This window comes from Tubulanus polymorphus, chromosome 9, assembly GCF_964204645.1.
Source record: "Tubulanus polymorphus chromosome 9, tnTubPoly1.2, whole genome shotgun sequence".
NCBI classification, from domain to species: Eukaryota; Metazoa; Nemertea; class Palaeonemertea; order Tubulaniformes; family Tubulanidae; genus Tubulanus; species Tubulanus polymorphus.
The window spans coordinates 393,628-454,575 of record NC_134033.1 but is presented as its reverse complement, the minus strand read 5'-3'; the positions used below and the strand labels follow the sequence as shown (position 1 = coordinate 454,575).

The 60,948-nt window shown below is 39.7% G+C and overlaps 4 protein-coding genes across 8 annotated transcripts; 2 read left to right on the top strand and 2 right to left on the bottom strand.

Moving 5' to 3' along the window:
• The first annotated feature begins 7,038 nt into the window (after positions 1-7,038).
• Positions 7,039-9,626, top strand: LOC141911058 (L-xylulose reductase-like). 2 transcript variants are annotated; one of them, XM_074802019.1, is made up of 7 exons: positions 7,039-7,250; positions 7,682-7,779; positions 7,902-8,059; positions 8,142-8,184; positions 8,291-8,458; positions 8,574-8,706; positions 9,245-9,626. In XM_074802019.1, the coding sequence occupies exons 1-7, from the start codon at positions 7,211-7,213 to the stop codon at positions 9,346-9,348; spliced, it is 744 nt and encodes a 247-aa protein (XP_074658120.1). In that variant the 5' UTR covers positions 7,039-7,210; the 3' UTR covers positions 9,349-9,626. The 2 variants fall into 2 exon arrangements, with proteins under 2 accessions (XP_074658120.1, XP_074658119.1); XM_074802018.1 differs by having other exon boundaries at positions 7,039-7,262; positions 9,245-9,625.
• Positions 9,627-15,026: 5,400 nt separating this feature from the next.
• Positions 15,027-16,397, top strand: LOC141911170 (chromaffin granule amine transporter-like). The gene has a single exon (XM_074802149.1). It carries the CDS (start codon positions 15,027-15,029, stop codon positions 16,395-16,397), a length of 1,371 nt encoding a protein of 456 aa, XP_074658250.1.
• A 676-nt stretch (positions 16,398-17,073) lies between these two features.
• Positions 17,074-19,227, bottom strand: LOC141911168 (L-xylulose reductase-like). 4 transcript variants are annotated; one of them, XM_074802144.1, is made up of 6 exons: positions 19,090-19,227; positions 18,676-18,773; positions 18,270-18,553; positions 17,941-18,108; positions 17,552-17,684; positions 17,074-17,228 (listed from the first exon to the last, which is right to left on the bottom strand). In XM_074802144.1, the coding sequence occupies exons 3-6, from the start codon at positions 18,306-18,308 to the stop codon at positions 17,125-17,127; spliced, it is 444 nt and encodes a 147-aa protein (XP_074658245.1). In that variant the 5' UTR covers positions 18,309-18,553; positions 18,676-18,773; positions 19,090-19,227; the 3' UTR covers positions 17,074-17,124. The 4 variants fall into 4 exon arrangements, with proteins under 4 accessions (XP_074658245.1, XP_074658248.1, XP_074658246.1 ...); XM_074802147.1 differs by having other exon boundaries at positions 17,941-18,096; XM_074802145.1 differs by having other exon boundaries at positions 19,155-19,221.
• A 15,313-nt stretch (positions 19,228-34,540) lies between these two features.
• On the bottom strand, positions 34,541-57,119 carry LOC141911167 (zinc finger protein ZIC 1-like). The gene is made up of 2 exons (XM_074802142.1): positions 56,189-57,119; positions 34,541-35,112 (listed from the first exon to the last, which is right to left on the bottom strand). The coding sequence occupies exons 1-2, from the start codon at positions 57,117-57,119 to the stop codon at positions 34,541-34,543; spliced, it is 1,503 nt and encodes a 500-aa protein (XP_074658243.1).
• Positions 57,120-60,948: the final 3,829 nt, after the last annotated feature.

The following is a 60,948-nucleotide window of genomic DNA, read 5'->3' as shown; positions in this document are numbered from 1 at the left end:
TCGGTTTTCGTTGCTTGTCGACTAGTGTAGTCGGAACTATATAGCGACCGTGCTCAATTGCATGGTCGACCATTTCCGGACCACTAACGACTAACTCCGATAACCGAAGTTCGCCCTGGAACCATCCAATCTGGGCATATACAGCCTGGAACCATCCAATCTGGGCATATACAGCCTGGATCCATCCAATCTGGGCATATACAGCCTGGAACCATCCAATCTGGGCATATACAGCCTGGAACCATCCAATCTGGGCATATACAGCCTGGATCCATCCAATCTGGGCATATACAGCCTGGAACCATCCAATCTGGCCATCTACAGCCTGGGTCCATCCAATATGGGCATATACAGCCTGGATCCATCCAATCTGGGCATATACAGCCGGGATCCATCCAATCTGGGCATATACAGCCTGGATCCATCCAATCTGGGCATCTACAGCCTGGATCCATCCAATCTGGGCATATACAGCCTGGATCCATCCAATCTGGGCATATAGAGCCTGGATCCATCCAATCTGGGCATATACAGCCTGTAGCCATCCAATCTGGGCATATACAGCCTGGATCCATCCAATCTGGGCATATACAGCCTGTAGCCATCCAATCTGGGCATATACAGCCTGGATCCATCCAATCTGGGCATCTACAGCCTGGAACCATCCAATCTGGGCATATACAGCCTGGATCCATCCAATCTGGGCATCTACAGCCTGGATCCATCCAATCTGGGCATATACAGCCTGGATCCATCCAATCTGGGCATATACAGCCTGGATCCATCCCCTCATACAATCCGGAACCCACAGATACCCGTCCGGAACCCACAGATACCCGTCCCGAGTGGATATTCGGCGCATTGGATGATGCACTATAGGAGGCGAATAAACTACAGGCCACTCGCAATACTCAACACAACTGGTTAGCTGTCTCATTCACTATCATCATACAATAGAAATTTGGATAAAAAAGTGCCCTTGAATTAAATCTAACAATGCGAGCCTGATATCAGTGGAACGTGAATATATGAATAAACTATAAGGTGTTGGCGAGGTTTGCCCCTTGCCACATACCTGGATAATTCAACTTTAAAGGTTTTGTATTTTGAGTTGAGCTAATATTCGCAGGAATCCCATTCCGACCGGAGGAACAAGTGGAGCTTTTTTGTCAATAGTGGCGAGAGTAGAGATCAGTCACCACGCCTGACTGACCACCACACTGACCAGACTCCATCAACCACTACTGGTCTATGGTCTAGTGGTTAGCATGCTCGACTGCGTCGTAAGATATTTTGAAAAAAATATGGAAGATTTTCTGTTGAATTACTTCGATTTTAAGCCACCAGAAATCCAGGTTCACAGAACCTATTGTGAAAATCAATACAAACCTCAGTTGGTGGTTATATTAGGATAGTATGACGGAAACGATCAGTGCCAGGACTGGGTGAATATGAACCAAGTCTTTTATCGAATATTTGACACTTTGAGCCCGCCTTTTTTATTCGTAATTTCACAATTGAGTCAGGGCCATATGTCATCGACATTTTTAACGATTCTTTGCAATTGTTTTTGATTTTTGTAAACTATTTATGGCCTTTCGGGATTTTCTAAACCTTTAAACTATTTTTGGCGATGTATGTGCCCTTTTTTAAAAGAAGAGTGACTATATCTTAGACCCTTATTGAAACTCGCGATTCAACGTTTGATCCAGTACACACTAGACTACGGCCAGTTTGATACGAATTCTTCCAAACATCAGCTAGCGCACAAACAAGAACAACATTACGACAGAAAATTCACTGACATCATCGGACTGTTTTCGGGTGGTGTGTGCGGTCATGGGACGCTAGTTTTTGACGATACATTTTTTTATTGGAGCACTAGAACAATTTTCAAAGTGACGCAGGACGTGTGAACCCACAGTTTCCGACCCTGTTTAATGTCAGGCGTTGACCGCGTTGTTGAATAACAACTGTGCTGTGGGTTAGAGCACTTCACAGAGACACTGATATCGTCGAATATCGGCTTTGTTATAATTAAGAGCCCTCATAAAAACAAAACGGTGAGAGGGAGGAGGGACAGGGGAGAGGAGGAGAGGGGGAATAGAATGCGTATAAAAACAGCTCATTGCATTGACCACTTCCTCTGTGTCTACAACTCGCCGCTAACTCGCGTCTCCCGTGTAGTAAAACTGGATTTCATTCCTGATATCATAAATTATTAGCAAATACATCTATATTCAGTAAAAATGACGGGCGTAAAGATGATTGTATTGTTCTGTGTGGTGATCCTAACTACATCAGGTGAGGAATAATTCATTCGATATGCATTTATCTAAACATATTCATTGGTGTGTAAAAATCTTCAAAGGTCGAAGGTCAAAAAGTAGAAAAAAACGAAAACATTGAAAAAAAGATGAAATGTTAAAATTTTATCAATTTTCATGTTTTCTATTTTTTTGAATTTATTTTGAATTCGTTGCGATCGTGACGTCATGCATTGTTTCAAGTTTTTTTTTTATCAGCATTGTCAGAATATTTGCAAATTGTAGCATGAAAACTGTTCAAACAATATCTAAAAGTAACATGAAGTGGTCGGTTTCGGATAAATTGACAGCAGTAGTTGAGCTAGAACTGCGAGCTGCGAGTGGGCGACAGAGTTGATGGCGTGCGTGCATTCATATTTAAACAGCGCCGAATTCGGAATGATAATAGACGAGCTACAGTTAAATAGCCATAGAATAAAAACTAGGCACGATATCTTTACATTTTGAATTTCACTTGAAAGGGGGTTTATGCGCATAATTCCTGAAATGTTTGATTTTTTGCAAAAATTGATTTCAAAGATAACGAACTTCACAGTTGAGCCCTGAATTTTCATGCATCCGGCGAAAACTGTTGCTAAAACTGTCGAAATTAACAAGAGAAATCCCACAATAAGTTCAGCCAAAACGAGAAACTTGAATAGAAGAGTTATATATATTTGCGCAACGTTTCGGCTAAAGACTATTAGCCATCATCAGGCGTACTGAGTACAGGAGAATATTACAAGATATTTATACAAGACCAAAACAATAGAAGCAGAGTGAGTGATTAAAATATTGAAAGGGGAATAGATTAAAGTAATGACATAACAACTAGAAAACAATGCTAAAGTAAGCAAGGCAAACTAGGGGCAATGTAGATTAAAGTAATTAATAAACAAAGACACAAGCTAAAGTGATTAAAACGGGAGGACAAGCTAAGGGGTAATCAAATAAAACAAAGAGAAGGAACATGAAAGGCGATAATCAGTGAGTGAGTGGAAACAAGCAAACTATGATAAAGGCAAAACAATGGAGGGAATTAGTATAACGGGGGTACAAGAGAAGCGAGAAATTTGGAGATCAAAATGTTGTGGGGGGAAAAACCGTTATTCAAATTAACACAATTTTCCAAGTTTTCAATAATCAGGGCCGATTCCATAATGTGTCGTTTAATCTTTTCTGAACAGGGGAAAATTATGGAGGCATTTTCAAAATCAAAATTGTGGCTGGTTTCGTATACGTGATTAGCAACACCGCTTTCAGGCTTAAAATTCTTTACATCATTCTTATGTTCACGAATGCGCTTGTGTAAATATATATATATATATATATAAAATATATATATAAATATAATATATATATAAATATAATATATATATATAAAAAATATATATAACTCTTCTATTCAAGTTTCTCGTTTTGGCTGAACTTATTGTGGGATTTCTCTTGTTATCTTCTTACACGGATATTGTGTATCTTCTCGTCTCAACTGTCGAAATTAATCTCTCTCCCAGTTAAACATGATAAAACACGCAAAACAAGTAGTTCTATAAAAAGAGAAAAAATTACCCGATAATACAGGACAAAAATACGCTAACAAAATGGCGGCTAGCAACTGTTAAATGATTTATTCATTAGGTCATATCGATCGATGAAATGTTCCAAAAAAGTTTTTTCACATAGTATTGATAAAAGCAGGGCTGTGCGGGGTTTGTGCGGGATTGTGTTGAATGTGTAGTCGTCATCTCACGGCGGCAAACCTTTCGTCCGACAGGTGGCGTGTGATCTCTCTGTGTAGATGATGTTTACCCTCTCACTAGCACTGTGCAATAAATCAGAAAACCCGTTATCGCTGCTTTGCAGCTATATTTATTGTATTTTTCTGAAAACCCGTTATCGCTGCTTTGCGGCTGTATCTATTTACCTTTTTGAAAACACGTTATCGCTGTTCTGAAAACCCGTAATCGCTGCTTTGCGGCTATATTTATTAGCTCTTTCCACTTTTCCCTGCAAAAATGTCATAAAATCTCTTTCCCATCCGAAACGGTGACAAACGTTCCACAACGTGGTGAGCATTAAAGCGTTCTTTTGTCTTTACAGTGAACAGTATACTGATAGGCAAATGGCTGCTGAGTGAACTTACCGGGCTACAAGACAGCTCCGGCAATAACCATAACGGAATCTCACAAGCCCCTGGGTACGGACCCGGTCCAACTGATAAACCTAAAACCGCCTTCAAATTCGACGGTTCAAACTCCATTACGATCGAGAACTCTGACGGAAAATTGGACTTCACCGGAAAAAGCTTCACGATTATGTTGAATATCTACGCGTTATCGGCATCGTTCGATTTGATCCGTTGGGGATCGGGAAATTCAAGCCTGACGGTCTACTGCACTAACGGTTCATTACACGCGTATCCCGCTAGGGCAACAGCTAGCTATCAGGTAGTCAAAACTAACGAATGGGTTCGTGTTAAGATATTTTACGACGCTAAATCCAATGAATTTTCATTGCACACTGAATTTATTGTTGATTGGTGTATCGCGGACCCGTTCACCGCCTCGGGCAATATCTACATCGCCCCTACATCAGCACGTGACAGGCGATTCACTGGTCGTATGAGCTGTTTTATGTTATTCGACGAGTATGAAAACTTTGTACCATTGCTAGGAATAAACGACGATTGTTTATCAGGTACGTGGTGGTGAGAGAGGGAGGGAGGGAGAGAGAGAGAGAGAGAGAGAGAGAGAGAGGGGGCGGGAGAGGAGGGTGAATTTTTATCGTTTTCTTTTTAAATCAGAACTTAAGGCGCCCCCTATCGTGCCGACGACGATGACGACTACGCCAACCCCTACTGAACCTACTACTGAACCTACTACTGAGTCTACTACTGAGCCTACTACTGAACCTACTACTGAACCTACTACTGAACCTACTACTGAACCTACTACTGAACCTACTACTGAACCTACTACTGAACCTACTACTGAACCTAATACTGAACCTAATACTGAGCCTACAACTGAGACTACCACTGAACCTACTACTGAACCTACTACTGAACCTAATACTGAGCCTACTACTGAGACTACCACTGAACCTACTACTGAACCTACTACTGAGCCTACAACTGAGACTACCACTGAACCTACTACTGAACCTACTACTGAGCCTACAACTGAGACTACCACTGAACCTACTACTGAACCTACTACTGAGCCTACTACTGAGCCTACTACTGAACCTGGACCATGCCGGTATAGGAAGTACGGAAGTGGACGAGTTGTTGACCCCTCTCATGTTATCAGTAAAATCCCAGCTCGTAGTCTGATCCACTGCGCTAAACTCTGTTGTAAATCTAACCCTTCGTGTAAATCGTTTTATTTTTCTAAAATCAATAGTAACAGAATCTGTTCACTTTTAAACGTTACTAGAGATGAATTCAATAATCAAGACTCATTCACTGAACTCGATACTTATTCCACGTACGCGCTCATCGAGAACTGAAGCGCCTTAACAATAAAACAATAATTTTTCCTTTTTTTTGAAAATCCGATAATTTTGTGCCTTGCTCTAAAGTTTTAAATACGCACCAACTGTTTCTCCTTCATTGTGTCCTTCACTTAATTGTAATACAGTATAAACTATACAGAAATACATTGCATTTGAATGAATATTCATCGTAGAGCAAAACATAATTTAAAATTCTTGTACATTATTTAATATGTATTTCATATTCCTACAATGTTTAAATGTTTATATCATGTGATTTATTATTTGTCCTCCGGCACAGCTTGTCGTAATGTGTTGTTTGTCTCGTTGTCACGTGACTACTCGCCGCCGTTGTTCCTCCAGTTTTAGTGACTGTGTCTATTATGAATTAGTACAATGTGTAAAAATAAAGTTTTAGTCGGTTTTGATATTCCGAACTGGAGCGTTCTCTTTCGTTATTTAGTCTGCATTTTCCGACACCCAAAATTCTTCAAGGCTCTGACAAAAGTGGGTCGTAGAAATTGTATTGTACAATAAATAAATGATAAGAAAAGTTCAACACAAAAATCTTAGATGTTAAAAAGAAATCGTTTTTGCGCCATTTCTCATGATTCTAATAATTGGATTTAATTTTACGTGTTTGTTTGTCGCGCAGTCTATCTGCAGACCATTCGTAATCGGTATCAATATGGATTCGAACCTGAGACATCAAGTACATCGGGTCTACTCATAATCAGTACTTAATATGGGGTTCGAACCAGGGATAACTTTATCAAGCAGGCTCTCACTTGTTTGTTATATACAGACAAAGTCGGTTATAAGTATATCCTATACCGCGGCTAGATTAACGTCAACATTTCTCACACAACTAATTTGTTCAATTTAATTCAAATTTAATGAAAATATCGTTTTTCATAACACTGCAAAATGATGCCTTGTAAAACCAGATTTTTCTCTGGTCCGAGCAGTGGATGTATCAACGGATTTTACTGAATTTTTAAGCAGAATTAATCTCCTGAATTTCTAAGTGACGTTTTGTGTTTTATGAACGGCCCATTCAATGTACGTTTGGATTTGTGAATAGATTACCAAGAAATTCAATGAATACCGTTTTCAAATTTTTGAATAAATGGCACACATTGATATTTATGACAGCAACTATTGTGAATGAGCTAACATAAAATTGTTAAAAATTCTACAGAGGGGAATTCAATTTAGTATACATTGACAAACAGCCTAAACTAATACAGTACAGCATATAGCACCTTTATCCTACTAGTATTCTGAACCTACTAGTAGCCTATACTGAACCTACTGGTAACCTGAACAACCTATTAGTATCCTGAACCTACTAGTAGCCTATTCTGAATATACTGGTAACCTCAACAATCTACAGGTAGGCTAGCGAAATGGAGATAAATTTCAACGGTAGAAGAGTACTCGTGACAGGTGCGGGTAAGGGTAAGTATGAATTAAACACCACTAGGGGGCAGTATTTCAATGTATCTGTAATTCTAGTTTGTCCCGCTAGGGGGGGGGTATATTTATTCTATTTTGTCTATTGATATGTATAGGTCCCACTAGGGGGCGGTATATGTATTCTAGTTTGTCTATTGATATGTATAGGTCCCGCTAGGGGGCGGTATATGTATTCTAGTTTGTCTATTGATATGTATAGGTCCCGCTAGGGGGCGGTATATGTATTCTAGTTTGTCTATTGACAGGTATAGGTCCCACTAGGGGGCGGTATATGTATTCTAGTTTGTCTATTGATATGTATACGTCCCGCTAGGGGGCGGTATATGTATTCTAGTTTGTCTATTGACAGGTATAGGTCCCACTAGGGGGCGGTATATGTATTCTAGTTTGTCTATTGACAGGTATAGGTCGGTGTTGCGTGAAAACATTGGTGAAATGTGGAGCTAAAGTTGTGGCCTTGTCGCGTACACAATCTGACCTTGACTCACTGAAACAAGAGGTATATGACCTACATGCATTGAATGACATCACTAATCTAACCGTGTGATGTCATAAGGGGGATTTATGGAGGCCGCCATGTTTTACCGGAATGGTATATCCAGTATTTTTGATATTTCACAGTTTTCTGATATTGAGACGATTTGTCTTGATTTGAGAGATTGGAAGAAGACACGTGACGCGATAGAGGGCGCTTTACCTATAGATCTATTGGTTAATAATGCGGCGCTGATAAAACCGGATGGACCTCTGTTAAACGTCACTGAACAAAGTTTCGACGAGTAAGATTTGAGACAAACACACAACGCGTGTCACCCGAAATCCTGAAGTGTTAAATTGTGTTTTATTTGATTTTATTTCTAGGATCATGAACGTGAATGTAAAATCAGTGATTAACGTAACTCAGGTAACAGTCACGTGATCAAACATATATAAACAGTCACGTGATCAAACACTTCTCACAAACTTCAACAGAGTTTTTTTGTGAATTTTCTATTTCTTGTATTTTGAAGGTGGTGGCTAAGAATTTGATCGATCGTAAAATTCCCGGTTCGATAGTGAATATTTCCAGTATCGGGTCGATTCGTGGGTTCGACTTGAAGGTCGACTCCTATATAATGAGTAAAGCTGCCCTTGACGCGATGACGCGACTTGGAGCGGTACAATTTGGACCGCACGGGGTACGTAAATTATTGGGGCAGTTTTTGGGCCCACCGGTTAAAGTATTCGAACCAGGGACTCCGAGGATCTGACACATCATTCTGTTGATGCTATTGTTTATTTGTTTGTCTCCAGATAAGAGTGAACTCTATAATAGCAGGGACGACCTTGACCCGATTCGTTTTAGATCACGTGCTCACAGCCACACCGGAAATACAGACGATGTTTGACGATCAGTTGAAACGGACGCCGACGGGAAGATTTGCAGGTATCATAGGTCACGTGATACTCAGATATCAATCTCAGTATTTCAAACTTAACCGTGAGCAAAACCAACACGGAGTTTTAACAAATTTTCATCATCATTTTCATCGTCAGTGAAAACGATGAAAAAACATTTTCGTTTTTCTTTGCTGATGAAGTTTAGTAAAAGATCCGTCAGAATAAATGATCATATCCTCACAAGCCCGTACCCGGGGGGGGGGGTGCATTAGGTGCTAACACACATCCCCGCAAGATCTCGTGTTCCGCTAATTTAGCCGAAGAAAGTTTTTATCAGATTAAATTTCAGCGAAATTTCATATGAAATATTCACTAACATTGGTCGGACACAAATCCATCTAAAACGCTTCAAATTTTCAAAATTTTCTTGGGGAGGGGGAGGACCCAAATCCTGTGAGTTTTGCTGATATTTTATTTCAGCTCAGTTTTACTGATGTGATGTGATCTCAGTTTTTACTTGTAAACTCTTATAAACATCAACTGTCGATTTCGAGCTCAGTTATATATTTATTTATATTTCGCAGATGAACAGGATATCGTGGATATGATAGTTTATCTATTAAGCGACCGATCTAAGATGGTAAACGGGCAGTCAATCCCTGTCGACGGTGGTTTTACTATTGCTTAGAACATAATACCCCAACAGGGTTTGGTTTCGTGAAAAAGTTTTCCAGCTAAAAACGGTTAAGTTTGAATTATTGCCCAATTTCAGCGACTATTCAACAAACTGAATTGAGTTTAACTTTTCGTGAAACCGGAAGTGTAAAAATCACTATAGTAACAACTGGATTATTGTTGAATAGATTGTGATTTTATGTGAAATAAATGATTGTTTTTTATTCATATTTTATGAAATGTAGTTTTTGAGAGACGAACTTCTGTTTAGTGCAAATAAATAAACAATTTCATGCTAACAACCGATATCAATGTGTCTTAATTCGGCGTTCCCTTCGAAACCGATCAGCCAGTCACCCTGGACCAGCCCGCGGTTCCACAGCTGTGAGTTAGAGTTAACTCTGGGTTAGAATTAAAAGAGTACAATCTGAACTCGGAGACTGGGGAACCGCGAGGGACTCAGCTGCACAGTCCAAAATTTGATCTTAAATCCTAAGACCACATTTTAGTCTTAAGATAGTTCAATCTGACAGTTGTGTGGGTTTAATTGGACTCTGAACCCAGTTCCACAGTTATGTGGGTTTAATTCGACTCTGAACCCAGTTCCACAGTTGTGTGGGTTTAATTTGACTCTGAACCCAGTTCCACAGTTATGTGGGTTTAATTCGACTCTGAACCCAGTTCCACAGTTGTGTGGGTTTAATTTGACTCTGAACCCAGTTCCACAGTTGTGTGAGTTTAATTTGACCCTGGATCCAGTTCCACAGTTGTGTGAGTTTAATTTGACCCTGGATCCAGTTCTACAGTTGTGTGGGTTTATCGCAATAACTTTGTTCATTTTTGCGGCTTGAAGGCCTTCTGTCAAACTTGTGGCTGCTGATTCGGGCCATACTAAAATTGTTTCTTTACGGCTGGAGGAAAGACAAAACCAAAACGTGGCCCAATATACAGTGTAGAAATTGTTCATCTAGCCGTACAGAAAATTGTTTAGTACGGGCCAAATCAGACGCCATAAATTACCTATTTAAAAGATGGGGAATTTTTCATTGACTGTTCATAAAGTGTATAGGAGGTACGCATAATTGTGTCGGTTTTTCTAATGGATTTTATAAAAAAAGCTGCTTTATTTCTGGATGAATGCAATGAGACTGGCTTGTACCAAGTTTATCTTCACAAAACGTGTATCTGGTATAGTGAGAGTCACCTGAACTGAAATACGACATAATAGAGATTCATCTTTGTCAAATCTGCATTTTCCAGCACTACGCACCGTATATTTAAATTCATATTTTATTCTCCATCGGATGATAGTTCACAGCTCGTGTTGAGAGTAGATTTGATGATAGGGCGAGACGAGAGACGCAGCAGAGAGAGGCGTGGTTACTGCGGAGACACTGGTCTGCTTCAACATGAATTCTACCACAATCACCACGACTACAGTTAGCATATGCATCGACTGGTTTCCACCAAAACGATGGAAACACGTTTTCAGTTACAGTATTTACTTGTACGGATATTTTCCGGCTACAGTTTGCGGAATGTTTCTAAACTCTGCTTCTATTCTAGTATTCACAAAGATAGGTCGCTCCACTTATCAAACTATAATCATTCTCGCCTGGTTTGATTTACTGTTTCTATTTTCAGTGTTTCTTCTTTATCCACTTCGAATATTGATTATCCATAATCTACAAAATACGAGTGTTCTCGGCCGTTTCGATGATTGGCTTTTTGGACGCGAAATTATAATTTGGGTTCTACCACTGTTTCATACGTTTCAAATGGCAAAAAATTGGGCCGTAGTTATAATCAATTTTGAAAGACTTCTGGTAGTCGGGAGTCCGCTGTATTTCAGGCGATTCTGGAACAAAAAACAGATCATCTTTCTGTCGGTTTTAAACGCATTTTCTTCCGCTGTTTGTTACTGGCCGTATTATTTTCCTCAACGTTTACCAGGAAGGACCACACGACTCTGTTTGCTACGTTTATATACAATGGGAGCTTTTGGAGCGAAAACATATCGAACACCTTTTAATTATAAGCTTAGTGCTTCAGAGAAATACATTCAGAATTCCTATATTTTCATGACTGTTCTTGTACCTTTTATTTTTCTAATTGTGATAAATCTAACTTTGTTCGGAATTATGATATTTAGAAAACTAAATCGAAAGAAACAATTTCACGCGGACGCGGCGGCGCCCGGTGACAAATCTACCGAACTCAAAATATTAAAACTGGTTCTTATAATTGTATTTCTGTTTTTTATCTGTGAAATTCCCGCATCACTGGACCGTATGTTAGTTAACTTCAAAAGGGTGTATGGATTGCATCATAATTTACCTTTAGATAAACAAATGATCATGCGTAAAGTAGGAATTCTGCTCAGTGTTTTAGACTCATCCGCAAATTTCTTCGTTTATTGCGCAACAAACGGCGCCTTTAGAAAAAGAGCTAAACAGATTTTACTGATAAATTATCTGTGTGATTCTAAATAGAACAGAAAACGGGGGGAGGGCGTGCACAGCCAAGAATGGCGTTACACCGGTCCTATGTTAGACCGGTCCTATGTTGTTACACCGGTCCTGGTCCTATTGTGCTTGGGGTGTAAACATTTATATGTGAAAAATCTTGAAGTTATAAACAATATGATATGTCCAGTAAATATCCACTTTGATATACATATTGTTGGTTGGGATGGAGGTCAAATCTATTGTGTTTTATGTGAACGTATTCAAACGAGAAGATGACCCGAATTCGTGTAAAACAAGTCGAACATTTTCCACAATGGCTGACCGCATTTCACCTAACATTCGCTCTCTCTCTCGAACCTGTCCAATGATTGGCCGGCGACTATATGTGTTACGTCTTGGACGACACCACATGGGTTTAACAAACTGCTGCTGCTGTTTGGAATCATCTGACGGGTATTTTGATCGATGAGGCTTCAGTATCTGAAAGACCTCGACGTCAAAACGCCGAGGATAACACAATATAGACAACTCCAAACAATCTGGGTTCCGCTGGGCGCATTCGTGCTGCCCAACAAAATCAGGGGCCAAATATATTCTCATGGTTCAGCCTTCACTGAGACCCCTCACCAACACAGATAAACTTCATGGACTCTTCTTCGGAATGCCTCATCTTAGCAACAGGCAATAAACGGAACTTAGTAAGTATAATTATTTAATACATTTCACTAGTGAGGTATAGGCAGACCTATTGTTGTAGGTTGCGCAGTTCTAATCGCTTCTCGGCAACAAACTGCGATTATGTACGTGTTGCCGGAGACTTGGGGGTATCCTAGAGTTACAGGGGTCGGGCTTTAGCGAAGGGTGTACGGGGCGGTCTGTCGGTCAAGTTTTGAATACACTACAGCCATTACTCAGTAACTGATTAACTTTTTAATGATTAAATAATCTACACTGAGACCGAATCTGCCTTCTATTCATTCTTGAAATTTACAAAAAATATGTCCAAAGTTGAATTAGTGTTGTCGAAATGTGTTTTTGAAATCAATTTCGAACTTTCGAATCCCACTGCGACGGGATCGTCGCGACCCGAGCGCTGCTCGTGTCGTCACCGCCTCCCGTAACCTAGCAACGCAACAATCGGAACCGTGTCGATGTCAGTTCGAAGTTCAAAGTTCATTCATCAGTGATTAATCATTATAGCTCGTGGATTAAGCGGGATTATCCGGTAATTAAGGGATTAAACGATTAAAACAGGAGGTTAGTGAATATCAACGGAGGCTTCTCGCTTTTATTTAGAATCAAAAATCATTGAATTTGATCATTAATTGACTGGAACCACCGTCTGATTATAAACTCATCAACTTTATTGTTTGATGTTGAGATATTAATCTATTGAGCCCGTGTTTAATTCAACAAATGGAATCTAGTTGCTATTAGCGAGAGGAGGGTGAGGTCCGTTACCCCTCGCGACATGAATACCTTCACGCGCGTAACTCGTGGCAACTAAAACAATTCGATGCTAGAATTCCTCGCACACGCCGCAACCCCTAGACCGGCCTGTAGTGGCCCTCTGTAGCCCTGTGTACCTATGTGCCCTATAGCCCTGTCTCCTGTGTGCCCTGTGGCCCTATGTGCCATGTAGCCCTGTCTCATTTGTGCCCTGTGTGCCTATGTGCCCTATAGCCCTGTCTCCTTCGTGCCCTTTGTGCCCTGTGTCCCCTCTGTCAACGAGAGCTTTGAAATAAATATTTTCGTTTAAGATGAGTCCAGCATGAAGTCAAACTTATTTCACCCGAATTGTCACCGCCTAGCGTCGACAAACTTCTCGTCATGGCTTCTCCAGATTTCACGGGTTATATTTCAAAAATTCTGATGTGATTATTCTTTTTTTTTCAGGACGAAATCAACTTTTCTAAACGGTGATGACATTTAAATACTGACGGGTTCACTTTGGACTTACATAAAACTAAAAACATTTCACGCAAAGCGTTTTCGTTTGGAAGATATTTTCGCAACACGAAATTTGGCTCACTGAGTACTGGTTGATTCAACAGGGCATTGATAAAAAACTGCCGTAAAGAAAGTGAGAAGAGATAGTCAGGTAGGACAATTTTACGGGAGCCAGTTCCACAGATAGTTACAGATAGTTACAGATAGTTACAGATAGTTATGATTGATAGTTATTGCTTGGATATTGCTCGTTCAATTAGATTTTATAGAATATATTTTGGTCAAAATCAGTTGATTTGAAATTTGAACCTGATCTTATTTCAACCATCAGTGGAACTGGGCCTAGTATTTCAGGTTGCAGGCTTCATATACAGATACCCCTTGTCACCCTAAAAGAGCCCGATGGACAGCGCCCATGGATGGAGCCCAATGAACAGCGCCCATGGACACCGCCCAATAATTCATCATTCGAATGTAATTTTTGTCATGCCTACTTGTGGTATTTGTATTTTGTTCAATGGTATTTTTATGTTTGATAAAACCCATGTAAATTTGGACACTCTTTATATCGTCAGCTCAAAGCCACTCGCAGTCTCCATTTTTCTGCTCGTCCCCGTGACCTCTCATTAATTCTACCTATAGTAAGTGTTTAGCTATTAGTATCTCAGGCTTTTATCATCATTCCGACACTATTAACAATATTACTGTTATATATCAGAATTTCGACAATTATAAATATCATTAGGCCTAAAAGAAATCCTCTTGTGGTCAGCGATTTTGTTATCTCTAGAAATTGTAACCTTCGAGCAATTTTTGAAAATTCGAAGGGAGGGGAGGGGAGCCAGGGGAGTTTATAGATTATTTCCAGTCCTCCGACGCCCCACCAATGTCTATCTGTCTGGGTGGCGTGAATACACTCAATATCAATCCTTCTTTATAGAAAGACCTTTACATAAATGCTAGACTAATTTTTGTATAATATTTTTTCCTAAATCAACTTATGAATTTTGAAAACCAGTATTTCGTTGATATACCATAAATCCTGACGTAAAGCGGGTCACAGTGTTATATGCAATATACCTATGCGTTATTGTTTTCAAGGTTTTAAAGGTTCTTGTTGTATCAAAATTTTTTCCAACTTTCGAGTTTTGAAAACCAGTATTTCGTTGATCTATGTTAGCCTATACCATAAAGCCTGACGTAAAAGGAATCACATTATAAGTGTTACCCATATCGATTGTGTAAGTCTCGTAATAACGAACAGATAAATAAAATGTCTCGACAGAAAACTGATAGGATGAAAGAGAGTTTGATAGAAGACAATTCATCGACTAGCGATGAATATTACGGGACTATATCGGATACGATATCGTCACCTGACAGACACCAGCAGACGGATAGCAGCTGTAACTGCCAGCGTCAATGTAGTCCTGTACTGATAGTAACTATCGTTAGTGCCGCTTTACTCATAGTTGAATTAACGGCCGGGACTATCTTAACGGTTACTACCGATTTACTTCACGAAACTGCCGCCGGTAACCAAACGTCTCCCGATGATCAGCAAATCGCGGTTAAAATAGGCACGACTCAATCCGCTTATCATTTCGGGCTGATAATCGGGAATATCCTCTGCGGTAGACTGACGTATAAATACGGGTATGTGAATCCGTTCTGGTGCGGCCTGATTACCGGACTCGTAGCTACACTGGTATCGGTGTTCCCGATTTACTGGTGGATCCTAGCCGCGTCCTACTCGCTCATCGGCGTCTCCGTCGCGTTCATTCTAAACTCCGGACTTACGATGGTCTCAGTCGCTTACGATCGAAACCCAGACACCCGAATCATAGCTTTAGCTATCATATATAGCTGTCGATTCTCAGGCGCAGCTGTGGGCTATTCGGTGTGTTTATACGTGATCCAATCGATCGGGCGTTCGGCCCCGTTCTGGATCCTGTTTTCGGCTCTGGGATTAACGACGATAATCCGCGCCGCCGTTAGAATCGACAATAATCGTAGCGACGATGCGATGAATTCCGACGCGATCGAAAAACCGTTTCAACTGAGTCTAGTGAAAGCGATGCTGACCGATCCTCAAACTCTGATATTACTGGGGTTTAATACGATCGCTGATGTTTATTGCAGTGTCTATTTTAGTTTGGTACCGTTTTGGATAATTGAACACGTCGCTACTGATTACTGGCAACTGGCCACAGTCCGTCTCACATCAGCTATCTTATTCGTCTTCAGCACGAATATATTCGGCTGTATCGTTTCTAAAACTCGCAGCCACCGCTGGATTTACGGTTTGATCTATTGCCTTCTGGCCGCGACGTCGGCATTCACGTACCCGTTTATCGGGAATATCTGGCAGGCTTGTATTCCGGATGGTCTGTGCACGCTGGCGTTCAGTTTACTAGGAGCGTTCTTCCACTCTTGGTTGTCAGACATTACCGATCAGAAATTCCACGGTAACTACGAGACGCTTTTTGCCGTAGATTTGTTGATGTGTCGCGTCACCAGTATCGTTTTGACTATATTAGCCGGAGCCGTCCAACCATTCGTCGGCTACCCCGCTATACTTATAACGCTCGGAGTAATCCACTTCTGTTACATGTTCACCTCACTAGCTCTACGTGATCTGTAACAAACATTAAACAGATTCGAGTTAGAGGAGCTCTTGCTAATCTCTAGTTCCACCTAGATGGAATAAGATATAACCCGGTGATATTGAATTCGATGACTTTGAAAAAGAATCGAAAACTGTCGTAAATATTTGTAGAGTCTGTATTTTTGTCATTTGGGATAAATTCGGTAAATCTCTAAATGTATCATTCTTGTCTCAAGTTGTCGGTTAACATTTTTTCCGTTCCTTTAGAGCTCCGCCTCTCCGCGACCGGGCTGGAGCGCCACCTCTCCGTGACCGGGCTGGAGCGCCACCTCTCCGTGACGGGAGATCCACCTCTCCGCAACCGGACTGGAGCGCCACCTCTCCGCGACCGGGCTGGAGAACCACCACCTCTCCGCGACCGGGCTGGAGAACCACCTCTCCGCGACCGGGCTGGAGCGCCACCTCTCCGTGACCAGGCTGGAGCGCCACCTCTCCGTGACTGGAGATCCACCTCTCCGCAACCGGACTGGAGCGCCACCTCTCCGCGACCGGGCTGGAGAACCACCACCTCTCTGCGACCGGGCTGGAGTGCCACCTCTCCGTGACCAGGCTGGAGCGCCACCTCTCCGCGACCAGGCTGGAGCGCCACCTCTCGGTGAATGGGAAACTACGACTATCAAACCAAGACCAAATTTTGAAATATTTTGCCTATTTATTACTCAATTATTACATAAGGTTGAAACACAATGTAAAACCTCTTGAATTAAGTAGCTGTGAATCCTCCATCGACGTAGATACACTGACCGTTAACCATCTTAGATCGGTCACTCAACAAATACACTATCATATCAACCATGTCCTGTTCCTCTGTGAAATATATACATCAAATTGACAAACCGAGTAAAGAGCTGTCACATAGCCGTGACGTGACAGATAATGACAGATAGAAGATAGAAACCGTGACAGATAGAAACTAATGACAGATAGAAACTAATGACAGATAGAAACAGTGACAGATAGAAACAGTGACAGATAGAAACAGTGACAGATAGAAACAGTGACAGATAGAAACAGTGACAGATAGAAACAGTGACAGATAGAAATCTTCTACCATAGTTTCGCATTGGCCGTCTAATGGCATCAACATGACATTTTAGTTTTCCGGCCACTATGACGCGATGTGAACTCACCTGCCAGTTTGCCTAGAGGTATTCTTTTCACCTGAGCGTCGATTGCTTTGCGCATTTCCGGCGGGCCTTCGATAAAGTGATCGATAACCATTTGTGTTTTAGTCGTGCACGGATTCACAGAGTTCACCCTTATCTGAAAACAGTTTTACACAGTAGGCCTAGTACCCGGCAAATCGTAACGTTCTTTTAACGGAGCCAAAAATGTTGTTACCCCTTAAAGCGCTGGCGCTGTTTCAAGTCGAAACCTTAGATAGAACTCACTATTCAGTTTTATTAGTTGATTTCAGTTTTAAATTCCAATGATTTGGTATTTTGGTATTTACATACGTTACATTCGGATTCAAAGTCAAGCCCCGGCAATAGCTGAAATACCCCGGTAATGTACGTACCCCGTGCGGTCCAAATTGTACCGCTCCAAGTCGAGTCATCGCGTCCAATGCAGCTTTACTCATCGAATAAGAATCCATGGGAATATTCAAATCCCGAGTCGACAGGATACTGGAGATATTCACTATTGAACCGGGAATTTTACGATCGATCAAATTCTTAGCAACGACCTTCAAAAAACAAAATAGGCCTATAGAAAATTCACAAAACAATCTCTGTTGATGTAAATATGTGTGAAGTGTTTGATCACGTGACTGTTTGAATATGTGAGAAGTGTTTGATCACGTGACTGTTTAAATAAGTGAAAAGTAAGTGTTTGATCACGTGTTACCTGAGTTACGTTAATCACTGATTTTACGTTCACGTTCATCGTGCTAGAAATAAAATCAAATCAAAACACAATTTAACACTTCAGGATTTCGGGTGACACGCGATGTGTGTTTGTCTCAAATCTTTCTCGTCGAAACTTTGTTCAGTGACGTTTAACAGAGGTCCATCCGGGTTTTTCAGCGCTGCATTATTAACCAATAGATCTATAGGTAAAGCGCCCTCTATCGCGTCACGTGTCTTCTTCCAATCTCTCAAATCAAGACAAATCGTCTCAATATCAGAAAACTGTGAAATATCAAAAATACTGGATATACCATTCCGGTAAAACATGGCGGCCTCCATAAATCCCCCTTATGACATCACACGGTTTGATTAGTGACGTCATTCAATGTATGAAGGTCATATACCTCTTGTTTCAGTGAGTCAAGGTCAGATTGTGTACGCGACAAGGCCACAACTTAAGCTCCACATTTAACCAATATTTTCACGCAACACCGACCTATACCTGTCAATAGACAAACTAGAATACATATACCGCCCCCTAGCGGGACCTATACCTGTCAATAGACAAACTAGAATAAATATACCGCCCCCTAGCGGGACCTATACTTGTCAATAGACAAACTAGAATACATATACCGCCCCCTAGCGGGACCTATACCTGTCAATAGACAAACTAGAATACATATACCGCCCCCTAGCGGGACCTATACATATCAATAGACAAAATAGAATAGATATACCCCCCCCCCTAGCGGGACAAACTAGAATTACAGATACATTGAAATACTGCCCCCTAGTGGTGTTAAATTCATACTTACCTTTACCCGCACCTGTCACGAGTACTCTTCTACCGTTGAAATTTATATCCATTTCGCTAGCCTACCTGTAGGTTCAGGTTACCAGTAGGTTCAGGTTACCAGTAGGTTCAGGATACTAGTAGGTTGTTCAGGTTACCAGTGTAGATTAAAACTGTGTGCCTGGATAGTTAGTACTAAATCATACGACTCCGCACACGTTTGTCTGGGTTAGTATCACGTGTCGTCTATCGAACCAGTTTTTATATGCACAAATTACATAATAAAATTCTTTGAAATTAAGGTCAACCGTCTCCAGTTTTCGATGTCGCCTGCCCTAGAAATAACCATTAGGTTGTCACAATCGATAGTGAATGAATATAACCGGTATCAATGACCGACCCCAGTATCCCTGTATGATAAAAAATAATCTTTTTATTATACATTGATACTGGAGTCGGTCATTGATACTGGTGTCGGTCATTGATACTGGGGTTGGTCATTGATACTTCGGTTGGTCATTTATACTGGGGTTGGTCATTGATACTGGGGTTGGTCATTGATACTGCGGTTGGTCATTGATACTGGGGTTGGTCATTGATACTGGGGTTGGTCATTGATACTGATTTTATTCACTCGCTATCAATTGTGGCAAGTCCCTGTGAGCCAGTCAAAGAGAGCCAGTCAGAATGAATCAGTTCTTTAAAAACATACCCTGTTTGAGTTTCTGACTGTTAGATTCCGCTGCGGTTTTCTGCTGTTGCTCTCGTTTGAATTCGGCGTTCTATTTTTCCATGGTCGTTTTCATCAGTCGCACTTGATAGTTCAACTCTTTCTCGCTGTCAGATCTCAGTTTGTTCAACTCATCCTGTTCAGCTCGCTGCATCTCCGAGTAAATCTCATCCAGCTTCTTGCGACTCTCTGCGTCCAGTTTTGAAATTAGCTTTAATACAAACAAGAAGACTTTCTGCTTCCAACGAGCCTATAACGATCACTCTACGACAAATATCTCACAAACGAAATCGGCGTTTATTTACGGGAGATAGCTCAAAATGGAGGTGTACAGATTCTATGGTGGACAGCAAAAATGGCAGTAATCATGTGAATCGGTTGAGGATTTTTGGAATTACAATCGATTGAAGCGGAGAAGTCATTTTCAGATTGATGATTAGTTGCCATCCGTGTTTTTTTTATCATACATGGATACTGGGGTCTGTCATCGATACTGGTTTTATTTATTCACTATCAATTGTGACAAGTCCCTGTGAGAAATAACCGAGGGTGTCTGTTGAAGAAACGACTGTAGCACGTCCTCCACACGTGTACACAGACTCTAACAACACAGTTCAATACGCGAGCTCTCATCTATAAACTGTCAACTTACAACTCTGTACTGTATGTGGCCTCAGTTTTATTGTATCTGACCTCACAGTTTTACTGTATCTGACCTCACAGAGTTGCTGTATCTGACCTCACAGTTTTACTTATCTGACCTCACAGTTTTACTGTATCTGACCTCACAGTTTTATTGTATCTGACCTCACAGTTTTACTGTATCTGACCTCACAGTTTTATTGTATCTGACCTCACAGTTTTACTGTATCTGACCTCACAGAGTTGCTGTATCTGACCTCACAGTTTTACTTATCTGACCTCACAGTTTTACTGTATCCGACCTCACAGTTTTACTGTATCTGACCTCACAGAGTTGCTGTATCTGACCTCACAGTTTTATTTATCTGACCTCACAGTTTTACTGTATCTGACCTCACAGTTTTACTGTATCTGACCTCACAGTTTTATTGTATCTGACCTCACAGTTTTACTGTATCTGACCTCACAGTTTTACTGTATCTGACCTCACAGTTTTACTGTATGTGGCCTCAGTTTTACTGTACCTGACCTCACAGTTTTACTGTATCTGACCTCACAGTTTTACTGTATCTGACCTCACAGAGTTACTGTATCTGACCTCACAGTTTTACTGTATCCGACCTCACAGTTTTACTGTATCCGACCTCACAGTTTTACTGTATCTGACCTCACAGTTTTACTGTATCCGACCTCACAGTTTTACTGTATCTGACCTCACAGTTTTACTGTATCTGACCTCACAGTTTTATTGTATCTGACCTCACAGTTTTACTGTATCTGACCTCACAGTTTTATTGTATCTGACCTCACAGTTTTACTGTATCTGACCTCACAGAGTTGCTGTATCTGACCTCACAGTTTTACTTATCTGACCTCACAGTTTTACTGTATCTGACCTCACAGTTTTATTGTATCTGACCTCACAGTTTTACTGTATCTGACCTCACAGTTTTACTGTATCTGACCTCACAGTTTTACTGTATCTGACCTCACAGTTTTACTGTATGTGGCCTCAGTTTTACTGTACCTGACCTCACAGTTTTACTGTATCTGACCTCACAGTTTTACTGTATCTGACCTCACAGAGTTACTGTATCTGACCTCACAGAGTTACTGTATCTGACCTCACAGAGTTGCTGTATCCGACCTCACAGTTTTACTGTATCCGACCTCACAGTTTTACTGTATCCGACCTCACAGTTTTACTGTATCCGACCTCACAGAGTTACTGTATCTGACCTCACAGTTTTACTGTATCTGACCTCACAGAGTTACTGTATCTGACCTCCCAGTTTGTCGGTGTAGTTTTGACTGACAGGTCTCTCGACAGTGATACACCTCACTGACTCCTGCTACAGTTTTATAAACGGTTTTACCCTCACACAGTAGCTGCAGACTATTTGACGTGTTAATTGCGGCGGGCATCACGTGACCTTCGACGCGGCCTGCTGGCTACATCCGGGTGTATTACCTAACGCCATTCAGATAGCGTTTGATTGTTTGATTGACAGGTTCTCCTCTTACCCGCTTACCTGCTTATCACATACAGACTGTGCTTATCATCGCAGAGAAACGAATTGTCCTAAAACAGTAAAAGACAAGAAAAATCCCATCGAAAATGTATTTCACATTAACAGCTCAATTCAGGGCAATAATAAATTTCCTGTGGGGCCCTAAGATTGAGCTGGTTACCATACAGGCCCATGGACCCTATATCGGGCTGACCGAACATACAGGCCAACGATAGTACCGAAAAAGTTCGACAACATTCATTAATCGGGTTCGAATCCCGCATTTAAATGTTTTCTTGACATTATCACACTATTCATAGAAGTTGACATGAGTTTCTCGAAATAATTATCCAAATTTTAATCTGAATAATTAGAAAAATGCATTTCTTGATTTCTATGTTCTAATTATAGAAGTTTTTCGGGTTACGGGATAGAATCGACCCTGCCTTAAAAACCCGAAACATTACTGAATCCACACACAACGCGTTAACTAGGAACAGCCTATATCCCTCATCAGGGGGGTTATTTATGTTAATTTTTTGCGGACCACACAATGAGTTAGGAATTTCTACCCCCCTCCCCCCTTATCGCGCCAGCACTTGTCTATTTAGCATAAAACTGTAAAATAGTTAAAATCATCCGATCTTGATTTATACAGATATAGTGGAAGTTCTCCGCGCACGTGGCAGCTCAGTGGGTCCCTTTTTAGTGTTCCTCGCAGTGAGTTCCCTCAGTGAGTTCCCTCGCAGTGTTCCCTCAGTGAGTTCCCTCGCACGGTCCCCTAGCAGTGTACAGCATACTATTTTTTTTTTATAAATGTTCAAAATAGATTGGAATAAAAATCCCAACAGATTGGTTTTTACTTTTCAACAGTTGCAGGATTTTACCTCTAAATCCGAACAATTTGATTTAAACCAAATCGATTTATTCTAAAATGTTCTCTCTAAGTTCTGTGTCGATTGTTAAAACTCGAATACGGGGGAGGGGTCCATCAGCGCCTACACAGCCTATTGAGACTAAACGCTGTGTATTGGTGGGATTGTGTTAACAGGGATTGTGTTAAGAATGCGTTTGATTATTATAAGAAATTCACACGCTTAACGCCGCGAATTTCCTGAAAAATCACGACCACAGCGAAACGAAATATTCGCCGAATTATGAACCGTCGTCACCAATAGGCGCAGCCCTCTCTCTCTCTCTCAGTTTCTCTCATTCGAAACGCCCGATATAAAACGAGTTTATTGTTTTGGTAAAGCAGGCACAATGCGCGTAACATTCGGTTAATATTCGGGGGTTAACGAGTGCACCGCGACGGGGGTCGCCAATATAAGCTCAATTGTAGAGATGATTGACTGGGACCTAGCCCGGTAAGTAAATAGATCCGGCGAGTAAGATTTGCTAATTTACGCGGCGATTCCGAGCGTTTAGTTTCTGGGTGAAACTCGCAAGAAAAACAAAGCACGTTAAAACTATAGCGGGTGCATGTAATTTATATATGTAGATATGAATATAGACAGAATTGATTGATGTGTTTAGAAAATACCGTTATTTTTAAGATATAGTATTCACTATGCAGTCAATATCCGTTATAAAGCTGCCACCCGTTAATGCCACTGAGCGCTGCTTAACGGCAACATTTTTTTCAGAAAATAAATTTACCGAATCTAATTCGGAGTCGATGAAAATATAATTCTTTGTAACTCTGCAAAATTCGTTATGATGTTGATGTTTTATTTACGAATTAAATTACAATATAAAGTAGTAGGAATTAGTACAAAAATATTGTAAAATAGATGATGTTTATAACGCAGTGTTTTGCATTGGTCCCAACAGCGACGTTATGAAGGACGGGTTTGTGCTCTTTCCGAACTGAGGTTTTTAGCAGGACACCTGGTTCGTTAGTTAGTTCGTTCTTTTGTTGGTTCAAATTGAACCCTAAAACACCGAAAGTTAGTTCTATTAAACTGAGAACCTTTGTAGAACTGCTCGCATGAAGTGAAAATTATTTCATTCTAGATTTTTCAAAAATTATTTTACAAATCATTACCATACGGAACAGCATAACCCTGACGTTCCGTGTACTCATCAAAATTCATTTTCCTTCATACCGTAAGCTTTCAATGGACAAATTTGTACGAACATTTTTTCCGTGATCAAATTGAACTCGTTCAAGTTTGTAGACGAATTTTTGGTGGAAAAAATTCCATCTTTTTATAGAGTGTGAAACGTAATTGAAGTTAGCGAGCAGTGATTTGTAAAACTGGAGACGTTACGTCTAGAAAGAAGGGCTCGCCGTTATCCGTCCTTCTCTTATACTGTCACCACGAACCACTTCAAATATAATACGACTCCACGTAGATTTAACCGATCATTACAACTCACGGCTACATAGAACAAAATACTCGCTTTAGGAGAAAATAAAACCGCCACAACAAACTATTGATAACGGAGATATGGACCGTGGTGAAGGAGTCTCGTGAATTCCCCTCGCGGAGACGTTATGGCAGACGTTTGCCTTTTGTGAACAGGTGCCCGTGTGGGGTTGAAGTGTCTAGCGCAGATCCGGCGGCGCAGACACCTTTACAATTCGTTTTATCGTTTTGACACCTTTAACATGGAATAACTTGTCAATCTGTTTAATGGATTACCTAATCCACGGTTAAGTTTAATCCGCCGGATAGTTTTTAGCGCGAGATAATTTTTTAGCAGTGTTGAAAATGATTTTGAAACGGTACGTTATGATTTTAGATTGAAAACTATTTTGGGGAAGTTTAGAAAATGTCATAATTTGTAGGAAATATTTGACAAATTTTGAAAAAGTTTTATATTTTACCATCAATGCAAGAAATTAGAAAAAAACCTCGCTCGCTTTTATCAGCTTTATTGGAAGCTTCAGGAAAATTGCTTTCAATAATTTTTTGTTCAGACAATTTGTGAATTGTTTAACGCAAAAATACATCTTCACGGAGTTGAATCGAAGCAACAGAAGAATTCACCGATATTTACTTGTTGCAGATTATCGTGTGATTGTCACGATGATTGTCAGTATTATTGTCACGATGATTGTCAGTCAGATTGTTAACTAAGCGTCCTCTAACAATTCGCTCGATGTTTTTTTTTTGTCCAATTTTATCGGAACCAAACCGCCGCTGCCTGACAATACCCGATCACAAATCGTTATGACCGTTCCCAGAGATTTAACATTTTAAGTGACCACCAGGGGGCGTGTACCGCCCATTTGCAATTAAACTCGCTGACTGACTGTATGTAGTGTGTTTGCTAATGATGTACGTTTTAAACGATGGATAAATGTACAGTTTGTTCTGTATAACGCATTGAGCCGTCGTCACCCGCTGTGATAAATACATGTTCTTCACTTGTTGACTATTCACTATTCAATATACTGTGAAATATGAAAGGTGTCGCGACGACACTTTTTTATTGAAGCTCTCTTTCTTTCATGAGCCGGCCATCTCTACCCTCTCTCTCCCTCCTCTCCTCTCCCCCTCTCTTCTCTCTCTCTCTCTCCCTCTACCCTCTCTCTCCCTCCTCTCCTCTCCCCCTCTCTCTCTCTCTCTCCCTCTCCCTCTCCCTCTCCCCCTCTCTCTCTCTTTCTCCCTCTACCCTCTCTCTCCCTCCACTCCTCTCCCCCTCTCTTTCTCTCTCTCTCCCTCTCCCTCTCTCTCCTCTCTCCCCTCTCACACCCCTCTCTCCTCTCTCCTCTCATCTCCCCCTCTCCCCTCTCCTCCCTCCTCTCATCTCCCCCTCTACCCTCTCTCTCTCTCTCTCTCTCTCTCTCTCTCTCTCTCTCTCTCTCTCTCTCCCTCTCCCCTCTCTCTCCCTCCTCACCTCTCCCCCTCTCTTTCTCTCTCTCTCCCTCTCCCTCTCTCTCCTCTCTCCCCTCTCACACCCCTCTCTCCTCTCATCTCCATCTCCCCCTCTCCCCTCTCCTCCCTTCTCTCCTCTCTCCTCTCTCTCTCTCCTCGCTTCTCTCCCCCTCTCCCCTCTCCCTCACTCTCCTCTCTCCTATCTCTGCTCTCTCTGTCCTCTCTCTCTCCTCCCCCTCACACCTCTATTTCCAGCATGCTTTAACGTGTTATAACCAGCGGATCCATTTCTCGTGATAATTCTGAATAAATTTTCACGATTATTTTGAGGCGGTCGCGCCTTCATGTTTGACGTCAAACCAGGGAGGTCTTCAGGCGCAACTTCCTGCGCCTACTCGAGAACACAGGTTATTAATACCTATATGTAGGTGACAAACACGGAAGTGACGTCAATTCCGGTACGATACATATAAGTTAAGAAATAAATCTGGAATTATAGAAATTTCAGGCGCTACGAAAATTCGAAAAAACGAGTTTTTACCGAAACAAACAATTACAATTCAAACGACAACTTTAATTCCACTCAACTCCGAATTTTAATTAGAAATCTTTTTGAAAATAATTCTTTAATAGTTCGTTTGAAACTATAAAATCAACCGAATTTCGAAAATGGAAACAAATCTAGCGATAAATAATATGTTCCAGTTTCAGATTAGATTCGAAAACAAAACTGAAAAAAAACGTGCAACAACTGATTTAAAACTCGGGGTAGAGAAAACTTTACTCCGGCGTAACAATCGTTCCCTCGCGAATCTACCGATACCCGCTGCGCGCGCAGCTTCTTCCAATCATCCACCAGTAACAGACGGAGGATAATCCAGGGATAAGCCGCTGTTATATTGACGGTAATAGAAACCAAAACGTTAATCCCTTACCGCTGAGTCTTACCCCTCTTATCAGCGTACCAGGTCTGTTTCACAGTTTTAGACCAATCACCGTTACAACTTATTTAAATGCTGGGTCAACCGGTACGATTCGGTATATACGGATCCTCGCTTACCCGTGCATGCTCCTGTTGAACGTCCTCTAGGGGATAAAGACCCAGGGCCTGATGGTCCATTAGTGATTTGTGCGAGAATTAATATATATGGATAGATATTCCATGAATTATCCGCCTGTGATCTATAATAGATAAATAAATGAATAAATATAATATGCTTAATATTCGGACTGGTTGAAATAGCTTTTAATTTAACAGGTTAAATACATAACAAAAATATGCTTGGTGAAGTTTAGGAATGAAAAAATCGGGTGAGAAAATATTACTTCGCATTGCTATAAGATAGATCGGATATAGAGCATAAAAAATAGATGCAGTTTCGACGGCAAAGTTTACTTCGCCTCATCTGGTCCACAACCCTAGATCGTCTGTATCCCTAACCCTAGCTGGGTCGAGACCATAACCCTAGCTGGGACTCGACCCCCAGACCTCCAGCATGCCAGTCGAGCATGCTAACCACTAGACCATAGACCAGAAGTGATTGACTGAGTTTGGAGGTTTGTCCGGTCAGTGCGGTGACCGTTTAGCTATGGTGACCGGTCAGATGGTACCAAGTTTGGTGACTCTCTCCCTACGAGTCCCTTCCCCTGACGGAACGTCTGACCAATTATAGATGATTCTAAACGCTTTCAAATACGTGAAAGAAAAAGCGATAAAAAACCGGCTGTATATTATTATTTAGAATGGAACACAGCTTGACGACGTGTGATGAATAGTGGAACCACGAATATCTTAGTCTCTACTGGTCTTCATTTCTACGCTTTATCCCACATCCATCAGTTCTATAGGCTTTTTGACTACGAGCAATCGGTTTATAGAGGCGGACAGCAAATTATATCAGACAGCATAGGATATAATCATTTAAACACTTGATTCTGTTTAAAGGTAATAATTGCATATTCTAAAGTAAAAACGAAACACGTACGGGTTTTATAGACATTTCGTAGGTTAAACATACATTGATATTCTCTATTAAACTAATCATCTAGATTTGTGTTAGAATTATACACGAAAACTCAAACACAAAAACCATAAGTAGATTTTACAGATTAAAGAGTTTTAAAATCAAGAAATTATTCAATGATTATTCAATGAAAAATCCAAATGACGATGATCGCTAGTGAGAGTTCGAAACGTCGCGTCATTTCGATTTTAAAAACTTTCATCAATCTGTATAATACTGTGCGTTTTGTTCAGATTTTGTTTTGAGTTAGGTTAGGGTTAGATTTTATAGCTTCACAAAAATCATTACAAACAATCATGAGCTCAGAACACAAGTTACTGCAGGGTAACATAATTAGAAAAACTATATTGTAAGTAAAGATGTTTGAAATATTTCAAAGGTCGCGTATTTCTAAATGAATTTATTCGCCAAACTTGGAAGAACGGAGTTTAGTAGTTAGCGAATTCATAGATTGTATTGATGGCTTATTTCAACAAATGTCAGTCTATTTTTAACTAACACTAGTCAATAAATAGTTCAACTATAGTTAAAACTAGTCAATAAATAGTTCAACTATAGTTAAAACTAGTCAATAAATAGTTCAACTATAGTAAAAACTAGTCAATGAACAGTTCAACTATAGAAAACTAGTCAATAAAAAGTTCAACTATAGTTAAAACTAGTCAATAAATAGTTCGAATCAAGTTAAATCTAGCCAATGAATAGTTCAACTACAGTTAAAACTAGTCAATGAATAGTTCCAATATATCGAGATATTCTAAAAATTTTCTAATTTTTCTAGTTTAATACAATGATAATGATGATAATAATGAAATTAATAATAATGATAATAATAATTCATTTTCTTGTATAGCTTCTAGTCCTCTAGTCCTAATTCCTATTTGGGTTAAATATATATTATTTATGTTGACGGTTGTTCTATTTTTATGTGAAAATCCTGAAATATTTGCGTTCAGAACATGAAATATGATACCATATAATAATATGACGCATGATGAACCAACGGAATAAAACTCGTGACGATATTTAAATAATATTCGTGTAAATAAAGATTTGAAAACAAATACCCGGAATATGATCCGATGACGCGATGTCTGATTAATGATGGATTAACACATTTTAGTTCCGAATTTCGGATAGATTAACTTTGAGAATCTATCTAAATCTGGAGCACATTTTCATTAATCAAGTGATATATCATGAAAATCCATAAAACATCCATGTTTTCCCGGCCAGTAAATCAGAATCTAGATATAATGATAATAATAATCTTTATTTTTGGAAGAAATTATAACATATAATATAAGTATATTAATACAAAGTACAAAGTAACTTTAATTATTAAATGTCATAATATCAATGAAAGGTGCCCAATCTAAATATGACACGATTTTATATTCTAATAATCCAATATGCACTATAAGTAAGAATATTAAGATATGCACTATAAGTTAGAATATTAAGATATGCACTATAAGTTAGAATATTAAGATATCAGATTTATCTTGTAATATGATGAGAATCCATTAGTTTCGATAAACCCAAATTCACCTAGAACTAGAATTAAATACGACTCAAACATTTCCCGATTTTTTTTCGATCTTATAAACACATTTTAGTTGTAATAGTTTGAATCTGTATCAATCTTCAAATGAAGTGTGTTTGAATTATAATCATCTTTTCTCTAGGTTTGAGAATTATCCCAAATGATTAATTCCCCCCCCCCCCTATTTCACCTGTGAGGAAGGATTCAATATTGAAACATCTATAAGAAAAAAATATTCTCTAAACATTTCTCAATAAAACCCTTAAAAAACCCAATTATTGGGATCGGTATAAAATCATATTACAGGATACAGAAATTAGCAGCAGCGAAAAAAATCAAATACGGATTTTATTCAGTGTCGGCGACTACTCTGCATAAAAACCGCTAATCAAAACTGACACGACTTCGAAACGTGTGAATTTATTCATTATATCGCGCCGCGTAATATTTGAAAACGGAGGAGACCACAGAATTACTATTACTAACTGCCATCAGTATTTTGTATCGTGTATTAAGGATAACAAAACGAGTCGTACCATCGATAGAAACCCGTCATTGATTCACTGATTCATATTAACATTATACACAAACTGATGCAATTATACTGCAGCTGCAGCAGCAGCAGCAGCAGTAGCGGCTGAAAGCGTCGCATTAGAATATCACCGACACAACCCTCTCGACAAGCTTCATCACTTTACAGCGGATACCGCTCGCTAGGGGGCGTACCGCTATCGCTATTCGAGGAGAAAGTAAGGCGTATTTGGAAAACGAGTGTATACCGGAAGTGCTCGGTGATGCTAATGGATGATTCATACAGTAGGGGGCGCAGGGGGTACGGCGGACGGGTTTCGGTAATTAGGGAAAAGCGTTTCGAACGGATATGGCTTTTAACTTTCATTTTTTTGTCGGTTTGGTTTCATGATTTCGAGCGGTGGGGGTTTACAGGGCGTACAGGCGGGAGACGGGACCGTTCATCTATCGGGTTTAATATACATTCATTGAATGAAATGATATCTGAAATCGGCGTCCAATAAATCATCGATTCATTAACGCAGAGACCAAGCCTCATCATCAGATTCACCTCATAAAAACAACGTTAGGTCTAATGATTATTCGTTTAGGCCTATTGAACGAGGTCTCATTAAATTACTCGACAGATTCTTCATCCATTCATTCCACAGTAGATAAATATCTCTCCACCCCTGACGTCATAGAGGGGGGGGGGGGGGGGTGTTAGGGTTAGATTGTGGGGGATTTGGTTTTCTAGCTGTCTGTTTCACGTTGTGTTTATGAGGGGGGGGGCAAGTTTAGAATTAGGTCTGTTTCAACCATGGACCCATAGGGATCCATAGTCGTGTTGGGCTCCATAGTTGTGAACCTAGGTCTGCTATTCGACTAAAGATGATGTCATTGGTGGAGTCTATAGAGGCAGACATCTTGACGAGGGAACGGTTCATTCAATAGTTTTCCTTTTCCAGCGGAGACAAATCAATTGATGAATAATAATTACTCTTGAGGTTGAAATGATGACATATGGGGGTTGAGGGGGTGGATGTCTATTGGATACGGCTCTAATATAACACACGGCTCATTAAACTTCTATCTAGTTTAAAATGACCTCTCGATTATAATCGCGTATTCCACTCAAATTCCACTCAAGTTCCACTCAGAATCTATTGAAAATATTCACGAATTTCAACTCAACAAACTATACGTGTACGTGTAGATCGCGTCGTCAATTTGTCAATTCTTCAAAAGCGGCGGTGTCATCTTCGACAACTATAGCTCTGTCCTCCTCCACCTCCTCCACCTCCTCTTCAGTCGAGATGTCATTTCCTCTAATTAAATCCTCATTGTCGTCAATCTGTCAACGTGTCATCACCGTTAACACGACGGAACCGCATATCTCACCGAGTCCCCCCAATCCCGGGTTACGGTTTCGCTAAAAGGATTGTTCTTATTCCTAAATCGATTCAATATAGACTGAATTTATGAAGGGAGTGAAATCGAAAATTCGGTTTCACAAAAAGTCTGGATCCATTTCGACGGTTAAGAGAACTGCGAGTAGAAATCCGCTGAAAAATTTGACTTGGAATTAGTAGTTACCAACTTCAAGACGAATTTGAATCGATTTTAGAATCAATGCAAAAATGGGCTTCGATCAAGTCTGAAGGGTCTCCACATTGCTGCTGAAATAAAGCACCACAAAACTGCAGAATAAAATCTGCTCTCTAGGATTAAAACCGATTCGGCGATGAGAAAATCGCGAACAAAATGAATGAAAAAATTCTAAACCGTTTCTTAATTTTGATAGAATCTTTTTTTTTATTTGGCATTTTACAACAGATAAATTTTTCGCTTTGTACAAGAATATGTTCTGCATTTTGTCATTATATTATTGTCATAATTATAGATTTATAGTTAATCAGTAGGAAGAACATTAGGTATCAACAGCAGGGAATATAGGCAGACGACACGTGATCGTAGTGATCGCACAGTATCGAGAGTCTGATTCTAGAAATCAACATCCGCGATCGTAGCTTGAACAAAAAAAAAAATAAACACAATATTTTTGAGATCATTTAAGGCATAGTTACGGCACTCGTGCGCGATCACGTGACACCGGAACCGCCGAATTAGAGAAACGATACAAATTTAGATCATGATCTTTTTCTTGCATTAGTTTCTAGAACAGAGATATAGGGGTTATAGGCGTATAAATTTCCGAGACTGAATCTGAACCAAGTTCTACGTTTATGCGCTAAATCTGACTTTGACACGGCCTATGAGTTAATTCTGAACTCAGTATTTCGCAGTTGGAATTAGTCGAATCCCTTGAAACAGAATTATAGATATAAAGCCCGTTATTTTAAAAAGTCCATTTTTATATCAATTCAAATTTAGCGTCGATTTTTTTACCAATTAAAACTGATAAATCGCGTCCCCGTCGAGTTCAAATGAGTTCGTTTCTTTTTAGAAAATATCAGAATAATTGAAAACTGAATATATTATTAGTGTTGAACTATTCAATGTCTGATCTATGTGAATGTACGGGTTTTATGTACGTCGCATATAAAATAAATGTAACATCTGTTTTCTAGGAAGAATATACGTCATGGATTTGATTATTACATATTTACATACACGTATAGGGAGACTGTATTCGTAGTGGTTACGGAGGACGATTTTTGAATTTTGAAATCCGGGCACAGACGGTTAGGGCCGTTACACGTCGCGATGCATGACGGGTGACGGGTGATAACTTCCGGTAGAATAAACGCAGTTGTTTGTAAGCGGTAATTACGGGGCCTGATGTTTAAATGTGACGGATGATTGTAGAATTAAATATCGGGCCCTAGAGAGAGAGAGAGCAAGAGAAGCCGCCTGCCCGCCTGGCCCCGCCATCACATCGCACATTAATACCTTTTAACGTTTATGAATCGTTTTCTATTGTTCGGCGGTTTTAACCCCGACCAGAAACAGGAGTCTGTCACAACTCAACTCAACTCTTTATCGGGCCTTTAAATCATTGTGCGACAGTTTGACAATGAAATTCATGTTTTACAACATCGCCATATTGACCCGTCACAATACACGCACAATAGCAGCCGACACCCTTAAACTCCCGGTCTATACTCAAAACCTGATCTCCCTTCTCTGAGAGATACCGAAATATAATCAGTCCCCTTTCAAACTAACAAAACTCGGCCGAAAATGTGACTAATTTTACATCTTTTTTAAAAATATTTAATGACTAGATGAAGAATGAATAGGATTGAACTGCTAGTGAAGTGGTTCTAATGCCCTCAGAATCATCTCGGTTTTTTCGGGCGCCACTAGTATCCTGTATTTTTTTTCCTAAAAGATAAATTGACGGCAAAAATGTTCAACAACTCTCGACGCATAATCTATTGAAGTGTCGCGTGAATCGACGTTTCGTTCAGGCGACCAACGACGCGTTTGTGTTTTAGTGAGAGATAACACAATAGCGAGCCGCGTAACGACATCGACCACTCGTTCTCCGCTAGCGGAGGTTAATCAACCGTCACGTGACAAGTGCCCGAAATGGGTCGGAAATCGGCGGAGCTATATTCGCTTATAGCTCTTAACAGAAATGAATTAATTTACTGGAGTGGGTCTGTTCTATGATGCCCTGCAGGTTTAACGTCTGTTCTTGCTCGATTACAATATTCTTTATACCGTGGGAGAGGATGGGTTCCTGCTGCTGCTGCTGCTGCTGCTGCTACTGCCGCTACCCTTTTACAACAATAGCCCGAGTTCCTTGTATCAGTTTCAGAAATATTATGCGGTGAAATAAATCCAAAATCCCATAATTTATGAAAAAATGAAAAGTTTAAGATATTAGAAATGTTTCGGAAATTTTTTACAAACGGTTTAGTCTTTCAAAATAGTGTTGGATTTTACATACATTGTTTCATCACTGATATTGTGATTCTGACTGATTCATTATTTGACAAAAATTGTTGCGATACGGATTTTGAGGTTTAACGGAAAAAGTAATTTTCATTTAAAATGAAAAATTTCTAAATCTATAGATTAAACGAGGGATTAACTTGGCTAGTAAAGAGTTCATACCCATATACCTCGGCATTAAACGCATATTTTAAAACCTGCTAAACCTACGTTGATTGTCAATAACGAATAGTGATATCGGAAGAATCGTTTAGGACCCTAAAAACAAGACCCTCATAATTATACGGTAGAGCCCTAAAATTCCTAGATCATAGGACCCTAAACCGGATGTGCCTACGTCTCAGCCTCGATAGAGAAATTTTCTATACTGAAATATTTCAATATTTCAACCATGAAATTATGCCCGATATTGATATGTTTTAAAGCGCTCTTTATCTGAATAGAATCAATTCCTATTCTAGACTTTATTTAACATGTTCGCGCTTCTAAAATATTAAATACTCTTTTTCTTTAACCCCACAATTTTATCAATGTTATATATTTTTTACTCTCTTTTTACAAAATTTACATTTACACAAAAAATCTATTTACACATACATTACTCTGACATATCCTTCCGCGGTCGAGGTCGAACCACGTACCGGAAGTGATCGATACGACACGACTGAAGTCACGTGTTCGTGCGGTCAAGGTCGCTGTGATTCACGAATGTTTATGATAATTAGCAGACGGATGATTGTTATTATTATTGTGTCCTAGTCAGAATTGCGCTACTGCAGCCGGATGCGGGTGATGTAGAGTCGGATGATGAGGATGATGACTTAAAATCTCCGATTTCATCAGCTGATGATGATGATGGTGATGATGAGAGTTCAAACCGATCGGCGAATGATCGTTACTAGGGGGCGTTGGCATACCCGCCGCACTCTGACAAACATACCACTCGCTTAAATTGGCCGGATGTGACGTACTATGCGAATTCGCCGTCGACGATTGTTGCGCGGCGGCAGCCTGAGATGACGTCATCGACGGTGGCGGAAGTGACGTACTAGTCGGTGGAGGTGGTGATTGAGCCGTAGCTGATATAGGCGACGACGCTTCGTCCCCGCTGGATGACGAGTCGTAGTTTGTATTCGACGGAGGAGGAGATTTACAGTGGACTTTCATATGTTTACGCAACGAACTGGGATGAGTGTAACTTTTATCGCAGCCGCGGATTTTACAATTATAGGGTTTATCGGACGTGTGAACGTGCATGTGTTTCTTCCTGTCCGAACTGTTGGCGAAACGACGATCGCAGCCTTCGAATTCACATTTAAACGGCTTTTCACCTGAAATCATACGAGATAAATATACGACGGATTAGTTGAAGTATAAAAATCGTCAATTTGTTTGAGACAAAATGAAATAAAAATTCAAGATCTTAATTCATGAATGAACTGTTTGCCCAAAATAAATTTTAGGGAATTTCCTAAAGAAATTATGAACTTCCCCCCACCGATAGAATCATGGAAATATTTGTTTGGATCAGAAACCTGGGATGTGCCGGGCTCTAAAATAATTTATTTTAATAGTTTGTAAGAATCAGTTCCCAGTGTCCTGTTGGTTTAAACAAAATTAACTCAATTGTGGCCAATGAAAAAGTTTATACGTTATTAACCGTCAAACGTGCATGTAAATGAGAGCACGTGACCGGATGTTTGTATATGTTAATATACATATATTTAGTCAATCGGTTCATCGTCGGTACACGCATGCGCAGGTGAACTTTAAAAAACATGTGATATCCTGTCAGTTAACTCAGCGTGAGAGCTGTTTACTTCCTGTTAGTCTGTGCAAACTCCACTCAACATCTACTCAAAACTTCTCATCAAACGTCAGTCAGAAAATTTACAGTCAGCAGAAAAAAAATACCGAAATAGTTTGAAATTACAGGAATAACTAAAAGCTTTAAGACGTAATCAATCTAAATAAGTCAAGGGCTAAAGAATTATAGATATTTCAGTGAAATGTTAAGATTCTTTAAATTATCGATATTTCGGTGTGGAATTCGCATTTTCTGATTTATTTCAAAAACGAACCGCCGATTGTGAGGAATGAAATCTCAGGAATAACCAAAAGATTTTTTAACTTTATCAATTTGAATACCTTTCAGCAAAGTTAATCGACATTTCAGTGAAATGTTTAGATTTTCTGTGAAACAATTATAGATATCAAAATGAAAAGTTTTGCATTTTTAAAATTAAAAAACGAACCGCGGATTGTGAGAAATAAAATTCGACACGTGTTTTGTGTTTTAGAAGTACATGAAAAAATGTCAATAAGGGAAAAAGTGCTCGGTTCGCATGCCAGGGTACACTCTAACTGTGTGCGGATTGTTTTTAGAGTCAACTTAGGTAGAAATTCGATTCCGGCAAACAATTCACATACCGACATTCATTCGTAAGTGAATTATCAGAAATTATCACCATCTTAGACAAACAGGATCTCAGGGTGGGCCGAATAGCTGGCATAGTTTCATACTGAGGTCTGTATCCGTTCCGTACAGGCAGCAGAAGTAGGATTTTAATACCTGTATCATAGCGAGACAGCGTCAAATACTGTACAGTCAAACCCATTCAGAATATAGGCTTTCCTATCTTGAAATAGGGATTGATCCTGTTATCTATTTGGTAAAATATAGGCTTTCAGCGGCAATATAGGCCAATACCCTGTATAATATGAAGTTGAAAAAAATTAATCTAAAATATTTCCTCGAGCTAGAATTACCAAGAATACTGATTTATCAAACTAACAGTGAATTACATTACAAATTAAGACGACTTTATCGGTAAAAATGTAGCGACATAAGCCGCCGCTTTGAGTTTATAAAAATCGAAAAATATCGAACGGGAACTAACTTCCAAAATGTAAGCTTTGTTTGTGTTTGACTGGGTGTAGAAACAGCCTGCGGTAAGCGACTGATCATCCCGAGGGGTCATTTCGCATTCATCCATAGCTCGCGGGCAAAGTCTCGCCCGATACGAGATCTCCCGCAGCTAAACGAGATGATGCTGACAAACAATGCGACACAATTAGCCGGTAGAATATCGGCTACGAATTTGACGGATTATCACAAACTTTATATCGGATTAGCGGATTATCTTAAACACCGATAACAATAGTATCAATCAGTGAAAATATGGTGCGACAGATTTTTTGCGAGTTTCGAGTGGGATTTATTTTGAAAGGTTTGCTCCCAGGTGGACCCTACCAGTTTAATGTAGCATGTAACGCCAATAGCTTTGATGGTGTCGCCGGTTCTGGGGCCCCCTCCCGAGTCCATCGCATACCAACCTCGGCAGATGTGCTCTCAAAAACCCAGCTATATTATCAGATTGAAATATTGAATTCGAACTCGAATTCGAAGTAATTATTACATTTTGCGAATCAAATCACCGTGAAAAAATTTGCTGTTTCGCAAAATCAGAATTTATAGAATTCATTACAGAATTTTCCGACTTCAAACCGAATCGAGAGATTGATGTTTTTGTGCCGAGTTTCTGAGTAATAATGGTTTTAGTTGTTTGTCTCTGCGCGACCGCCGGCGGGAGAGTTCTGGGTAGGGAGGGAGGTATATTCCTGCGGACCTCCAGCAAGTCCAGCATCTGTTAGTTCTCTACAGGGGGACACCGGGCTACAACAGACCGAGGCTACGGCCTCTATTTCGAGTTACAACAATGCGATAGGAAAGTGCGCGTAGGTTGCTATGCACCCTATAATTAGCCCGGTGACAAATGATGTCCGCCGCGACGCTAACCCGACAATTACCAGTAATTAACGAAATTAATTAGTTGGGTTATTAATTTCGAGTGCGGCCGTGTTGTCAAAATATTTTCTGATTGAGTGGGTTCCGGGTAAGGCACCGCGTTTGGTCGCCGGCCCGCACCGACCGGGTCTCAGTGAGCTTGCACTGATTCGCAATAGAATACTAGCAGAAATTCGCTAATATTTCTCTCTTTAGCAAACGAAAAATAGAATCGAAATATTCCGGAAAATAGGAAAATATTGTGTTACTTGATTTCGTAAAATAGTGACGAGAAATATTTGAGAATTTATGAAATTTAGTTATTCGATTTTGACTCTGTTTAGGCTCTGATTTTAAAGTTACAATATAAAATTCCTAAAACGATTTCTGTGCGGATAAATCACGATTCAAATTAAGCTTAAAATGGTTTAGTTTGAATTATCGGCCTCGGTAAAAAGATGAAACTATGAAGAAACAATTAGCGATTAAACACTAAATTCATGTTTAACGTTTTCGTGAAATTAGGATCGAGTTTTAACGCCGTCACGCGTTGAAATATTATGAAACTCTTTTCGAAAACTTTGGGTAAATATTTGTCGTTATTCGATGAAATCAATTCCCGAATTAAAAATCACAGCGAATTGATGAGATTGAAGTGGGTTAGCTCCGATTGAAGTGGATGGCTCCTAGTGCGATTGATCAATCTATATTAAAATGATCAATTTCGTCCCGTATTTCATTTCAACTCACGAGGGAAATAAAATTCAAAAAACGCTCGAAAGTGATATTTAACATTCACCGGGCGCCGCGGATATTTTGATTTTTAATCAGCGATCGCGTGAACTATCACTCGGAGGGGGGACGTCAAAGTGCTGCGATATTAGACGCCTTTTCCGATAGGATAACAAACAGAGATTGAATAGGCGATATATTTACCGATACTCGCTGAGCTGTGATCGATACGAGCAGACGATGAAGATGACGATGATAGTTGGATGTATCGTTAACTACTCTCAATATGTTTTATTTGTTCTCTTGTAGTTTATTAAATATTTGTTCGCGTTTGACACACACGTGTGTCTCACACGTCTACGCGCACCTGGTGATGATGTCAGGTGGTTCCGATGTGATGATTGTTTATTAGAAACTCTCAGAAAATCATATTAATATATCACGGACAAAATAAAAAATTGAGATTCGATTTTTTTGTATCGAGATATTGAGATATTAAGATATAAATTGCGCACTCGTCAGCTCGAAATATAGCTGGAAATATTCATAATAGGTAAACATTTAATGAGATTTGTAAGCACAATGATATCGATATATCAGAAACCCGTATTGAGATTGATATATCATTCAGTGCGGATTTTTAGTGTACATGTATAAACGTAATGAGATTGGTATATCTAAGCGATATAAATATCTAATGAAGCTGGTCATCTATATTGAGATTGGTATATCTAATTCAAAATGATATAGCTACATAATACTATCAAACGTTTTGTAATAATTTCATTGAAAGGTGAAAAGATATTTTTTTGCTCAGGAGAAATGGGCGAAATCGAAGGAGATTATTACAAATACATTTATCATACATCTTAGTCGGACATTACGATGGTAGGATTACGGAACCGCGCACGCGCGTTCTGCGATCTGTGAATTCAAGGAAATTCTTTTGGTTTCAAAATTACATTTCATAATAGAACATCAGTGTTTATTATCTGTATGATGCGTCTCTAAACCTCGATAGTGAAATATCACACACTTTGCCCGCGATTTGTAGAATTTAATTGTGTTCACAGAAAAAATATGATATTCGGAATTTCATAAATCGTTTTAAATTCAATAATTTATACTTTAAAACCGTTAAAATCACGATCGTCCATTTCCTCATTATAAATGAAATCAATTCATATGTTCATCATAGCGTGAAATTATCATAATAATAATAATAATAATAATAATAATAATAATAATAATAATAATAATAATAATAATAATAATAATAATAATAATAATAATCTGTTCTATAATCAGACGTACACAGTAAGTGTTGGGGTGACATGTGTCGCTATCGCTGCTGCTGCTGTCATCAATGCGAATAAATAATGAAATATGAATTCATATTCAAATATGGAGCTCGGTGAGAGTCAGTGCCCGCTCAGTGCCCGTTACACGCAGTCGCTCGTCTGTCAATCACTATTTCCTGTTGATTTATATTAATTGTTTGAATATAAATCGTAACTGATTTTCGTTTCCTAGGCGATGCTGCTGCTGCTGCTGCTGCTGCGGTGGTATAGAATAAAAAATTAACATAAATATCTCGCATTCGAGTCCCGCTAATTTCCTGACATATCGTGTGGAGGGAAGGGGGCTGAGGGGTGGAGGGAGGGAGGTAGGGGGCGACTCGGTTTCTGGTAGAGATTTCTCTATATTCTTCCCGCGAAACATGTTTACAGAATTCTTTATAGAATTTGAAAAGATTATTTATATGATTGAAATTCTTGAAAATATTTTGCAATATCAAAATCTTAATCGAAATTTTAGGCGCAAACTACGTTGAGTAGAAATGCTCTCTCGTTTTTACGCGTGAATTTTCAAAGAGCGAAACGCGACCTTGCTTTTAATTTGATTCTAGATCCAGTTGTTGAATTGTAATTGTTTTTTTCAATCGACCTAACTCTGATTCAAAAATCTGCCCAACATAAAAGACTCTATATCATCGAATTGTATAGAAAAAAACAGCAAATATCAAATATTCAAATAAAACGGATATAAATATGAGTTATAAAAAACGGCGAATAAACAACCTGATTCTACATTCTAATAAAATACAATTTGTTCCGATTTTGTTACACAATGCAAACGTCTTTTGTTCACGAGAATAGAAAAAACATTTCATAAACGATTGTTGAATTCTGTGTGAACAGATTTATCATCGGTTCTGATTCCACGCAGCATGGGGCTCCTACGGGCTCCTGCAGGCCCATACAGGCTCCCGCCTGCCTGCCTGCCTGCCTGCCTGCCATAAACAACGCAATATTCATAGTTAGTTATTTGAGTTTAGTAAATCTGGACAAATAGCGCGCGATACAGATATCTATTCAAACTAATCTGAACTGACAAATGCGATTCGATTATTGTTCTTTTGATACAAAAACACAAAACAAAAAACGTTGTTTTCGATAATGAATAAAGTATCGAAATAAACAGCTGATAAAATATTCAAATAGGCCGTTTAGTTCTGTCCATATTTGGTAAAGAATGATTAATCGATAAATCTGTTCTCATTGTAACAGCATGTAGAGGGGAATCCGTGTAGAGGGAATCCTTGTAGAGAGAGAATCTCTGTAGAGAGCAATCCTTGTAGAGAGAGAATCTCTGTAGAGAGGAATCCCTGTAGAGAGAGAATCTCTGTAGAGAGGAATCCCTGTAGAGAGAGAATCTCTGTAGAGAGGAATCCCTGTAGAAAGAGAATCTCTGTAGAGAGGAATCCATGTATAGGGGATCCCCGTAGATGGGGAATCCCTGTAGAGAGAGAATCTCTGTAGAGAGGAATCCATGTATAGGGGATCCCCGTAGATGGGGAATCCCTGTAGAGGGGAATCTCTGTAGATGGGGAATCCCTGTAGAAAGAGGATCCCCGTAGAGGGGAATCCCTGTAGAGAGAGAGAATCCCTGTAGAGAGAAGAATCTCTGTAGAGACAGAATCTCTGTAGAGGGGAATCCCGAGAGGAATCTCTGATATAGTGAATCCTCCTCGGAGCAGCGATGAAAACAACGAAAGTGAAACGTCGTGGTATGTGTCGCCCCCTGGTGAGATCCTCCGTATGATACCCCAGGACTGACAATAGTAATTTAGCCAACCCCAGTCACACAGATGGTCGTCTTTTCAATATCGATAAATCGAGTATTGTCGACGACTATAGCGTCAAGTGGCTCCATCTGGTGGATATAGATGTGGGCGCCACGGGGCACCGTAATCAACGGCTGTTCGGTATTAGCGATTCTACAGACGGTAGGGGGGTCCAGGGGCCGTATGGTCCAGAGGGCCACACACAGACCGGCTGCTGCTTACTGTTCGGACGTGACTTCGAACAAAGTTTTGGACGCGTTTGAAAGAGCGCGTTTACGAGTGAAATCACCGTGTTAAAAAAAACGTGTTACTCTCGCGGCGCCCCTCGAATGGACCTCGAGTAGACCGTATCACCGAGAACTATTGTTCCCTCTTGGACCGTATCACCGAGAACTATTATTCCCTCTTGGACCGTATCGGTCGGGCTTTTGTCCGTTTCGGGTCCCGCATTTCATTTTTCATCTCGTTTGACCTGTCGCGTGGTAACAGCAGGTCGACCGTTATTTTCAAATTCGAATCTATTTATTGAATTCGCACCGATTCTACTGGCGATTTGGACGGCTGGTTTTTAGAATACAAAAACCAGTGTCGCAAACTACAAAATGACGCTGAAATTTGCGAATCTTTTGCGCACAAACAAAAATTGTTTTCCGCTAAATTCAAATTTTGAAATGACATCCATAGATGGAAGACCTCAAAATCACTGTCTGCATTATTCAATGATGAAAATTTGATATTTACAGCCCATTTTGCTTGGCCAGTGACAGCAACTGACCACAGGGGTGCCCCAGACACACCTAGGGGTCCAGACTCACCGAAGGGGCCCAAACACACCTAGGGGGGGCCCAGACACACCATGGGGTGCCTCTAACACCCGTTACCAGCCCGGATGGGATTAGACACGGGCACTATGTTTTTGAAGTTACGTCACTGATTATTGCCAGACAAATGGCTTAATGAATCAATCATTTACCAGATCAAGTAACGATTTGACAAATCCCCAAAAGAGGGCGTGAGATTCGGGCACTTATTTTGCATTTACAATAAATGTCATAATATTTTTGGACGGACAATGAAATTAACGGACCCGTACTAAACACTGACCACGTGACAACGTGTGATAATTTAATCTCTCTCTCTAAACTCAATATCATCACGGGTTAATGAATAAATGTCTGAAATGGTTGAATTGATTTCGGGAATAAACGCAGAAACTCCTCGAATATGCAAATTTCATCTCAAGGTCGCCGATATCATTTGTAGAAAGGAGTCGGTAATTACGACTGACCGGAAGTAGCCCCGTTGTTGCTGCGCGACACTTGTAAGCGTCGATTCATTGTTGAGGTTTAATTTGCCACCGCGGCGGTGGCGGTGTTGGTCAATAGTCGTGAAATGGATTATATATTACACATATACCTAGTTAACAGAAGTTCAGGGTTATTCGGTGCAGCGGGGTCTGTAAGTCAGGCCTATATTTATATTGAACTGGTTGGGTCAACATAAGTCCGACTTTAATTTAGACAAAATATTTGCATAAAGAATTCGTCAAGTAATATTTTTTTTTAGTAACAGGTCTTAACGGAATCGCAATATGGATGATTGTATCGGTTGCGATAGATTACAGAATTTCACTTACAAAAATGAAATTATGATTCCAACTCTTGAACAATTCAGCGGAACCAAAATTCCTTATAAGTTTTGATAAATCCAGTCTACATCCGATAATCATATATAACCGTATCGTATCCTACCAGGGGTCGAATTAGAGGCAAACATTCAACTTAGGATATTTTTCAAAAATTTTGATATCACTTGGGATCAAAGAGGAACCCCCGCTACGACGACTAGAAGGTGTCAACTGGTTCCTTATGATATCTAGACTGAATTCATGTAAACAAAATATTTTACGATCTTGACACCTACCTACCTAACACCCCCTCCCCCCGTACTCATAAAGCCATAATCACTAATCAATAATTGTTTAGTTGATGTAAAGCTAAGTTTGGCTTCAAGCGTTTTACGACGAGCGAAACTTAAAATATCTAAAACCCATATATCATATAGAATATCGTATTGTAAAGTAAAGTGCTTGTAAAATTCTATTCGCGAATATAAACAGGGCTCCGAACACTCGCTATAAAACTGACATCGTCACAATAGTCCCTATTCGCTTTTATGAACTCCTAAAACCTATAATGTTTCTAAAGCTTTTTGTCGAACGTTTTTATGGAGGGCACTTTTATAAAAAGGGTTTCTTGTCGCGTATTACATGCTCGCGTAGGCATTAATAGCGAGCCTACCGAACACCAACCTATCAAAACACTCGTTATCAGTCGCTTACGGTTCGTCTTTCAAACTCCATTCTCCGAAAGAGAAGTTTTGTTGAAAAAGCAACAACAAAAAAAATTCTAATAGTTATTTCTAGTATTTCGCCGCTACTGTGTGTGTGTGACGTCACGACAATAATGGCACTCGTTTTAATCACGTGTTCGAACAAGTTAGTTTTAAATAGCGTTGAACGTATTGTCGACGTAAACAGCGTTTAATAGAGATACAATCTACCAGTCGAATAGGATCGAATTTAATTCTCGAGTTGTTGTCGGGTCCCGTTGTTGAAAAACGCAATCGCGCACGATATTTTTAAAATTCATCGTTTACAATAAAATCGTGAATTTTAAAATATAAAATGTGGCCCGGTTGATTGTTTATCGGGATTCACCAAGCAGATGGCAACCGATGGAGAACCGGCTGATTTTACTCTGAAGCATTTAAACCGTCGTCAAAAACCATTGAATTCGTCTTGTATACAAATTAGCTACATTAGTTTGATAGATTTAGACACGGATTGGACCGGTTCTCACCACACTCAGCGAGCGAGTGAGTGAGTGGGTCCACGTCCCGAGTTTCTATCCGGGGCTTCGTTAAACTTATGACTTATACTGGGCTACGACGAGAGAAATCCCACAATGCTTCTGTCAAAGATGAGAAATTCTTGAATAGAAGAGTTTATATATTTTGAGCAAACGTTTTCGGTTAAACACTATTAGCCATCATCAGGCGTACAGACCTTATACTGGGCTAGATAATGATACCTTGTTTCTCCTAATCGGCCGGGTCACTTTTGTAAACTGCAATCAAATCTGTAATCAGTTCATTTCTATAACTGCCGGGTCTGTTATTGTTAGCTTAATCGTGATTTTCCTTAACGATATAATAGGGGGCGGTCATATTTACGAAAAAAGGTCTGTAGACTACATTGAGATGATGATGTCATAGGGGGATTTAGACTATGTCAGTCTATATGATGGAGAGTGGTGTACATGTATAGTATAGAAGATGTTTATATAAAGAGCTGATATGTGTAAATTGCACGCATAGTTTGAGTATGATGAAGCCAATCTGACGGAGAGAGAGCAGAGAATTAAAACGTGAATGCTTTATATTAGAACAATCAATTCATACTCTATAGCTGTGATAGACTAACACGCACACTATCCGGAAGGTTCGAGACCAACCCGTAAATTCACTACGATTTGTCCGTTCAACTCTGAACCGAACTCAATTTCGAAACTTTAGCCAGTTTTTAGAAGTTCGCAAGCAATTTTGGAAGAAAAGTTTTTGGACAAAATCAGCTACGTAGTTCCTATGATAAACTCGGGGTTTAGTTAGAGCGATTCAAACAGGTTTAGATTGTAAATGATTAAATCAACTAGTGCGACAAGTGTCCTTGATGGAGATATATCTAATAATACGCGTGTTATCAGTCATACTATTCATTACACTACTGCAGTCAACAAGTGCGTTAGGGTCATTGCGAACATTCCTGACCACTAGCGCCACCATATAAATACGGAATTGGACTGAGGGTACGGACTGAATTTGACATGAGCGCGAATATTGATTAGAACTGATTAAGTTTTTGTTGATATGGCGATCTGTCGATCTGTATTCTAATCTCTGCACCGATGACAGGTTTAAGTAATATGTGTTATGTTAAACACGTACTGCCGGGTTTTAGTCCTGTTTACATTCGATTTGACAGCGCAGAGGGGAGGCTAGAAGTTCGTTTCGGTTTCGAATTTCCGTTTTAGACGTACAGTAGCAGGCACCGTGTAGCCCACCCCGCGCGGAGGCCGATGCATTTTTGACATCGGATTCTGACACGACCGCAATAAGTACGCATAATATAAGCAACATATTCTATACTCTAAACACATTTTAACTGATTTTTTGAACCGTGTTACCTCTCGAGAGAACGAACACGGAGAGGCTTCATATTCATCCTACATTTTCTAGGTTAAAAAAGAAATGATATTTTCGCCTATTAGGTAAGAAGGTCTAGAAATTTGCTATTGGAAAAAAGGGAAAGTCAGTTTTAAATCGTCTAGTGAAGAAATAGGGATAAAAAGGCAGTTCTTATTTGTGTACTAGGTTAAAGGAGCACTTAAGCCAATCAGTATGAATGCTTAGAAATCTACATTAAAAAGTCTTCAAACGGCTTAGAGCTAGGAAATATGGGTAGAAAGGCTGCTCTGACCTAATACGTGTAGTTCAGAAAATATATTTCCTACCCATAGGCGCAAGAAAGGAGACCTAGAAATTTACATAAAAAATGAAAATAGAAAGTGCTGTTAGTTTATAGAAATGAGCGGCGTGACACACACTCAGTCAGTCTGTCAGTACCAGTCACAACGATATAAAGAGTTAAAATAGAAACGTATTGTGTCGCACAGAGAGCTTTTAACGCCAGAACACATTGAAATAATGAACGCCTCGATAACGCGCTGTCACATATGGTGTGAAATAAATTCCCGACTTCCTCGTTTTATATAGGAAAAAAATAATAATACAAACTCTCCGACTGACTGACAGCACGCGATCCGCCATTGATACGACCTTGACATTCCGCTCTAGCCGGCCTAACGACGGCGGATTTAGCGAGACTACCAACGAGCAGCCGATAATCCGAAGAGGTTTTCAGAGATCAGAATTTCAGAATTGTCAATATAAATCAACTATAATCAAATATTGATGAAACGCGTGATGAAACTATGATAATTCGGTAATACTCAAAACGTGTAAGGTTTATTGCTGAAGATGACTGTTAGGATCAAGTCGAAACGTCTTGAATAAACTCCTAACTCATAGAGGATAAATCAGATACGAATTTTGAATTATATTTCCCAAGTGATTCGTGTTCTGAGATAAGTTTTAGTCCCCCTTATCCGGAACAGGACTAAAACCCGGTAAAGAATTCTAATGTTTACGCGTAGGTTCCGTTCTGTCGGTTACGAATTTATGTTTGGTTGGTTGTGTGTGCATCGTCATAATTTGCACCGATTTGCCCTTAAGATGCTGACTTCCGGTCAGTAGTAACGCGCATGCGCGCGCGCGCCAGTGCGATACAGATGGGATATATACTGGAGATACGTATTTATTACTTGCTTGTAGTACGAGCGAAGTTTACACAGAGTATCGATATCAACAGACCGATAACTATTAAAACACTTAAACTTCTAGTCAGTTTGAGCTACGTGCAATTATCTCAACTGTTCTATAGTCAGTTCCAGTCATCAACAGTGCTTTCTGATTCTTCTAACAAAGAGAGATCAAACTTAGTAGCAGCAGCAGCAGCAGCAGCAGCAGCAGCAGCAGCAGCAGCAGCAGCAGCAGCAGCAGCAGCAGCAGCAGCAGCAATAGCAGCCATTTCGCTAAGCTCAGGATTTATAAACATTTTTCAAGATCTCATTTTCTGAACCGATGGATCTAGTTCCCGAATCAATTAGTTCTAGATCTAGAATTCATTAACAGTAGTTTTCAATAACTCTGATTTTCTGGTCTATAGTTTTCAATAACTCTGATATTTCTGGTCTATTGAACCCGGTTTTACTCTAGTAGAGTTTGAGATATTGAAAATGCACTGATTCAACTCATCGTAACTTTGGGAGTTTGAAGTTATAAGTTTGAACCCACGTGGAACTAGCTGCTGTATTGTCCCAATTAGTTAAAGAAAAACAGTTAGCACTATTTTTCAGGGTCTCCACTAATTAGAAAAGTATGCCGAGTGCTATAAACCGGGTCTGGACTCGTTGGCGGACTAACTTCTTACCCCCGACATATGTCAATCATATTCGGACGAAAGTAATCGCTGACAACCCCCCGCGGAGCTTCGCACCGGGTAGTCTAAACCATGTCAGTACTGATCGGTTAGAGCGAACTGCCGCTATACCACTCTCGGGTTCCTGGCGGCCTCACAACACTAGACAGAGAGAGAGAGCGAGAGAGAGCAGGCTATTTGTTAAAATTAACTATTCTATTTTACAACTGCATTAACAATAAGATAATCATGATAATCAAAAGTCTATGATAATTATGAAAAGAGTTAATTGTTGCGCTGTAACGAGCGTTATTGTTGATATTTATGAACGCGTAGTAGCGAGGCGTTTATGACGTAACAATCGTTACGCTAGCGTGACGGTGAATTCAGTACGTTTTATCTACGAAATTTCACGAAATTCTGTTGTTGCTAATTATGAATATTACGCATGAATTCAAAGCGTTAATGGACAATTATTCTACACAGAACGGTAGCTATATCTGGTGTGTCAGTAACCACCCGAACCTCCCCCCCCCCATAGATACAAAAAGTGTGATTTAATTTATAAAGCTATGCACTCACAGCCGGTATGAGACACTACTTTAACCGTGTTAATTATCAGATTTATCAGACAGGAATAAACTAATAAACTAACAGGAATGTTTAGGATAACCCTAGCTCCCTAGCCTCCAGAGTAGAGGATGGTTAGATACCCTGAGAGGTCTTCAGAGGACCTTCCTTATCGGGAGACTTGAACGACCTCCTCCGTAATGAAAGGCACGTTTACAAAACTCGGAACAGTGTGTATTATATTGCGGTGGCCAGTACCGAGAACTGTATCCATCTCGAAACTAGAAATATTTCACTAAATCAACATTTTATTAGGAAATAAATCCTATAGGTTCATTATAAAACGATAATAAACAAATCGTGATGCGAAACGTCGAAACTAATTACGAGCGAAACTATGAGAGACGCCCCTACAACAGACAGTGAGATATTTGAGCTTTTGACACCAAAAACATCAGCGAAAAAAATTAGAACCTTGGAATGAAAATAAAAAGATTCGTTTGTTTCATCAGCGATGCAAATCTAATTCAACCGACTCCGTACTTAGGACAACTCCGATCCATGCTTAGGACAACTCCGATCCATGCTCAGGTTAAAACGAAGTTTGGAATATGGCATCCATTTCCAAAAGTTTCAACGATATGGACATCCCGCAAGGGTCATAACTCAGACCACTCCCGAAAGACTAAAACCGTAGTAATACTGACTCTAAAGAAACGGCCTGGGACCCAGTTCCACAGTTGTGAGTTAGAATTAACTCTGAGTTAAAGTTAGTTCATTTTCAATGAGTCAAATCTAAACTCAGAACTGTGGAACTGGACCCAGCGATCACTCTAAAACTCTGTCTGATGTATGTGTATGTATAGGGAGTGATATAGGAACGTTTTATTTTCATAGACGAAATTTCAGCTAATTTTCACATAGTTTTAACCTCGGTGTCAAAGCCATTTAAATCACACACACACACAAACACTGACTCGAGTGATAGAGAGTGAGAGAGATAGAGTTTACTACAAAAACATCTCGCTATATATATATACAGAAAATAAAGAGCAGCCTCCGTCAGCCTCCCTTCAACAGAACCGCGATGATTCACACTCTACTAATAATCATTTAACTGACGTTTAATAGAACAATTTAGATTCGCAGAAAAAATTCCCGCCGCATCGTTTTTTCTTACTCTAAACTTGTTTGCATTGAATCAATGGTTAACCACAAGTTTCACTATTAGGAGATATTTACCGTACTTTGTGTATGCGACTCGTTAATTTCAATTCGCATAATAAATATCAACAGTCGATTTAGAATAGGAAACAGATATAGCGGGATTACCCGGTCCCTAACTCGCCGATATAGAAATTCACAGTCCTTGGTTGGTTCCAATATTAAGTTTCAAGTTGTCACTTCTGTAAGAGCCCCATATCCCTATAGTCCCCAATAAAAACATATTGATGTTTGATTGATCTATTTTCATTGAACGCGACTTAATTACAAATAATTCATTTTTACTAAATACTATGATGAAATATGACACATTAACAGATTTATAAATTCATAAACGCCACAGGATCCGAGACCCCAAACCAAACAGTTCTTATCTGAATTCAGCTGTATACAGGCCGGCTCTCTACCCACTACCCACACACGAACTAAATTCTAAACGTACACTATCGAATCCTGTCTCCTTCAAAGTCGTTTGAGATAAAAACCCATCATCAAAGAGCCAACATCCGGGTTATCTCGACCGGAAGTGATCGTTCATTAATCAATGTTTATCCTGAATTATGATTAGGCGCCTTTTAATCGATTAGTCATCTTTAAATTCAGGCGTTTGACAATCATATGATCATGTATATATGCTTTAAAGGATAGTGCTATCTACGGCTTGAGTGTGAAGCTTACAGAACCACAAGACGCTCATAGATTATTTACTCAATTCATCTGATCATATTGAATGTTTGAAATAAGTTTAAAATAAGTTCAAAACCAACTATAAAGAAACGTTGCCTTTTAGAATTTTTATTTTTGATTGCCTTTATCAATACTTTAGACTTTGTGGGTTTCGGCGATGGGTAGTGGGTTTAACAACTCATTATCATCATTGAAAAATGGTATCTTTATTGTCTGTTGCTAAATATTTTCATATCTAAATATTCGATCGAATTTCTAGGAGTCTCTTCAGTGGTGTATAATCAGTACTATACTGTCTAATATTTTTGCACCGCCCTGTAAACAAATATCGGAAGTGACGTCTCCAACTGAGATGCAACATTATTGTCCGTTCAGAAATATTGCGTTGTGTTAGCACAGGTCAGTCCATTATAGAAAATGAAAACTAAACAAACCTAGCCAACTGCCACGACAATAACGGTTACTGATCCGCCATCATTTACCAGTATAAGCTTGGCGAATTTACATTTTGTGGTATATAAAAAGATCAACATTATTTTCACGTCATTTTGTTTATATTACAAAAATATTGATGATCATTTAACGTATATTTTACAAGTCGCTCGATATCAACGGCAATGAAACACTCTCGTGGAGTGAGAATAGCTAACCGCGCCGTTGCTATGGCTCGCCAGATGAACAGAACGCGCTTTGCTCTATATTAAAACGACTCAATTAGTAAAACCATTGATTACTAATTACCGACAATATTTATGATGAAAACAAACTCGAATTTTGAACTCGTAAACATCACAACTGTCATCAACATCCCATCAGCCCTCAACATCATCAGACTTCATAAACCGTTAAGTAAATGTTGTCGTATTCCACCGCTGTTCGGAGTTATCCCCGATAGAAAGTTTGTTATCCTAATGACGTAAGAGGCTGCGAAGGTCTCGAAATTGCGGCTACATCCCACCTGAAGTGTTGTCCCAGTAGATTAAAATAAACCCTAACAGAAACAGCCGATTTAAGAGACACTTCACTGTAAAGTATTGTGTGTATGTGTCACACTGGTTGCTATGGTTTGTACTGGGTAGATACAACTGACTCTCTCTCTCTCTTCACCCGGCTGATTTAGAGCTATTTAGAAAATTACAAAAATGCCTTCGAAAATCCGATAACTGGTTGTTCGCACGTTGTAACAGTTCATAAGCGATTAGCTCGCGCCGTAGAAAAATTATTCTGATCCTGAAAATGTGTCTGTAAGGTTTACACGCAATGGAAGAAACTGACTCGAGTCGCTATTCTCAAATTTACCTACAGTGGAACTGGGTTCAGTTACTGTGGAAATGGGTTCAGTAACTGTGGAACTGGGTTCAGTAACTGTGGAATTGGGTTCAGTAACTGTGGAACTGGGTTCATTAACTGTGGAATTGAGTCCACAACTATGGAACTGAGTCCAGGACTATGGAACTGGCGGTTCCTGAAATAAAAACGTTTCCAATCATAAAAACGAAATTCCTGAGTTGACAATTAGGGCCTATAACAAGTAGTGACAATTCTAATCTAGGACACGGCGCCGTGTGTAACATCGATAGCCGAGGGGTGTAGGTCTCTATGTGACGGGTTTGAATTGTAATATATTTTCTTTATCTGTTTAAATAGGCGATAATCCGCGGCGTTTTGAGGGGGGTGTTAAACAAGGTGTCTGTCTGTGTCCTCGCCGGTTTAATCCCGGATAGATCACATTCTAAATCGTCTTGTAATCCGTGTCGTTACAAGTTGACTCCGGGAACATAGCGACAATAAAATAGCGGGTTTCTAAACATTGAAATCAGATAGGGTACTTCACACGTTTTAATCTGGCGGACAAGGAGGGAAAGATTCCTTCTGCTTGTAGTAGCGTCGTAGATTTTACTAAAGCCTTCGATCCGAGTTCTATAACAATGTCGCTAAATGCTATTATACTCGCTCTCATATAGAGACAACGCATTTGACCATTTTGTACTCGGAGGTTCACTGAACGCTACTAAAAGCTGCCAGCTCTTTGTACGTCGTCGATAGCGTGCAAATTCGCGTCTATTGTCTGGAAATTGAAGAGGAGGGGACCGAACCTCAGTTTTAATTTACTCTTCGGAAACGTCCGCGCGCGAGTTTATTAAAAGAGTTTCTCCAGTCTCTCTCCGTAGCTCGATAGAAACGCGAATATAATAACAAAGTGGTGGCTATATTTAACAGACGGTCTGGTTCGGGAGGGATATATCGGCGTCCGAGACTCTGTTCGGGCTCACAATAATTATTACAACTAGATTAACACGATTATCATATTATCATTCACACCTATCTTATTGATAATTCGTAATAATGCGGCGGCTCTATTTAAAATTCGCAGGAGTCTGAATCGGGTTTAACTTTTAAAGAGCGAAAAATAGGATAAACTGATATAATATAGAAATGAAATCAAGTTTGAAATATTTAAGCTGCCGTTGTGAATTTTATCAGATTTCAATTTTCGAATTTAGATGATGCGGAACGACAAAGATTCTTAAACTCTCAGCGAGCTGTTGAACCTGGTTCAGAACTTACATCTTTACCTATTTGAGAATACTGATTGTAAACAAATAAATGAATATAATTACTGATTTATTTCTAATTCAAAATCTACCTCAATTTGCCCCGCTACATCTAATAAAAGTTCCGTGTCTGATATACATAGAGTTCGTTATTAGTTCAGCAGTTTTATTAAGAAAGCTTCGATATTGAACCCGAGGACAATCATTTTACTACTCAGAGACACGACAAAGACTCCGTAATCGATATAGCGACAGCGATTACAAGACGATTACAGTCAGTTAGTGTGATAATCATCTCGGTTATCAGTCTGTGATGCTGCTGCTGATGCTGCTGCTGCTGGTGTCTATAACCGTGTCGTTTATCGCGGTAATACGCTAACACAGTGTCACAGTCTATTATCTGTTTAATTTACCGGTTAAATTGATCTCACCTTCAGACACGACGAGATCTTCTGCTGCTGCTGCTGCCTTTTATAGCGCCGTTAATAAATCACGGCATTAGCAGCGTCTTAATCTAATCTGATAACATCTCATTATCGTCTCAATATCGTCCGGTTTATTTCTCAATATCAAATCTCATTAAATAGAACACTTCATTAGAATTTACTTAAACGGCTTAAATTCAACAGGATTCAATTTGGACATTAGCATGTATTTATTTTATATGTATCTATCCTTTGATGACTTTGTTCAAAAAAGTTTTTTTACTATTTAAAAGAAAACAACTTCTCAATATAATATCTTATAAGTTCTCTCGGTTTAAAATACTGGATCGTAAAATCATTCAAAATTGAAAGCGTAAAAAGAAAAATCAAGAATTTATTCAATAACCCCCGAACACTTCTTCAACTATTATAGTTTATACATTTAAAACCCGCTGTTTACAGAATCTAAAATATTAAATGCAAATTTTATTTGTCAAAAACCGAAATGAGATGACGTTTTAAACTCTCGCTAGAGATCATCGTTACCTGATAATGACTTCTTACTCTAAAGTCGGAAAGTCTTGTCTTTTGATTTTAATCGTTTAGAAATAAAATTTGCGATTTTAAATCGTTTGAATTTTGTGGCCGATTTTACTTTTATATTTTATAAAACCTAAACGATAGATTATACTTGTAGAGATAGTCTGACTGAAACTCAAAACGCTTAACAATTGAAATGGGAATTAAACTTAAAAAGGCAGAGTCGAAATAAATGACGATAAATAAATTTGTTGAATGATAATTGAAGACGAAAATGGTTTTAATTTCTATCACAGAAACTGGGTTTTATTTCGTGCAAAATTGAATCAGAAAAATTCACGCGTTGTAAAATGTTTTAAAATGCGACCTTTCATCAAATGAAAATATTTACTCTTATTAAATCTACGATATATAAAATAATTTTCAGTTTTTAGATATTCTCAAGAATTAAAGAGATTGCAGTAATTCTGGTATAAGGCGTGTAGATATACAGTGTTGCGAATTCGTGGATTATACGGGCATCATATTCTACCCGTGGTATTAGAGAGATGAGTAATTTCAAAAGTAGCTTTAAACCCGCTTAAACCCATCGACCCTTCAAAATCTCATCCATTCAATAAACCAAGCCGGTATGTGTAATATTATCTAACCCGTCATCTTGAAATCGAACGGTTGTTCAGCCTGGCGCAATCGCGCAAGTGCAAGTCTGAATTTGACTTTTGACAATTCAACATACATTTTCAAGGACTTCTGGTAAATGAGGGTTTTAACCAAAGTCGCAGGTGATATTAGATAATCTGAATGTCCGTGAAAAATTGAGCATCTATTTCGAATTCGAATCTGCAGTTTTTGTCTGAACAACTTTGTGAAAACGTATCGCCATATTTCGAGTTATAATTTCGGCAAAGTTTGAATTGAAAAATTGAAAAATCATTTTCGCTTCATAGAAATGTGTGCGAGATAAAAATCTAATAGAATTTATTTGACTTTATTTAGTGAAGTCTACGCGACGCCTCGGGGACTAAACGAGTCTTTAAATCCTTCAAATACGTGATTCAAAAATCAATAGGAAGTTTATTATTTTCAATGAACAATTTTTTTGCTGTCGTTAGAGCGAAAATTTAACAAATTCTGGATGTATTTGATGCCGATTGGTCGCGCTCATATTGGAATATTTTCAAGTTTTAGATTATTCGTAAAATAATAATTTAGAGATATTCATTTAAAGCGCGAAGAAAAATCCGACTTTGAGATTGTTTAGAAAATGTAACTTGTAATCAATTTGACGAAAATAAGATTTTATAAAAAAAGAATGCAAAGATTCCTTGGAAAAAAACCGATTCGCCCGAGTTAGAGAAGCAATATTTGAACACTTGTGTAGTTTATATAGAAATTTCCGCTTGTTGCAAATTTGAAAATGTTAAAAGTAAAAATATGAAAATCTTGAATTAAGTCTATAACACCAATATAGGTTAATAGGTGAAATTTACTTGTGATTTTCGAAATCGACTCGAAAAACTTGTGAAATATCTAAACACGAATGATATATATATTGAAGGATAGGCAGTGATTATTAAGCTATATCGAGGAGGGATTTATTGGGGGGTAGAGGAGACAAAGGATCAGCAACGATCCATGATGATAAAGCGTCCCTCGTTATAATAAACAGATAATGATTAATAAAAATGGCTGCGATATTTAACAATAGCTCATTAGCGAATCATAATCAACAGATCGGATTATTATAGGATAATTTGACACTTAAGTCGCCGGTGTCATAAACTGACACTGCACCCCCTCCCCCTCCTAAACATCATCATTTTTATAATCTATATGGATTTTTGTACCTATGTGGTTCCTTGTTTTATAGTTAAATAACGACAGAGATTTCGGGCCCAAAGAGTTGAGACTATTTCCAGTCCAGATGAATTTCATTGACAGAATAAATTCAGAATGACAATTTAAACAACTATTATTGTTTTTATCTTACGTTTCGGGTGGAATCCTTCCACCCAGATTCAGAGTTTTACAAATTTTTCAAATAAACTCTGATGATACGTGTGGAAGGATTCCACCCAAAATGTTAGGAACAAACAATAAAAATTGTTTAGATTGATATTGTGGATTTTCTTTCTATTCATTTAGAGTTGGTTGGAATAATTCCACCCTAAACGTGTAGGAAAAAAACAATAACAGTTGTGTACAGATTGATATTGCGAGTTTTCGCACAATTCATAGAGGATATTTTGAAGTAATTTATAAGAAATCTGATGGTTTCATTGTGGAAACTCAAATACATTCAGAACAACTTCAACCCAAAAGTGAACCTGACTTTACACAGATATATATATAATCTGCGGTGTGAAGTGTTTAGGACAGAGTATACTCGTCGAAAGGCAAGTTTTGGTCTCCCTCTGACTCAAGGAATGAATGTTGATAACCTGATGATAAAACAATGCGACCACAAAATACCAGATGAGATATTAATACACGCTGTAGTGAATGATGATGATGATGATGATGATGTCTCATTCTATCTGAAATCTCAATAATTCACAGTGTGGATGGCTCTGGTGTGGGGTTGAGACCGGTAACTGATTGTTAGGGCGCCTACCACCCCCTACCCCCTACCCCCCTGAATAAGAATCTGATAAGTCTCCTACCTGTATGCGTTCGCTTGTGTATCTTAAGATTTTCACTTCTGGCAAATACTTTTCCACATCCGGGAAACGGACACGGGAACGGTTTCTCGCCGGTGTGAACCCGAATATGATTTACTAGTTTATATTTAGCCTTGAACGGTTTTCCTTCGCGGGGACAGTTCTGCCACGCGCATGCGTGATTAGTCTGTTCCGGTCCCCCGACGTGTTCCACTGTTATATGGGTCACAATCTCGTGCATCGTCGTGAATGTCTTATTGCACGGTTTTTTCGGGTCTATATCTGGATCGATCCACAAACACGAGTGTTCCTGTTTTATCGGCGGTCTCATATACCTGAAAAACGCGCCCGGTCCGACTCCGTGAGGTCCCATATTCATATGATTCATAGCGGCGTTCATGTGGTGATGGTTCATGTGATGATTCATGTTTAGGTGTTGAGTCGAGAAGTCGTTTCTCGGGCTGGAAATCTGCTGGAATTGGTGCTCGCTCCTGGGCGCGTACATTTCGGCTCCCGGTAAACTCAACCTTACCGATTGCGTATTTACGTGATGCGGACCGGCGTGATGTCCGGCCGTGGCCGCTTCGTGTATTCCCGGAAACAGCACGTGATTACTGGTCGGATCCGACGGGTGGTGCCCGTGTAAACTAGCCGTAGAAGGTACGAACATCCCGTGATGATGCGACGCCGAATTCGTCACCGAATCGTGTCCGAAATGTTCCCGTCGCAATAGGAAATCTCTGGCCGCGTAACTCCCTACGTGAGGGTGATGAGAATGGGTCATGTACCCGTTCGCTTGAGTCCCGAACTGGTTCACCTGCGCCGCGTGAGAACTCACTCCCGTTGCGTCACCCATGTGATGAGGGGGACTCAACTTCAGAGCCCCTGGAGGCAGATGCGCCGTATGCGCAGTCTCCATGAACGGGTTCAACATGTCACTACCGGTGATAAGTCCAGTCGCGTGTTTATAAGAAGTATTCGAGGTCCGATGAAGCGGTTCTAGTTGAGGTGGTAGGTCAGCGTATACGGCGATAGTCTGATCAGCAGCGGTTGCGCTGTGCTGCTGGTGGTGCTGAGTCGCGGCAGTCGTCCCGATATGTTGATGGATCAGTCCTGTTGTTTTTCGCTGTGAGCTCTTCGCGGTTGTTAACTCTACTAAATGTGAATCAGACAGTGTCCCCCTGCCTAAAGTATAATCCATAATAATACGACTGGTCGGTGTAAATGTGAGTGATGCACATCCACTCTGCTGGGTGCTTTCTGCGTATAAAGGGCCCCCTCTGAGTCGAGGCGTATTTAACCCTGCCCCTGGTGATCACGCGCTGTGACGTACTGAGCGCGACGGGATGTGATTGGTCGGCGCAGTTTGACTGACAGTTTCCGCTCATTAAACCAGCGTGCATAGATTAGACTACGGCGCAGAACGGGGCGTTGCTAATTAAGTAACGTGTCAATCACAGTTTGCGGCGAATGTTTGCGTGGAGTTTACCGCGGAGAATCCCGCCGATAGGAACGGTTCGAGATGCAGAGCTCGCCGTGGAAGATGCTGAGTAGATTGTCACGTCTCGACGGGCTCGACTCTCGAACTCACACGCCCCTTCCCTCCACATAACCCGATAACATCTATACGGCTCGTATAAACAATCTTCGAGGGACGGCGCGAAAAACATCTGGAAAATCTGGAGGATAAAGTCATAAACAAAAAACTGGAAACTGGAAACAAGGTGCGATGTTTGTCCGAGCGGTTGTGTCCTGATTACTAGTGGAAAAATAGGTCGAAATCTACTGACCTCTTCAGTTACCTACTGACCTCTCTTATCTGAACCTACTGACCTCTCTTATCTGAACCTACTGACCCACTTTTCGTGAGAATTATGTATATATAAAATGTGTTTCCATGTGTGTATTATTATGGTTGCCGCGAGGACCAGTGGTTTTTAGGAGATCCTCTTTTACCCGGTTTAAAATGGTCGCTTTATTCGGGATACATTTGAGATGATCGCTCGTCAGGTTTGCGTGGAATTTGGTGGCGAAATAGAAATTGTAAATTTCTCAGATTTCTGATGGTGAAATAATGTTTTCCCCGATTCTTTCGTATTTGAAATTTTGCTCAGATAATTTCTATGATATTGAGAATCCAGTTGGAGTGAGTGAGTTGTTGTGAGAGAACATTTGTGTTTTTTTTGGGCGTTAAAACATCTTCAAAATACAAGCCCCTGATTTGTCCCCGGCAGGTGTGCCGGGACTGTTGAGTTTATAAGGGGCACAGCGTAAAACGAATCTCAGCCCGGAGAGCGGAAATAGATATATTGGACATAATCATTAAACTGATTCACACTATAAACTGCGGGTCCGGATTCAGTTTATTATCACTAAAATAACATCGCGATTATGATAATCAGAATAATCAGAATAATCATTATTTAAGGAGATGAACCACAAAAAGTGTAAACCGTTATAATCAGTTTATAGAATATTTATTGCTAAAATCACACGATTTGGCCGAGATAACGCGGGCGGGCTGGAGGGCTGGAGGGCGCTCGTGTCGCAATTAATTACCCGGGTTAATTACGAATTAATTAACCAAAACACCAAACAAACAAACAATCAAACTTTCGCGCGTCTTAATTAAACCTAATTCATTAATTCCAGTTTATACGGATTTTTATTTCAAAATTCGCGTTTGATTTTGACCGAACGGAAAAACTTGACAATTATAAACCGCGCTAATTAGGATTTGGAGGGAAAGTTTGAGAATTGCTGCTCATTCCGACTACACAAACACCTACACACTTCAAACACGTCCTAATAGATCACCGTCAGTTTGTTTTGCTTACATAAATTACGTGTTTGGTTTCTCGTAATTAGAAAACGACCAAACCGCCGAAAACCCGAACAGGCATAAAATCATAGGAAATAGAATTTCTAATTTTGATATTTGTATGCCGATTTTTTTTTTGTGTGAAAAATTTATGAATTTTTCGGTCTTAGAAAATCTAGGCGTTAGAAATCGAAGAACGCGCCGAGATATTGTGGCTATTGTTAACACTTCCATCAAACATTAGTAACATAAGACTAGAAATAGAATTTTCTATTGCTTTCAAATCTGGTCTATTTCATTTTGATTTTTTTACAAATTCAAATCAAATAAATAATTTTGACACTCGTAAAATCATCATCTATTTCAATTTTAAACGGTCGGCGTGACGTCGTCTGACGGTGTCACGTGTCAAACAGATAAATAAACAACTGTATCGGAGGAGTAGATTATCGATCGGTTCGTGTTGACATTGAGAGCGAGAGTCGAGAATTAACGCCACTTTACGACGAGAAAGTCAATATTGATTGTGGATTTAGCGGCTGAAGGAAAGAAAGCTATGTCAATATTACCCGAACCCTAACCCGCGGTGAACCCCTTCCAAAATAATCTATAGCCGGTCGTCGCGAGCGCCTCGACCGGGTTGAGAGATTATGAGTAGAATATTGTTGTAATTCACTGCTATTCACAAACACTCGAGGACTACGAGTTCTATTCACCCAGCATACGGGGCCTCATCATTAATGGGTTAACAAAAGAGGCCATTATGAGCTGTTCTGAGGACTGATTTAGTCTTCCTTGTCTGGTTTTCTTTAGGTATAAAGACGCCCGAATTTGTGATTGTGTTCGCAGTGAGTTATGGAGCCTTTAAGAGCTCGCGAAACAATAGTTAAAGGCAGTAAAAATAAACGTTCACAACGGGCTGCCTACAACAATCAGTAGATAGACAGGGTTTACCAAGCGTAAAATCATTACCTCGCTTTAAAACATGTTCGACCTGAGAGTGAGAGAGAGAGGGAGAGAGAGAGAGCGAGGAAGGGAAAGAGAAAGAGAGAGAGACAGGAGAAAGAGTGAGATGAGAGGGAGAGAGAGAGAGAGGAGAGGGAGAGATAGAAGGGGAGGGAGTGAGAGGGAGAGAGGACTGACTGTAAGGCTGTATTAGGTATTAATGAACTCTGTCAAAATTCATACAGTCTGTCACTACACTGCTGCTGCTGCTGCTGCTGCCCGGGCGGGAGGGTCGTCTTTACGGAATTTGTGTTCAATCAGATATTAGTTCAGTGTTTGAGGTGTTGATAATTATAATGTGTTGTGTTGTTGTTGGTGGTATGAATGTGTTTAAACCTCCAGGACACGATTATACAGATACAGATATAGATCGCGCACATATTGCGACTCCTCAAAAACCGATTAGATCTTTCTTGAGGAGATTGTTCTGTGTATTGTGCGGACAGGGCCTCGAAGGGTTCGGTATTGATTTGTCGTAGCGGGACACACTGATCCCTGACGCTGATAAGACTCACACACTCAGGTTCATTCAGAACGGACCCTGTGGCGACGTCACCAATAAGCGCCACACACAAAATAAACATTTGATTCGATTAAGATAAAATCTCTTTTTTGATCGGCGATATAAAAACGGGCCGTTATAAAACAGCAGAACACCGCCGCGCTCTATACAAATCAGCCCAAACTCCAGCGCCCAACCGGGCTCCACGCGCGCCCAACCGGGCTCCACTATGGGCAATTCATTTTTGAAACGCGTTTGGAATTCTTCTAAGCCGAAAGAATAAATCTGTATTGTAATTTTTTTACGTTTAGGAAAATTCCTTGAAAATAGAAAAAAAAATGTTTCCTTGTGAGTCGCAAATATCAATTGGAGTAAAAATGATAATTGGATATTATTGGTGATATTCTACTAAGATAATGATATTTCACACTTGCT

Coding starts and splice junctions, on each gene's coding strand:
- LOC141911170 (XM_074802149.1), top strand. CDS start 15,027: ATGTCTCGACAGAAAACTGATAGGATGAAAGAGAGTTTGATAGAAGAC.
- LOC141911058 (XM_074802018.1), top strand. CDS start 7,211: ATGGAGATAAATTTCAACGGTAGAAGAGTACTCGTGACAGGTGCGGGT. Junction 8,060..8,141: donor ACTGAACAAAGTTTCGACGA/GTAAGATTTGAG, acceptor TTTTATTTCTAG/GATCATGAACGTGAATGTAA. Junction 8,459..8,573: donor TACAATTTGGACCGCACGGG/GTACGTAAATTA, acceptor GTTTGTCTCCAG/ATAAGAGTGAACTCTATAAT.
- LOC141911167 (XM_074802142.1), bottom strand. CDS start 57,119: ATGTTGAACCCGTTCATGGAGACTGCGCATACGGCGCATCTGCCTCCA. Junction 35,113..56,188: donor ACACAAGCGAACGCATACAG/GTAGGAGACTTA, acceptor GTATGATTTCAG/GTGAAAAGCCGTTTAAATGT.
- LOC141911168 (XM_074802144.1), bottom strand. CDS start 18,308: ATGAACGTGAACGTAAAATCAGTGATTAACGTAACTCAG. Junction 18,109..18,269: donor CAGTGATTAACGTAACTCAG/GTAACACGTGAT, acceptor TGTTTTTTGAAG/GTCGTTGCTAAGAATTTGAT. Junction 17,229..17,551: donor ACCTCTAGGCAAACTGGCAG/GTGAGTTCACAT, acceptor TATATTTCACAG/AGGAACAGGACATGGTTGAT.